This window comes from Canis lupus, chromosome 22, assembly GCF_003254725.2.
Source record: "Canis lupus dingo isolate Sandy chromosome 22, ASM325472v2, whole genome shotgun sequence".
NCBI lineage: Eukaryota > Metazoa > Chordata > Mammalia > Carnivora > Canidae > Canis > Canis lupus.
Genome location: NC_064264.1, coordinates 17418435 through 17490523, shown reverse-complemented (window position 1 = coordinate 17490523; position 72089 = coordinate 17418435). Strand labels below are relative to the sequence as shown.

The window sequence follows — 72089 nt, the reverse complement described above, 5'->3', positions numbered from 1 at the left end:
CTAGCTTTTCTATTTTCTAAATACTCACTCTTCCCTGGGACTTTCATAAGATTAAGAACTAAACCAAGGCACATCACTTTTTACTCTAAGAATTACTAGCATTTCTTTATTCATAATTTTTCAAAACATAAGAGAGTATTATTGGGGAAAGTTACTTTTACACCAGATAGTAAAACCTGAATTTCCTAGGGAAGTCATTGACAGAAAAATCATGATGGTGTCCTAGAAGATACATTTGTTCTGCTATAAAACATATTTCAAAACTTAGCAATGTCTAATAAATAGAGTAAGGATCTGATATTACTTAAAGTCTGTTCTTTCTTACTTCAAACTGAAAAAAAAAACCCTATAAATCTATGTCCTACTTACTTTAAATTAACTTTTGAATAATACACAGCTCCCCTTATAAATATCTTTTGTAGCCAACAATTCCCTGCAGGAAAATTCTAGATGCCATAGTCTGACACATGAGGCCATTAAGTACTATCTAGAATCAAATTTCTAATTGAATCTGCAGTCACATCCTCAAAAATTATACCAAACATATACTTCATTTACATATACAAAATTATATCCGACATAAACTTCAATTTATGTCTCAAAATAAATTTCTACTTAATTTGTAATCTTCACAATGCCCAACAAACTCTTTCCTCCCCATGCTTCAAATTTTATGAAAATGTTTCTAGTTTTTGGATATTTAAACTTAAAGTGAATATAATATTCTTCTGTGTTAAGGTACTAAACTGTAAAGTTTTTGCTCGTTAAATTATTAATTCAGCACAACATATATCATACTTATGTTGTTATATTGTGATATATTATGGTATACATAATGCATATATTCACATACATGAGTTTATACCTCCTCTGGTGTATATTACATTACAGCACAATAGTGTTTATTCATATGAACTTTCTTTTTTATCAGTTTGGTTATATACCAGTCAGATTGTGACAAGTACTCTAAAATAATTTTCTAGAAGTATTTTGTGGCATATCAGTTTACGCATCAAAAATGATATAGCACTTGCATGGTAGTATATGGGATAATCCAGGAGTAAACTGGTATGCTTGCATGAGTTTGACTTGTTTTGTGGGATTAAATTAGGGATTAGCATTTTTTTCTCCTGGAAAGAACGAGAAGGTAAATATTTTAGGATGTATGACCCACATTGTCTCTCTTATAACTACTGAACTCTACCACTGTAAGACAAAATCAGTCATTGACAATACTTAAATAAGTGTGTGTGACTGTTTTGCAATAATTCTTTATTTACCATTGCCTAAAAGTAGGCAACGAGCTATATAACCTACAGACCACAGTTTCTCCACCACTGAATTTGTATAACATAATTTACTAATATTCTCCAATTATTATAAAAAATAACTAAGTCTTCAATGGAAATGCATGGTCTATGCAATTTCATTTGGCTGCAATTCTTATTCCTGTTGTTAATAGTTCTGAAAGAAACATGCAAGTCTTTTGATTAATATTTAGGGAGAGAGACATTCCTCAAGCTGCCTATAAGAATCTACAAATGTAACAACTGGAATACCTAGGAATATTCAAATGACAAGATTAGAATTTGCAACATTAATGACATTAGGAAAGGTGGTAATATAAGTACTTTCAGAAATTTGGACAAATAAATACTTATTTTGGATGTGAGTTATTTTTGGAAAAAAAATTTATTTCTGTATGAAAGATGAAATATGTGGGTGGGGATTTTAAAAATGTCAATTGAGTGATTAATATGTGGTAAGAAGTAGTCTCTATATATTAACTTACATATCCTCAAAACAACCCTGAGAGGAAGGTGCTATTACTGCCATTTCTATTTTACAGATGATGAAATTGAAGCAAAGACATTTTAGAAAATTGCCTAATACTACACAATAGTATATGACCGACCCTCTTTTCAAATCCAAGCAGTTTGGCTGTTCAACCTGCTCCAGTTCAAAAAAGGTTTCTATTTTGCCTGGTTTATATTCCTGATTGCACAGTTTCTTAGCTGTTGACCACCAAAAAGTGGTTTAACCTCTTCAGGTTTCAATTTCCTGAAGTGTGTAATGATTGGCTTGAAGTATACAATCTCTAAGACTTTGTCAAAATGCTATGATTAAATTCATAAAGTTTTAGCTTCATAAATATTCTTGAGCGTTTTGAAATTTTAACATATTACTTTTATAGAAAATATTATTCAGATAGTCTAAACCATTTGCATTTTCTCTTTAGTGGTGCTTCTTTTGAGAAGATAGAATTAAAATTCCTGTTTGGGGAAGAGAGGGAAATGGAAGGAGAGCTGTTGTAAAGAGATTAGGGGAATTGGGATCTGAGAACCAGAGTTCTGTCCACTTCCCTTTCAATCTTCCAATCCTGTTTTTTTAACAAGGGGATTCTTGAAAGGGGATTATGAAACCTATCTTAAAGAATTGCTATGAAAAGAAGTATGTTGTGATATATGAATACTAATATTGATCCAAGCTATGTAAATATGAAAGTTTTTGAAAAAAACATTAATAAAGAACCTAAATATACATAAATAAATTTAAGTAGTGACAATTTTCAGAGATAAAAGTAGTTTTGGTTATTTGAATCTCAGTTTCATTGATGATACCACAAATTTACTTACGTATCAACTCAGGAAATAATTCTGTGGGATTTTCTTCAAGTGTTATTTTATTTAGAACAAATTGAAGAATATTATTTGATATGATAAGAAATGAGATAAGAGAAGAAAGAAAGGCCTACTTAAAAGTAAAATGTAATATGTGTACATCTGTATTTTGCAACAATATGAAAACATCACTCAATTAAATGTGGTCTAAATTTAATTTTTCATGTATTCTCTTTACCCTAACAGCCTGCAACTCCCTGAAAGAATTGATTCCACTTATTGATATTATTTTCATTTATGTAAATGGTAGTATATCATAAAATTATCTTTTGCCTAAATTTTCACATTACTTGACCCAGAGCAGGACTTCAGATTTTATTATCATTGTTATAGTGCAACATCCCAGTAATTGTTCTCTGGAAGATATAAGTCAAAATGATTTGATTTTAATACTTAAGGCAAATTCCCAATACTTACAGAGATTCTGACATAACAGAAATATTGAAACTATTATCGTGCTTACATAGAGAGGCGCAAATAAACATCCCCAATAAGAGTAAGAAAAGAGTTCTAATTAAAATGGTATCAAAAAGAATATAATACTTATGGTTACAGTTAGCAAAAACGCAAAGATGTACACTTAAAACTATAAACCATTGTTGAGAGATATTAAATGAGAACAAAATAAATGGAAAAACATCCCTTGTCATCCCAGAAATGTTGTTAAAATAGTAAGAACTTCCAAATTCATCCTTATCAGTATTCCAGTTGCTTTTTCTTTTTCTTTTTTCAAAAACTAATATTCATAAAAATACTATGGAAATTTGAGGAATCCAGATTTGTCAAAACAACCTGGATAAAGAAGATCAAATGGAAAACTCATTTTCCCTGATTTTAAAGGTTACTGCAAAGGAACAATAATCGAGAAATGTGGTAATGGCATAATAGCCTAAGGATAGACACACTGATCAATGGATTAAAACTGAGAATACAAATAAACCCTTACATTTATGGTCAATTGACATTTGAAAACATGCCAAGACAATTCAGTGAGGACATATATTCTTTTCCACAAATGGTACTAGAATAACTATTTATATATTTAAAAGAAAAAGAAAGAAAAAGAAAGAAAGAAAGAAAGAAAGAAAGAAAGAAAGAAAGAGAAAGAAAGAAAGAAAGAAAGAAAGAAAGAAGAAAGAAAGAAAGAAAGAAAGAAAGAAGAAAGAAGAAAGAAAGAAAGAAAGAAAGAAAGAAAGAAAGAAAGAAAGAAAGAAAGAAAGAAAGAAAGGAAAAAAAAGGAATTTGCATCCCTATCTCATGTCATATGTAAAAATTAAAGTGAATCAGAATTAAATATAAGAGGTAAACATATGAAACAGGAGAAAGCATAGGAACAAAGTTTCATAGACTTGAGTTAGCAATAGTTTCTTAGATACAATAAGAAAAACACAAGCAAAAAAAGACATAAATCATTGGATTTCTTAAAGTTAAAGAGTTTCATGCATCAAAGGATACCATCAAGGAAATAAAAAGAAAAACCACCTGGAGAATAGAAAATGTTTGCAAATCATGTCTGACATGGGACTTATATTCAGAACACATAAATACTTACAATTCAACAATAGAAAGAAAATGTTAAAGAATTTGAATGGACATTTCTCCAAGGATGTACAAATGGCCACTTAACAAATGCAAAGATGCTCAACATCATTAATTATTAGAGAAACACAAATCAAAACCACAATGAGATATTCAGTTACTAGGATGACTAAAACAGTAACAAATGTTGGTAAGAACACAGAGAAGTGGTAAATTTCATGCTCTGGTGGCGGGATTGTTTCAAATGTTTCCACCACTTTGGAAAGCAATTTGACAGTTCCTAAAAAGCTTAAACATAAGACTCAGCTATTTAATTCTTGAGTACATCTCAACTTAATTGTAAACATATGTCTACACAAACATTATATGTAAATATTAATAGTGGCATTATCCATAACAGTAAAAAGTGGAAACAACCCAAATATCCCTTGTGGAATGGAAAAAAAAATATGTGATATTTCTATAGAATATAGTATTATTTAGCTATGAAAAATAAAAAGAGTAAAGTACTGATTCATGGTACAACCTGGATGAACTTTGAAAGTATTATTTTAGGGGCACTGGGGTGGCTCAGATGGTTAAGCATCTGCCTGTAGCTCAGGTCATGATCCCAGGGTCCTGGGATAGAGTCCTGCATCTGGCTACCTGTTCAGCAGGGAGTCTGCTTCTCCCTTTTCCTCTGCCCCACTCCTTGCTTGTGCGCTATCTCTCTCTGTCAAATAAATAAATAAAATGTTAAAAAGAAGAGAAAAGAAAAGAAAAGAAAGAAAGAAAAGAGAAAGAAAGAAGAGAAAGAAAGAAAAGAAAAAGAGAAAGAATTATTCTAAGTAAAGAAGGCAGCTAAAAAGAGATCACACACAGGCACCTGAGTGACTCAGTCAGCTAAGCATACCCTAACTCTTAATTTTAGCTCAGGCCATGATCTCAGGATTGTGAGTTCCAGCCCTGCATAGGGCTCCACAATGGGCATGGAGGACCTGCATAAGATTTTCTCTCGACCTCTCCCTCTCCCCTTTCTTTCTTTCTTTCTTTCTTTCTTTCTTTATTTATTTATTTATTTATTTTAAAATCACACATTAGATAATTCTATTTATGCAAAATGTCCAGATTAGGAAAATAAACGCAAGACAAAAGTAGATTATTGGTTGCTAGGGACTAGAGGCTATGGGAATAGAGTGTGACTGCTTAATGGGTATGAGATTTCCTTTGGGAACAGTGAAATGTTTTAAAAATACTGGTGACGGTCATACAATCCACAAGACACTAAAAACAACTGAACTGTATAATTTAAGAGAGTAAATTTCATGATCTGTGAACTAGTTCTCAATAAAGCTATATTAAAAAACAATGCAAAGGTGTACAGAATCATGTACACATCTTCCCACTTATAAATATTAATTTATAAATGGTAGTTAAATTCATGCCAAATAAAAATAATTATAACTGAATAATGAATGATATTGAGAGAGAAATCATTAGCTATTAGAATTTAAATGCAGTGCTCTGAAGATAAACACAGTGTTTGAATCACAAGTCAAAGAAGAATGAATTTATCAAAGAAATGATCTCTTGCAGCTTCAACTGTCAACATGTCAGCTCAGTCCCTACTCTCGATTGCATTTTGACACCATAAGATGCCAATGTAAGTGTGTGCCACAATTCTTCTAAGTGTCACAGAATACATTACAGAGAAGAAATAAATATTAAACACAAAATATAGATATATGTGAAAATACCATGCCTTCAACTACAATCAGATATACGTGTCCTATTATCACTGTATGCCCCCAAATTGGAAACTAATTTCCTCAAGTACTGATAATGAGAAGTTCTAGTTAACTCAATGAGTTTACTACTAGTAAACACAGCTATGGTTTACTGGAAAGAATGCCGGACTTCAAGTTTGAATACTTGATATTAAAAACCAGCTCCACCACCCATACAAACACAAATGATTCTTATGTTCTGTGCTTGACTTAACTCTCCTGTACCTCTTTCTTTCACCTATTAAAAAAAAAAAAAAACTCACACTAAGTATTGCTGTCAAGTGTAAATGAAAGTCAAATGCTGAAAGAATCTAATATATGGTAGGTAATCCATAAATAGTTATTACATCTGGTTAACTTATTTCAGATAGTAGGTAATAAAAATCATACATTAGTGAAACTATCCTGATTATAATAAGCACATTTTAATAATTTAGAATGCATTTTTTAAAGATCTATTTAAAACTATTTTAGAGAAAGAGTGTGTGATGTCAGCAGGGTGAGGGGCAAAAGGAAAGGGAGAGAATCTCAAGCAGATTCCCCACTTGATGGAGGCCTGATAATCCTGAGATCATGAACTGAGGGGAAACCAAGAGTTGGATGCTTAACCAACTGAACTACCCAGGTGTCCCTCAATTCCATTTTTATATTTTGACAATATCAAAGGATCATTCTTAGGAAAACTTCTTAGTATATTCTTCATGCCTAAAATAAAGTTTTTTTATACATAATGAGAGAAAATAGAGAGTGTTTCCTTGTTGTGCATTGCTAATATGGCATAAGACCTAATACACGGAACATTACCTGGAATTTTGTAATTAGGATAACAGTTGGAGATTTTTGAAATCTAGCATTAGCAATGAAACTTCTGTGATTTTAAAGGCCCATCAGGCACAATGAAATATAATAGTAAGAATGTAATTTTGAAATACTGAAGGAGAGACAATTCATATAGAAGTCTGGCCAAACTACCAGTAATCAGCAGTGTAGCAAATACAGCCCATTAATAATAACTCATGTTTCAGAAGGGTTAAAACCTAGTATATATTTAGCCACATTTTGTAAAAAAAAAAAAAAATATTTAAAAAATTACACTTTCCTTTATCTAAAATAGTTCCCTGTAAGGGAAAAAGAAAACAAAAATGATTCTTTCCAGCTCAACAGAAAAGTCACATAAATCAAAATGTCATCAGTGAAGTGGTAGTACTGTAATACACAGCCCATCACAGCCTTCACAGCGTCTTAAATAAGTACCACAGAGGCAAAGAGATGAAATAAAACCCCGTGAGGTGCTATACAAAAACTCTCACAGTAAATGAACAAATATCCAATGCTGCCCTTTGGCGTCCTGTCTCTATAGGAGGAATGAAATCACTGAAGGTAGAAGTCCATCAAATCTGACTCCCTATCTCATGGCCATTGGAGTACAACACTCCTGACAGTAGATGTCACATTATTCTATATGAGAAATTAATAGAGAATCCATTCTTTTTTCTAAAAATCTAATTCCTTTCCCAGATGCCCTTGGGTATACATTATTGTTTTTATTGTAAAGTCATTTCCAAGGAATGTCAACAGATAAACTTCTAAGTCTAAGGTCAAATATAAAAGTCTCACTGTATGTGTTTGGAAGAATAAAAACACAGTTTAAAAAGATAAATAAAACCTCTAGGAAAAAGAGGGAACACTGTGCCTTTTGTAGCACATTTTAATTCCTTATTAGGTCATTTTCTTTTATTTTAACCACAATTCTGTGCACAATCTGGCAAGGAAGGGCTATATAATATGTAATTAATATAGAAGATGGATCTGGAAAATGAATTTATTCCAAAAAGTATGTATGCTGAATAGATTTAGGAATTTTACTTTAAATGGTTTTAAGAAAAATTGAAAGCTAACAAATTCTCCAACCTTAGATTTTCTACAGGGATAAATATACATATGTATATTAATTTCTTGATAACCATGATAGATACACACATAGATAAACAAACGGATGGATATAGGTAGGTAGATAGATAGATGATAGATAGATGATAGATGATGATAGATAGATAGATAGATAGATAGATAGATAGATAGATAGATGATAGACATCACAGATTCACATCATTTCATTTTTTGGAAGTGATTTCACAATGTATTTGTCGTGTATCACAGTAAAAATCAGTAGAGTCTTTGAGGTCTCAAGTGCATTTACTTGCTCCTGCAACTGACTTTGCGCTCGATTAAATTTATAAAAAACACCTTTTGTTTTGTGCTCAGTTACTACAGGGAAGTTAAAAAAAAGAACTGTTTCTATGTATAAATAATGTAAGACATTCAGAAACAGCACAATTCACCAACTTGAATTCCCATTAGATTATAAACAGCATTGATGAAATTTGCCATGATTTGGTCTGGATCTTATTATGTCAAAATGTGATGTATCTTAAGAAACATTTCTTAAGACCTGAGCAAGAGTTTTCTTTTTCTTTTAAGATTTTGTTTATTTATTCATGGGCGAGAGAAAGAAGGAGACATAGGCAGAGGGAAAAGCAGGCTCCCTACGGGGGAACCTGGTGTGGGACTCCATCCCAGGACCCTAGGATCATGAGCTGAGCTGAGCTGAGCTGAAGGCTGACATTCAACCACTGAGCTACCCAGATGCCCCTGAGCAAGAGTTTTCTAGCATATAAATTTATTGAAAATCTTCTGATGTTCTATCAATCAGAAAACAAAATGCTTTGAAGAGTCCGTTCCCTATCAGCTTTGATTTAGACAAGTACAAGATTTGGTATGGGTCCTCATCACTTAAGAATGTGCAATATAATTGGCAAGGCAATTTAAAAAAATATGTGAGAACATTATATTTTTAAAAATAAGATCTAATAACTTAGTTCTCCTAGGAATTTTGAGTTTAAATGATTATTTAATACTGGACTGATGTCGTTGAGTTGAATACAGTTATAATTTAAGGGTTTGACCTCAGATGTAGAGATACCTTTCATTTACCCAGGCCAGTGAGGCTCGGGAAAATGAGGAACTCTGAAATAAAATTATAGGAGACACAGATTATTTTTTGTTATCAAGGGAAATAAATTAATAGGAAGATAAAGCTTTCCAATCATAAAGTAACTACATGGAAAAATAAGAATGAATATAGAAAAAAATCAATATCATTTTATATCAGGCTACACTTCAAAGATATGCAAATATTCCATTTTTTATGCATTTAAGACAGAATCAGACATGAAGTTATATTAAATGGGGATTTGAGGTAATTGAAATTTCATTCCATAAAAAGAGGTTGTATATTATGGCTTGGATTCTGTTTATGGTTTAATTTAAAAAACCTTATCTTGGTTGGCTCAAGATACTTTCCTACAAGTCATTAGAAAATTTTTTAATTTAGTTAAGGAAATATTGAAATCAAAACATGGATGCGTTAAACTTAGGACAGTTATTTCATATGATTTAATTTGGTTGGGTTCAATACTCTTATAGATGTGATGTCTATCTATCTATCATCTATTATTGTTTCCATAATATACAAATATTCAAATTCATTTTTTGGTTGAATTAAGGAATTTTAAGTTTCTGATTTGAAAAATTCTTTAATTATATGATCTTAATATTAGAATATATTTATATACTTATAAAATAAAGGAATGAGAATTCTTATTATTCTAAATTTATTTTAATAATAGATAAGTGGTGGGGGTGTATATGTATGTGTATAAAATTGGGGTGAGGCAGGATACCAAAGAAATTTTCAAACTAATTTAATTACTGTTCCTACAAAATTAGGTTTCAGGGATATTTTTTACTTCTAGAGTAATTTTCAAAGATATCTGTGACTATATTTTCATACACATTAGATTTGGGGGAATTTAATCTGGACAATTTCTATGAGTATATTTTTCCACTTGTATCACTTAAACTACAGATTAGCCTGGTTTGCATATTTGAATGATAAAAACAGATTATGCTGATGTGATATTTATTATTTTAATTGCTCCCAACTAGAATAGAGGTTGAAATGCCAGTGGTAGATTCAGCCAACTTGGAGGCTACATTTTGGAAAGGATGCTTACTAGATCTGTGACTTCAGGCAAGTTAGTTAAACTAATGTGAAAAAATTCAAAGGTGTGATAAATAAGAGATGTGCTTAAGATATATTATTAGTAATAGCTCTTACAGTATGTTAGGTAAGAGGAAACAGCAGTTTTACCTTTTATAGTTAATAAAGATTTATGTTCACTATTCTTGCAGGAGAGGTCTTTAACCAAAAACTTCATAGGAATTGCCTTTAATGTATAGTTGTCAGCCTACAGAGAATTATCCAAAGGTTCAATAGAGTGAAATGCTGCTGTTTTAGGGAAAAATATGCAAATAAATATGGATCTTTTGTGTAAAGATTATTTGGGTCTTCATGATGTAATCTTTCTAACCACCTCACTTAAACTCCTATAATTTCATTCTTCATTTGTTAATGCTATTCATGTGATCCTTTTCTTCCTGCTGCTGCTCCATTTATTCTGATAACAGATTTCCTAGTTTATTTGCCTCCACATTTTAGTGTTTCTATTTTCATTTTTTTCAAATAATTAGTTCTGATTTTGGATAATGATCCTATTGTTTAAAATCTACATGTAAGATGCCTGGGTAGCACAGTCGGGTAAGCATTGACTTTTGGTTTTGGCTCAGGTCATGATCTCAGGGTCATGAGATTGAGTCCTGTCTCCAGCTCTATGTTCAGCACAGAGTCTGCAAGAGATTCCTTTTCCCTATGCCCCTCCCACTCATGCTCTCTCTCTCTCTCTCTCTCCCTAAAATAAATAAATAAATCTTAAAAACACCCTACACATATGCACATATACACATTTAATTTCAGCAATCTTGGTATCTCCTTTGATGACAATATATCATTCTCAGATTGCTATTTTTAATTAATTTTTATATTAAATAACACTAGTATATTACTTAACAAGTCAAATTAAGAATTCTGCTTTGTCTATAACTGAGTAATAAAAACTAGGTTTACTGTCCCCTCTCCTTGCTCACATAAACAACTAGAAAATAAGAAAAGCTACATGAAATATAAAACAGAATTATTTAAAAAATCCTTTAAAGTGAAAAAATCAAGTATTAGAAGGAATGTGGTGCAACTGGAATTTCCAAAATAAAGGACATACAGCCACTTTAGAAAACGTTTTGGCAGTTTCTTATGTTTAAAAGTTTAAGTAATGCAATATAGCAATTCCACTCCTAGGTATTTACCCTAAAGTAAATAAAGCATGTGTCCATAAACCCTTTATTTGAATTATCATACTTGAATTATTCAAAATGGCCACTTTTTTTTCAGTTTGAGAGAAACATAGTTGATGTACAGTACTGTATTAGTTTAAGATATAATGCCTAATAATCTAACATACATATGCTATAAAATGATTACCACAGCAAATTTAGTTAACTGTGTTTAGGTGATAATCAAATCAAGTTTAGTTACCTTATGTAACACACGTGACTATAGTTAACAGTACTCTACAGTATATTTGAAAGCACTAAAACAGTAGATCCTAACGGTTCTCAGTATGAGAAAATAAAAAGCATTTTTGTAACCGTATGAGACAATAACTGTACATTATTAAAAATAAATGTAGCAAGCATTTATTTTTATTTGTCCACTAAAACTAAGGGAACATCTTATATACAGTAATACTCTACTTCTATAAACTCATCCTGACAAATACATTAATATAACTGATGACTGTACATTACCAGAGTTGTTAAATAATCAAAGGAATCTACTAGTTCATATATAAACAATTGACATTATCAAAGAAAAAATATTCAAAGACAAAAAAGAAATGCATCATCACAAATCAATAAATTATTATAATGTGTAAATACATAACTATAAAATAACTCACTGTATTAGTCTAGGAAACCAACTTTTTCTATTCACATCTTCATTGTAAATACTAAATCTTACTCAGCTTTATTTTGCATTGTGATATAAAAAATATATGAAAACTAAATTAACTTGTACATAAATTTTAGTATTTTTATAAATTGCCTAGGGCATAGTATCTCACAATGAACTGGAGTTCATTTATATGTTTATTTATGAACATTAAAGTCATGCATTTTGTATGATATAAACAAACATGTAAGTTGTAACAAAAATAGAAGCATAATTAACAAAATGGTGATGTTTATGCTGATTAGCATGAACATTTTGAAGATAAAGAATGTAGAATTAAGCTTTTTGACCCCCAATATTCCAAGGAATCATCACTTATTTCTTTTTTAGAGTCATTAATTGGACATTAAGTTAGAAATGAGTGTCCTCTTTAAATGATTCTATGTATCAATCTTTAAATATGTATTTCCTAATGAATTTTGCTCTTTCTTATGTTTTGTTTTTAATCTGGGGATGTTCTTGCAATTGGTGGTAGGAAAAGAAAAATAAAAGCTTACAATCTTCTCATCTAATGAATTACTATTGATTACAATACATGCTGCTAACCAAATTTTTCTTCAAAATTGAAGAAAATAAAATGGCATATATTTATTTTTAAATGAATGAATATATCAGTATGATGCTAAGTCATTTTCCTCCCTTAGCTGAACCCATACTATGAGATTCTTGTTGATACATACAGAAGTTGTTGTAAAAACAATTCTCTTTTTAACTGGAGAGATTTTATCCCTTACATTCTTCTCTCCAAAGTTTTCAGTTTTCCTCAGTTTTTTCCTGATGTCATTTTTTAGTTCCAGGACCCCATCCAGGATACTGTAGTTCATTTAGTTGTTACATCTCCTTAGCTTTCTCCTCACAGAGAGTTTTCCAGATTTTTCCTATTTCCGGTGGCCTTGGAAGTTTTAAAGAATTCTGGTAAGGTATTTTTGTAGAATACCTCTCTATTGGAATTTGCTGATTATTTTCTCACAATTAGACTTAGTTATATGATTGTTGGAGAAAGATGGAAGAGGTACAATGCCATTTTTATCACATAATATACAAAGTATGTACTCTCTACATAATTTAGCACTGTTCATGTTGACCTTGATTACATGGTTGAGATAATAGTATTTTTCTGGTTTTGCCAGTATAAGGTTGTTCTTTTTTTCTTCTCTCTCTCTCTCTCTTTTGGCAGAAATGTTTGTTTTTCATCAACCTGAGGACCTTACTTGCATTTTGTTTGCCTTTGTGGAAGAGCAGTTTAAGACCACTCAGTGGTCACTCTTACCCATTCAGTTGTCTGAGCTTGAGCAGTGGCAGTCTTCAGTGGCAGGCTGGGTCTCCAGTCTTCAGTAGGGAACTGCTCAATAGCCCCAAGGAGCACCTACACACCTTCAAACCAGTCTGCAGCTACAGGTTGTGTAGCAGTGTAACTCATGAGCTGAAGCCATCCAACGACCCTGAAATCCCTCCTTGGTTATACAGCTATTTCACCAGCAGCCTGCTCTCCCTTTCAACTTCTTTAGGATCTCTGTAGAAGTGGAAATCAGGCATGACCTCCCTGGGGTGTCCACAGGAAATGGGGTCACGCATGTGCAGAACTTCCCAGGCCAGCATCTACCACATCAGATCCACTGAGGTGTTGCAAGGGATGGCAATGTCCACACAGTGCAGAGGAGAGTCTGTGTTACACAGAACAATGGTAGGCAGGTTAACATAAGACACCTCTACGACAGGCTGGTGGCAGCCCTGGGATCAGTAGCCTTGGCTTCTGGAAGACTGCCTGGATCTGCTTAGTGAAGGTTCCAGGAGTGAAGCAGCCAGCAGTAGGAGTGGCTCCAGGGGCAGCAGCAAACTTCAGTACAGCTTGCCAGCCAGTCTTCCTGGAGGATGTGACATTGACATCAGCAGGGTTTGCGATAACAACAAGGATACCAGCTGCCAGCAGAAGCTTCTCCCAGGTTCGCTTCAGATTTATGATATAGATAGCATCACTATTTCTTGTATAGATGTACCATTCCATTTGGAAGTCAAGGATTTTGTCACCTAAGCGGGTTCCTTCTGCAAGGAATTTGAAGACATCCTCCTCCTTCATTTGTAGGAGACCAAAGGCTCCAGATATTGTGAAAGTGTTCCTTTAAGTTCCTATGGGAATGCAGAATAAGGCCATACATACCCCTCCCTGGGTAGTGCAGAAAGGCAAGGTTGTTCTTTCTTCTCCTTTCAATGCTAGGTGCAGCCCATACTAAAGGAGTGGGGAGTTAATATGCTCCTTCCTTGAAGGTAGCAGGTCTACATAAACATTTTGGAATTTTTCTGCATGAGGATTTATCTCTTTTTTCCAGTCATTCATTTAATTAATACTCTGTATCAGTATGGACTCAGGAACATTTATTTTATACTTTAAGTTATAATTCAGTGGTAATTTATTTTTTTGCTCTTCAAAATGTTCCAGCTTGGGCCATCAGGAATCTGTTCAGTCAGCTCCTGTGTCCCTTTATCATACCCTCATCTATGTGTTTTTGTTGTTCTTGTTCCTTGTTATTGTTTGCTTGTTTGTTTTGAGCACTTCCTTACTTTCTGGCAATGTAAGACACTCCAGACTCATTTCGTGTATTTCCTGCCCCCAAACCATGGGATTTTCCATTTCTCAAGGAGCCCTAGCTCTTTATATTGGAGAAGGGTATTAGAAACTAAAACCTGGGTATTAAATGTGCTCACTGCTAATGGAGTGTCATTGTATACTGGTCTCAGTTGACAAAGGATATGTATGTCTATAACCTAAACTGTGTATATGCACATGTCCATAAACACTTCTATGTGTAAACATTTGTATCTATATTAAGCTACATATGAGTTCATCCTTGGCCACAGTGTACAATATTTTATACTTTTTTGAGTTTGACTTGGTACTTTGTGAGAACTGGTTTTAGTACTCTGGTATTTGCCTTACGGAACAAGTTAAGATGTCTGCTTTTATTTTATCACATAATTTTCTGAGAATGGGTATTATATCTTCTTTAAAAGTTTAGTAAAATTTACCAGTAATACTATCTAGGCCTGATGCCTCCTTTTTTGGAAGATTGTTAACTGTTGATTCAACTTAACAGATATAGACTATGCAGATTATGTATTCTCATGTGGGTGTTGGTAGTTAATATCATTCAAAGTTTATTTCAACTTTGAAGTTTGAACTTCATTCAAACTTTTATTTCATCAAAGTTATCAAATTTGTTCATACAGTTGTTAATAAATTCCTTCACTGATTCAAGGACTTATTAACTCATACATGCAAAATATGCTGCTAATTTTATGAGCAAAAAATCCATATATAAAATCACTCCACAATCCTGCAACTATTCATTTAAAAATGTTGTTCTTAAAAGTCGTTAAAAGTCCACCACTATTCTTCCAGTGGGCAAACTGTACTGAACATTGTCTGTTCTGTCCCTGAGTTTTCAAAACCTCACCAACACAAAGTAACATTTTTAGGCAAAGCAGTGATAGAAGCACATGTCCATGTAGGTGAGGTAAAGAGTAGGGTCAGTTTCAGTGCTAGTGATCTGGCAAGACAGGACATTAAGATTCATAGTTTAAGAATAAAATATTTTGCAAACTGTAAACCTGCAACAGATGATTTTTACTCCTACTTCCTAGAAAACTAAGGAAAGCTTATATCAAATTTGAATAAAGTAATACAAAAACAAGAATGCATTTTTGCTAATCTACAAAAAAATCCACAAAATTTGCGTACTTTTCAGGAAGATTTTGTAATACAGAGACTTAATGCACGTAAAGGAGGAGAAAAGAAGTACGCTTACTAAGTTAGCAATTATTCAGAGTGAATTAAATACTCAACCGTGGGAGAGGTGGCAGGTGTAAAAAAAAAAAAAAAAAGGAAAAGCCTCAGAGAACAGTGATAATACCAACTTTTCTTCATCCTCAACTGCATTTGACAGAAAATAACCTTTTATAAATTTTACTTGTGACATTTTATTCAGCTTAATTATTCTGTGTACAGTGTAGTGTATGTTAATCTCCACTTCATATTTTGTCAAAATACTGTCATCATCTTTTGATCATGTCAAATATTTCACACACTCCATTCCAGTACACCCACAGCTAAGAGCAGCATACTTCATTAGGAGAAACATAGGAATAAGATTTTTATTCAAAATCTCAGCAAAGGCTAATAAACTATTTTTTAAATTCATCACAATATTAAGATTCATCCAAAGAAATGAGCTATTCTCATTACATTATGATATACAGTACAGCATTATGGAATGAACACTGACAAATTATTGAATATAGTAAAATACATTTCATTAAGGAGGGTGTTTTGCTTTACATATCTGAAAACTAATTAAAAACATCTCAATTTCTTAATATCAGAAGCTACAGGCTTCTTAAAGACAAAAGTCCATAAAACAGTTCAGTGCCTAGTGTTTGTAGCACATAATGCAACATAGTTCAGAGGGCATTTTGGCAACTCAATCTAAGCAAAGATAAAGAGTACTGAAAATAAGTCTTTGAGAAGCTTGTCAGGCACTAGGGTGGCTCAGTGCTTGAGTGTCTGCCTTGGGCTCAGGGTGTGATCCTGGGATCCTGGGATTGAGTCCTGCATCAGGCTCCCTTCAGGGAGCCTGCTTCTCCCTCTGCCTATATCTCTGCCACTCTCTGTGTGTCTCTCATGAATAAATAAATAAAATCTTCTTCTAAAAAAAATAAGCTTGTCATCTGGGGGCTAAATTTTAATAGAATATGAAAATTTGAACTCATACTTTAAACATACAAAACTCTAGAATTTCTGATTGGCTCAAATGATTGTATGGAAAAACTAATCTGTAACAAAAATTTGGCATTGAATGTGAAGGCTCCACCAGTTTTGAGCAAAATGTACATCAGTTCTAAGAGAGACAGAGCAAGGAAATGAGAGTATTAGATTTTTGCCAGCAGACACTTTCCCTTCCTCTTCTTGATGGGAATAGCCCGGAAACTGCTGGAGAAGCTTCATCAGAAACTGCCTTGAAGTGACAGAACCCTCAATCATGGCTAAGCCTTGTGTGGCAGCAATGAGAATGATCTCTTACAGTTTCCCAATTATGCCTTTATCACCTTTAGGATCATAGCTCTCACTAGGACAATAAGGGAGTTGAGACAACAGTGTTGCACTTCAGGATACCCCTTTGCAGATATTGTCAAATGATTTAGGACTCAAAGGGAAAAAAAAAATTAAGAATGTATCTGTTTGTGGATAAGATAGAAGACATAAACTAACATAATTGTCTTTTCTAGTTGTATTCCATAAAGAGTCATGTGTTTTCCACATACCATAACACTCACAACATAATTATAAAACACAGTAGGAATATATTCTTCAAGAAATGTGCTGGTTGGGCAGCCCGGGTGGCTCAGCAGTTTAGCGCTGCTTTCAGCCTACGGTGTGATCTTGGTGACCCAGGATCGAGTCCCACGTCGGGCTTTCTGCATGGAGCCTGTTTCTCCCTGTGTCTGTGACTCTCCTTCTCTGTGTCTCTCATGAATTAATGAATAAATAAAATCTCAAAAAAAAAAAAAAAAAGAAATGTGCTGGTTGTCTGACTGGTCAGTGGGCAAATTTGACTTACAGACCCATGTCTCACCACCATACACACCAATTGATGGCCTACATTGGAGCTACTTGTTGGGGCACTGCTCCAGGTGTTGAGAAGAAAGCAATGGGTTGGCTAGTCCAAAGCCTATGCTTCTTATTTACATAAACTGGCAGGTCAGACATTTAGGGACTAGCTCCTTTCTATGTAATATTGTATTTTAGTGAAATTCCTAGACTGAGAATAGTAATTTTAAGTTTAGAGATGTCTGACATTGGAAGTTGACTTTGTACCTCTGTGGTACAATCCCCTCATCTATCAAATAGGTAGAACACAATAAATACCAGTTCTGAGTATAAAGCATAAACTCTGGGTAAGAACTTCAGGGATCAGACTGGGATTCATTTTTCAGGAATAAATAGCTAATATAGCATTTCTCAGTGGTAACTTATTTCTTCATAATATTATATTTATTTCTGAAACATGGTTCTTCGATTAAATAATAATATGAACAAATCATTTACAGTTTATTTTGCTTTCAGAGAGGTTACTTCTATCAGATGTAGTTTAGATTTTGGAGAATGGTAAAGAGTTTGGGGACCACCCATTATTTATGTAGAGATTTCAATATTGTAGTGGCTGTACAGTAAGCTAGGATAGCAATTACACAAAGCTGGACCTCTTTAAAAGGTAAATGTCTCACAGAAATGGTAACAAATCCAATAATGGGTAAGCATTCAAAATATTAGATAGTGAAAAAAATATTCTAATCAAACCTCTCCAAATCAGTCAAGAAGGTCAAAAGTGACATTTATCATTATATATGCTGTGTTAAAAAATGCACTTACCATAATAAATGATTTTTCAGATATAAAACCAATCTTGATCAGGGCATTTGCTCTATTTGAGGAAAGGACTGACATACTGCTATTTAAACATCTAGTATTCTAAATATCCAGTGGTATATTAAATTGCCTGTGATCTCTGCAGACTAAAAAACAAAAAAAAAGTTTAAATTTATTCTGCTTAAATACTATGTATTATTATTTATAAAATACAACCTAAATCTTAGCCTAATTTTCTTCAAATCCATTAGTTTTAAAAATATTTGATAGTAAAAAGTACTTACTAAAATGTGTGTGTGCATCCCTGTTGACATCTTAGAATCTCAGATTAAGGCTAACTATAAAATAAATCAGCTGACCTTAGAATGTTTGATGAATTTTTGACTAATTGGTACCCATCAATACTCCTTCATAACAGCACCAAAATTTCTTACTATGATTATTTTATTTTATTTATTTATTTATTTTTTTAATTTATGATAGTCACACACCCACAGAGAGAGAGAGAGAGAGGCAGAGACACAGGCAGAGGGAGAAGCAGGCTCCATGCACCGGGAGCCCGACGTGGGATTCGATCCCGGGTCTCCAGGATCACACCCTGGGCCAAAGGCAGGCGCTAAACCGCTGCGCCACCCAGGGATCCCTATGATTATTTTAAAGCTTAATTTCTTAGACTATTCTACACATTTCACTATAGCCTTTAGTATAAGTGGTCAGAATCAGAATCTTTCAACTGGATCCAAAGTACCAGAACTAACACAAAATCCTCCAAAATTTTATTCTATTTCACTATACTATGGAAGTCAGGCAATTCTGACACAACAGAATTTCTTATGCCTGGATATTATAATTTCCTTAGAATACAAGTTCTAGTGTCTGGCATTTCTATGGCTGTACAAGTAACAAAGGAGACCAGAAATTTTTTCTCTCCAGATACTTTTCTCTTATTACTCCTTGACTTATAGCACCAAGTTCAGCATTATATGTTGAATATATCACATTATGTAAATTGTACATTTTACAATTGCATGGGATATGGGCAATTGCATGATAATCTAAAACAATTAGTTTAGATGGTAAAAAATTATAGAAAAGACAAGAAAATCTCTTGTGTTCACAACTATTGTGCTTTATTTATTTTTTTATAAATTTATTTTTTATTGGTGTTCAATTTGCCAACATATAGAATAACACCCAGTGCTCATCCCATCAAATGCTCCTCTCAGTGTCCATCACCCAGTCACTCCCACCCCCCCGCCCACCTCCCCTTCCACCACCCCTAGTTCGTTTCCCAGAGTTAGGAGTCTCTCATGTTATGTCTCCCTCCTTGATATTTCCCACTCATTTTTCTCCTTTCCCCTTTATTCCCTTTCACTATTTTTTATATTCCCCAAATGAATGAGACCGTATAATGTTTGTCCTTCTCCGATTGACTTATTTCACTCAGCATAATACCCTCCAGTTCCAACTTTTGTGCTTTAAAGAGAAAATGGCCAAGTGTGAAGCATGGGAAGATTCAAAAGTTCCTCTTCTGATTTATTCTAATTTTGTTTCAATCTTAAGTATACTTAGTTACCTGTTAGTTATATGTATCCTACACATCAATAGTCCTCGACCTATTCTGTTTATAGAACTAAGTAAATTACTTAGAGAAATTAGAGGAAAATTCTCTGATTGACTAAGAAGGCATTTTTAATTAAAGCTCTCTATGTCATCCAGTTATCTGGATATAACTAAATATAGTAACGTATAATTATAAACTAATATAGTAGCATAAATGATTTTAAAATGTTGGATTTGAAATGAAAGTCTTATAAGCAATTTGTAATCCTGATTTTCTCATGTGAGAAACAGGTGTAATATGTCACGTAAGTGAGTGTAACCATATCGGATGCATCATAAATTCATAAATACTTGGCAGGACTTATGATATGAAGTCATGTGTAACCGGTTATAGCAAAAAATCTTAGATTTTTTTTTGTGGAAGAAAAGATACAGAGATTAAACAGTTCTTTGAAGCTAAGAGCCAGCCCTCAGTCTAGACTCTTAAAATCTGAGAGTACAAAAGCAACCATTTAATTGTGTACATAACATACTGTTTTAAAAAGATACACATTCTAATTGGAGAGTTGGAAATCTCAAGGTAAGTATGGCACTGATACTCTTGGTCATACCAGACAGGAAGGAATCCTATACAATGGATTGCATCCATGGGATGGCATCATGCCATTTAGATGGGCTTCCATACTGGTTACTTCTAAATAAATGCCTGAATCAAAGTGACCTAAATAAATTAGTGTGAAATAAAATCTTGATTACTAGAGTTTGCTTATATGTTTGTGAGTGCTTTGTAAAGGAGAAAAAAAGAGAGAGAGACCAAAAGCCAGGTTGCTTCATGTCTCAAGACTGATGACTGTGAAGCTTTCTATAGGGGTCTAACTACTTTCTCCGGACAGTTATTTAGCATTGACCGAGAATGTTTCTCTGAGCAGAACTGCACACTGAGACCCACAGAAATGATATCTATCACAGAAGAATTTGCTTGGAAAAATAAATACTAGAAGGAAACATAATATTGTCTCTCTCTGATATTTTGAACTTGAGGAAATTAATTTATTAGGTGAATAATTCTTGCCAGTAGAATAAGGGGCTGAGGGAGGGAGGAGAATTTCAAGTGGACTCCCCAATGACCATGGAGCCCTACACTCAGAACCAAGAATCAGATGCTTAAACAACTGAGCCACTGGTACCCCTCTATTGATCACATTTTCAATCTATTCTTGTATCCCTCCCTGTAGGAAAATCTCTCCTCTCTCTTTACACACACACACCTTACCAAAAACTTGGGATAATTTCACTTTATACATATAATAGCATAAGCTGTTATTTGTTCATTGACAAATATAAGGATTTTTATAACCTATCTAGAATATACTTCATGACCATGGAAATTTTTAATTATGTATTAATATCAGTATATTACAATTAGCTAAATTCCATATTGACAGATTTCTGGTAGTTTCAAAAATCTCAATTATAAAGAATGTTGTAATTTGTTTTCCTCTGACACATAACTTCATCTTGTCCCTCTCTTCCATATATTCTGGGCTTATCCTTCCCATCCCTATCAGTCTTCTTTTGGCTATAACCACTCTTGCCTGATTCACCATCTTTGAAAATCTCCTATTTCATCTCCGTCTCCTCCATTATATTGTTCATCGTGTAATCAATTATTTTGGGAAAAATCAAGTGTATGATTATACCATTTCCATCCTTAGTGCTTTCAACAGAATGCTACTACCCTTAAGCTAAAAGTTATATCTTCATCACATCTTATAATATATGATATCAACCTCCAACTTTAAACCAACTGTAAATCAACTTTATCTTGAGCTATTTTTTTGTACTGTATGCAACATTATTTTACTACCATGATGTGCTGTATTCTCCCAAAACAGAAGTATATTAACCTTTCTCTGTCTTTTCTCTGGGACCTTCCTTTCTGCCCTCTCCCTATATACACACATAGACTAGCTGGACCAATTTCTTCCTTCATTTTTCAGCTTATAATTCACTCCGTATCTACACCATTTTAGACCCCTTCTCCTTGCATTGCCTTAGCACACTTTATTTCCCCACTCATTTCAGGTGACCAAACTGTTTAATTTTTGCCTTAACTTGTTGATTCTAAGCTTCATGATATTACTTTATAACTAGTTTCTTTATAACTATCACAGTACTTAGAAAATTATTTATGCTCAATTAATATTTTTTAAATTGACTTAAAGACTATAGGGAACCACTGAAGGTTATAAGCAATATAGAGACACAGAAAATGGGTTGACTATAAAAGGTGCAGACTCGTTGTTTATCCTCACATCTACTGTGCTTTTTTTAAATATAAAAGCCAGAAAATAATAAGCTTTATTTCACATATACTCTTTAGTTAGCATTCTGGATGTAAATTAGATCGCATTAGCTAAATATATTCATGAAATATTTTAAAAGAAGAACAAAAGACATCTTTTTGCTGCTTTAAAATATCCTGCCAGGACTCCTGGATGGCACAGTCAGGCATCTGACTCTTGGTTTCAGCTCAGGTCATGATCTCAGGGTCCTGGGATCAAGGCCTGCATTGGACTCCATGCTCAACAGGGAGTTGACTTGAGATTATGACTCCTTCTCCTTCTGTCCCTCCCATTTACTGTCTCTCTCTCAAATAAATAAATAAAATCTTCTAAAAAATAAATAAATAAAATAAAATTTCCTGCCAAGAAGCAAAACTAGAGGTATATGAGTTTCTCCTGGCAATTTTGGTGGCAAGGACTATTCTCAGTATTCTGGTATCTAGTTTCTTTCTTCTTGGGCAAGAGGAAAGTTGGGGAGTAGAGCAAGAGAAGCTATTCCATTTTCCTTTTGTTGAATTGCAGCTATGGCAGTTTGTGCGTGTGTGCGTGTGCACACATGCGTGTGTATTTTGGTCTTGAATTTATCAGTTACAGGAAGAGCTTATAGAGTACCATCCTCTAGAGCCTCAAATATTATATAATCCATTATATTCTGATATTAATAATATTTTCTTAAAGCACTGAGAATATTTGCTCTTTGCCAATCTCAGTTTTGAATGTCACAGCATTGGAGCTAGAAATGGTTACAGACACTTGAGGAAGGGAATCAATTTGACTATTTGAATGGCTTATTACTGAAGGCAGTTATTATCTGATTACTATTGGAAAATGGGACAGAAGGCAGTTATTATCTGGTTACTATTGGAAAATGGGACACTAGTTGTGCATGGCACGTGATGACAAAATAGTTACTTAAATTTTATTCTGTGGTCATCTGGAATAAAAAGTCCATTAAGATAACACTTTGAAACACCAGATGTCAAATGTCTGCTGCAATAAAACATATTGATGGAGAAAACTGCACGGGCTCTCTCCTCCCTTTATGAGAAAGATTCAAGAAAGAAAATGGCCAGTGCAAGATATCAAATTAATGGCTCAAAGCATAGAGAACTGGATAGTTTCAACCATCTATAAACCTATATCTTGTGATTATAGGCCTGTTTTCACAAACTATCAAATTCAGGGTCTGATAATGTGGGTTTTTGAAATGGCTTATAAGTTTAATTCACATTCTTGCTGGATAAAATTAGGAAATTCACAGGATAAAGTAGGACTGTAAGAATAGAAATGAGAAATTATGGATGAAGTTGAATGACTGTGAATATAATTATATGATAAACTTGTCTGATGGTCTAGTTTGGGCTTATTTAAAAACAATGTAGTGACTGATCCTAGGCAAGTTATCTTGCAAGGAACACTGATCTCAAGGCGCGCCCCAGTGATTCCAATTCTTCTCACGTCTATAAGTGGACCCAGATTTCAACACACCCTCAGATAGTACAAACTTCTATCTGAGACAAAAAAACCTCATGTGCCACAAATGTTGCAGCATTACTCCATGTATCAGTAGAAATCTAGGGAATTGTAGAAATTATTTTTTTTAATTAAAACCATAAAGAAAAAAAATATATATATATATTTAAATACAGCCCCAAATATCTATAAAGGTGTACTAGACAAAGATTTTGGACTTAAAGAACTAAATTGGGCATCTTTAGGTGGTTCTGAAGTTTGCTGAGGTGGTTGACAAAAATGTGGACTCATGGGGGTTACAATACCATATATTCCTTCTATGAAGAATAAAGTCTTAATGAATCAATAAGGAAGATCTGATATATATATACAAACAAATATATGTAATATATGTATGTAATGTGTATATATGCAAATGTATTTATATGGGTATATATATGTAAGTGTGTGTTTATATATATATTTGTATGTGTATATAAACACACACACACACATACACAAGAGTATTACTCAGCCATAAAACAGGATCTTGCCATTTGCAACATAGATGGATTCTAGAAAGTATTATGCTAAGTAAATAAGTCAGACAAAGAAAGCCAAATGCAATTTCATTAATATGTGCAATCTAAAAAGCAAAACAAATTAATAAGCAAACAGAAAACAAAAGCAGACTGATAAATACAGAGAACAAACTAATGGTAACCAGATGGAAAGGGGGGTGGGTGAAGAGGAGTGGGAGATATAGGCTTCCAGTTATGGAATGAAGAATCTATGGAAATAAAAGGCACAACATAGCGAATATAGTCAGTGGTACTGTAATAGTGTTGTATGGTGACAGACAGTGACTATATTTTTGGTGAGCACAGCATAACATAGAAAGTTGCTCAAGCATTATGCTATACACTTGAAATTAATGTAACATTGTGTGTCAACTAAAATCAAAATAATATTTTTCTTTTAAATTTTCACTTAAAAGGCTGGTACAAAAAAAAAAAAGAAAAAAAAAAGGCTGGTACAAAAGTCATAGTGGTAAAGACTTAGGCATTTGGCTAATATATCCTTGAAAATAGATAGTTTCTCTTTAAAAAAAAAAAAAAAGCTGAGAGCATTTGTTGCCAATGATAAAATTCTAGTTTTCAAGTAGAAAATTATAATTTTAGAAAGCTTGTATCTGCTACCAGGAACTTGACAGTTCCCCAATATTTAAAGAGTTTTCAAATAAGATTTGTCATGGTATTTATGAATGAGATCTTTGACACTGCATAATAAAATGTGTCAAAATTTGAATGGTCTACATAACACCATGAATCAATATTTCCAAATGATCAATGCATGATGTTACAAAGTCATGCAGACATAAAAGATCCATTCAAAGTGCAAATGGGCTGATGTAATAGAGTATGAAATTTGTTGATAAGGTTTCAAATTCTGCATTACAACTGACCTTTAAGAAACTACCACTTTTCCAGTTTTCTTGTAATATTAAAGAATAGCCATAATTACCTGAAATGCTATTAAAGTGTGACTTCTATTTCTAACTACATGCCTTTGTAATACCAAGTACTCTTCACATACTTTAACTTAAAAAACATACAATTCATTCTAGGAATTCAACTTTGTTTTATTAATCTAGACATTAAAGTGGATTATTAAATTATAAAATAATGATATTTTTCTCACTTTTTTTGAAAATGTAGTGATACTTTCATAAAATTATATATGACAAATTGTCTTATATGGCTTACTATTGTTACTTTAAAGTGAATCAATAAGTACATATTCAGCGAACTTCTCATTGTAATACTGAATGCAGCACATATCTATAGATTTTACCCATATAAACCAAAGCTCTTTGGGGTCCTCAACAATTTTTCAGGGCATAAAATCACCCAATACCAAAAATTTGGAGAACTATTCTACTAGATAAACTAAGCAACTAAATTCCTGATAAGCATGATGTCACAATATGGCAGAGTAGGTGGTTCCCAACTTCAATCCCCCTCACAGATCAGCTATCTAGTATCCATATAGACAATACCTTTGTGAAAATCTCAGAACTAAGAAATGACACTGAAGCAACCCCTTGGACCACAAAAACTGAGAAAAGGAAAACTGCATTAGAAGGAAAAGAGAAGCAATTTTACCTTGAACACATTCCCCTTTCCAAAGATGCTATAACACTGCTCTGAGAGTACCTCCCTATGCTTATCGTTTCTATAGTGGGGGAAAAAGAGAGCCCAAAGTGGACTTTCAGTTTCCCCAGCATTATAAGACACTTCCTGTGAGGCCCATGTAGGTCTTGCTTCACAGGGGTTCCAGGGGGATCAGAGAAGCTAGACTATAGGAGATCAGCTAGAGAGAGAGAAGGAGGTGGAGCTCACAGCAACCGACATCCAGATCTTGGCAGACCACATTTCTGCTGGCAGCAGTGCCGAAGCATAGAGTCCATCCATTGGCTCTTCCCATTTGCGGAGCCAAGCTGGTGGCTCTATCTGGTAAAGAAACACAATTCTGAAAAAAAATTTAAAAAAATAAAAAATAATAAAAAAAAGAAACACAATTCTGCCCAATTTGGGTTCTTATGCAATGGACTATTTCAGCTAAGGAGAAAATCCTATAGACTGCTTGGACAGGGAACCAATGAACAATCTTGTGTCAATCTCAGAGCCCATCCTACAAACCTACATGGGCAGAGAGCCAAGATAGAAGCCCTACCCAGCTATGAAGCATAATCTCTGGCCCCAATTCCCCAACTAACTAAGGATCCTAATCAGTAAATGGCTTCCAGTGAACTTAGGCAGTCTGTTAGAACAATCTACTATGCCACCTAGCCACTGAGCACAGCCTCAGACCTTGTCTGACTACTGAACATAGCCTGCAGACTGACCAAAGCAGGAAGTCCAGTGGCCTCACCCAAGCACAAAGCATAACCTGTAGCCTTACTGGACCAGTAAATCAAAAAAGCAACCTTCCCAACAGCAGATAGGCTCCAGCCCTATCCAACTGCCAGGAATGGCTGTCAGCCATGGCTGATCAGGCTGCTTGGCCAGTGACCTCTCCCAATAGCTGAGCCCAGCCAGTGGCCCTGCCCAACTTGGAGATAACCTATGGCCCCATCTGAGCACAGAGTATAGCTTAAGAACCCACCTAATCATAAAGCCCTGCCTTCAGCCCTGCAAATGTGGATTCAAGCCACTAGCACTATCCAGATAAGCACTGCCTAGCTTTCAAGTTTCCAAAAGTCAGAGACAAAATTTTGAGGCAGCAAGAGAAAAGAGACTTGTCATATACAAGTAAGTCCACATTAGAAGATCACTGGGCTCTAGGTGACTATCATAAATAAATAAAAATTAAAAAAAAAAAAGAAGATCACTGGGTTTCTCAACAGAAACCTTGTAGGCCAGAAGAAAGTAGAATGATATATTCAAAATACTGGGAAAAACCTATCAATCAAGAATACTGACCTGGCAAAGTTGTCCTTCATAAGTGAAAAGGAGATAAACTACTTCTCAAACAAAAAAGCTTAGGGAATTCATCACCACTAACCTGACTTACAAGAAATACTAAAGGGAACTTTTCAAGCTGAAATGAAACTAAATAACCATGTATAAACATATGGATATGTAAAATTCTGTGATAAAAGTACATACATTACTAATGTAATGATGATGCATAAGTCATTTTCAACTCTAAGAATTAAAGAACAAATACATTAAAAATAGCTGTAACTAGGGGCACCTCAGTGGCTCAGCTGGTTGTATGTCTGACCCTTGGTTTCAGCTCAGGTGTGATCTCAGGGTTGTCAGATCAAGCCCTCAATAGAGCTCTGTACCCTGTGAGGAGTCTCCTTTGGATTCTTTCTCTCCCTCCCCTATACCCCTCCCACTACTCGCACTCCCTCTCTAAAAATTAATCATAAAAAAATAGCTATAACTACAGTAATTTGTTACTAAATTCAAAATATAATATAGATGTAAATTGTAACTTCAATAACCTAAAATGTGACTGGGGAAATATATGCAGTTTCTATATGTTATTGAACCAAACTCATTCTCAGCTAAAATAGGATATTATACTATAAGAAATTTTATGTAAACCTCATTTAACTTCAAAGAAAACCCTATAGCAAGATACACAAAGGATTAAGATACAGGCATCTGAGCATACCACACCACTAGACTTCACAACACAAAGGAAGACAGAAAGAGGAGGAGAAAGTAACAGATCTCCCAAAAAGTCAGAAAAACATTACCAAAATGGCAGTAGTAAGCCTTTATCAATAATTGCCTTAAATGTAAATGGATTACATTTTTCAAACAAAATTCATAGACTGGCTGAATAAAAATACAAGATCCCATGACATGCTGCCTATGAAAGTCTCACTTTACCTTTAAGGACACATAAAATGAAAGGATGAAAATGATATTCCAAGAAAATGGTAACCAAAAGAGTCCTGGGATGGCTATACTTAACTCAGACAATATAGATTTTTAGTCTAAAATGGTCATCAGAGACAAAAAATTTCATATACTGAAAAAGAGGTCAATTCACCAAGACATAATAATTACAAATACTTAGTTATCCAACACTGTGCACCTACATATGCAAAGCAAATACTAAACAGGCTAAGGACAAATAAACAGCAGTACAGTGGGGAACTTAATACCCCACTCTCAACAACAGATAACTTAGCCAGGCAGAAAATTGATAACAAAAGAGGAGATTTCAAAAACACTGTAGAGCAAAGGGACCTAACAGATACATAGATATAGATAAAGATACAAATACAGATTAGATGTAGATATAGATATTTGGATAGGGATATGGATAGATACAGATATACAGAACATTCTATCCAACAGCACCACAATATATTCTCCTCAAACATATAAGAAACATTCTCCAGGATAAATCATATTTTAGGCCATGGAATAAGTCTTAACAAACTAAAGAAGTTTAAGATGATACTAAGTATCTTTTCTAACCACAATGGTATGAACTAGAAATCAATACCAGAAGGAAAACTGAAAAATTCACAATCTTGTAGAAATTGAACAACATACTCCTGAATAAACAATGGATCATGTAAGGAATCAAAATGGAAATAAAAAAATATCTTGAGACAAACAAAAATGGAAACGTAAAATACCGAAACATATGGGAGGGAGCAAAAGCAGTTCTAAGAGGAAAGTTATAGCTATAAAGATGCCTGTATTAAGAAAAATGTAAGATCTCAAATAAACAACCTAACATATCTCGAGGAACTAGAGAAAAAGAACTAAGCAAAAAATTAACAGAAAGAAGATTTTTTAAAAAGGTAAGAGTAGAAATAAATGGAATGGAAACTAGAAAAGTAATTGAAAATGTCAATGAAACTAGTGTTTTTTTTTTTAAGTTAAAATTGACAAATCTTAAGCTGAATCAACCAAGAAAAATGACAGAGGACTCAAATGTAATTCTAAATAATAAAAAAGACTTTATGACTGACATCACAGAAATACAAAGGGCCATAAGACACTACTGTAAACAATTATACTCCAATTGATTTTACAACCCAGAAGAAATGGATACATCCTCCCAGCTAAGGGGGACACCATCATTTTTGAAGACATTTTTGTTGGCTCACTTTTGTAGATCAGGGATGATATGTGAATGCTGCAATGATATTTTATTCCATCATTTCAAGAAAAATAATGTGAACTTGGAGGAGTAAAAGCCAAGTTTTGTTAACTATCTGAGAACAGAGAAGCATAGCTAATATAGTCAGCCATGGGATTGAAACAGAGACACTAAGCACTGGTTTATGAGACTTCTCTGATGATGGTTAATTAATCTCAGAGTTCGTAAAAATGAAATAGACAGGCACTCTGTTAAAGTGCTGCTTGACATACAGTGGAGGAAAAAATAAGCATCATAACTCAATTCAAGGGCATGAAAATTCATGGTCTTTTCAGGTTTTAGAACTAAGATGGTTCCCAGACCTCTAGTCCCCTGATTAAGGGAGAGTCTGTGTGTCTCTCTGGGGAAAGATCCTGTCTTATAGTCATATTTGTATCCCATGAATCTTTCTTCAAGTGTTCTACATTTTACAGATGACCAGAAACTTGGAATAGATAAACAACTATTCCTTTTGGAGTTATTAGTTACTAACACAACACTGAACTTACATTGACCCTGAGAGATTCAACACCCTGAAGCCCAAGAGTGCAAAAGCAGACTTAAAGACATTAGGGATTAAATAAAGACTTAAGCCCAGCTCATTTAACAGTACTTCCAGTGGTACCATGGATCCACTAGTAGTCCCTAGACTCATTAAGTCAGGGGCACTAAGGTAGTAAAAGCTAAGCAAAAGTCCCAATAACTACCCATCTCTACCCTATTTACAGGATATCCATGGACCAGACTAGCTGATACATAAAACTAACCATCACACAATGGAAAAGCAGAGGCACAGGGAAAGGAGAGAAAATATGCAAAATTTCTCTGTAGCCTTATCTAAAGCATGCTCTGTTGCTTCAATAATAAACTAAGGTAATACGAACTCTTCAGTGAAAATTCAAAGATTATAAATACCATTAAATCCATGAGAGATGAAAAGGTATGATTCCTATTTTAGCCCACTTATCTAATTACTCAGTAAAAGAGTCATTTGTGAGGTGGAGAATGGCAATCAATTATTACAACCACAAACAGATGGTGATGCCAATCAACTTTTATTCAAGATGTTACCCCTCTAGAGTAAAGCTACACAATCCTGGAATGCTGTCATTAACTCACTAATAAGTGAAATCCAAAGCAGTTTACATTTACTAAATGAACACTATCCTTTCACCTCACTCTGTCACAGCATAGTTCAGAGAAATTGTATTTATTGTATTAGCCACTGTAGTTTAGGATTTTCCAAAAGAAATAAAAATTGGGGTATAGTGCTTATTTGGCCAAGTTACTCCAGGACTGGGAGCCAGCTATAGACAGGGACTGTGTCCAAGTTTTAATTTCCAGAGGGCGGGGGGGAAACATTCTTTGGTGCTTAGCAGACATTTAGTAAATGTTCTCATAATATATGACTAAATAAGTGACTTACAGAGAAAAGAAGTAGGTCCACTAACTAACTCAATGTAAGTTCCCTGTAACTGTATGTGTTTGTAAGGGTATTGTACTTTCAGGAAGTAAAGAGATCTTCAGAAAGAAAAAGACCGAAATAATTTCTAGGATTTCGCTTCAATTACGCAAAAGAAAAAAAATATGTAACTGCCTAGATATGTTTCAAGAATTTTCTGAAATTCTAAGGTAGGCCACAAATTCAATTTACATAATATGTATATATTAATTAACATAATATGTATACATATTTGCATATATATGTGTGTACGTATGTATATTATGACTCATGTAATAAATAACTTGAGTTTTATATATATATATATATATAGGATAGTGTGTATATGTATTATTAGCTGAAGACAAAGTTTATTTTATCTTCAGTAACTTTGTTTTTATGTTTTTCTCCAATATTCAGGATTTTTTAAGGTTTAATTAGAAATACTCTTGATATATATTTTTAAGTAAGCTCAAATTTACCCTCTTTATCCACTAGTGAAGAAATAAGTATTTATAAGATTGAACAAAATCAGAGTTTGAGTTTTATTATAAAAGCTAAGAGCACCTAAATACAATGCTTTCCTGAAAATTTAATACTATATACAATATTTTTACAAAAGCACAATAAAAAGCAAGAAAACTGTTCATAGCATTAAGAAGCCTTTTATCAAGAATTATTTTCCAGGGGTCAGCCAGGAAGATGGCAGAGTAGAAGGATGCTAACTAAGCTCACTTTGTCCCACAGATACAACTAGATAACACTCACATAAGCATAAATAACCCTGGAAAGAATCGGAGACTATCAGAACAAACTCCACAACTGCAGGTAGACAAGAGCCCACACTGAAGAAGGTAGGAATGGCTCAAGATGCAGTCTGGGAGCAAAACAGACCATGGTTGTCCACAGTGGGGAGGGTGCCAGTGATGCAGAAAATGACAAAAACCAGACTTTCACACTTGTGAGTTGATGAATGGGGAGGATGAATCCCTGAAATATTTGCCTTGAGAGAGGGAGAGGCTAAATTTCATGAATTCTTATAAACAAAAGGACTTGGAGGCCCTATTTATTCCTGCTTTAGTTTCGGTAGGTGGTATAGGTTGTATGTGTCTAAGAGTTTATCCATTTCTTCTAAGTTGTCCAATTTGCTTGCATATCAGTTTTCATAATATTCTGTTACTAGTGTTTGTATTACTGTGGTGTTTGTTGTTACATCTCCTCTCTCATTTGTGATTTTATATATTTGAGTCCCCCCTCTGTCTCTCTCTCTCTCTCTCTCTCTTTTATTTTTTTTGGATGAGTCTGGATAGAGTTTATCAATTTTGTTGATTGTTTCAAAGAACCACTCCTGGTTCTACTGATCTGTTCTAATAATTTTTATTTCTTCTCCCTACTGGTTTTGTTTGTTTTTCTTTTTCTAGTTCCTTTAAAGGGTGTAAGTTCAAGTTGCTTACATGAGCTTTTTCTATAACTTTATCTAGATCTATGTATCTGTTAGGTTCATTTGCTCTACAGTGCTTTTGAAATCTTCTCTTTTATTATCAATTTCCTGCCTGGATAGTTTATCTGTTGATAGTTTATCCAGTATTAAGTCCACTACTCTACTGCTGTTTATTTCTCCTTTTAGTTTGTTTAGTATCTGCTTTGCATATATAAGTGTGCCAATGCTGGATGCCTAAATATTTATAATTATTGTATCTTGGTGAATTGACCCCTTTATCATTATATAACATATACCATTGTGGTTAGAAAAGATATTTGATAGCATCTTGAACTTTTTTAGTTTGTTAAGACTCATTCCATAAACTAAGATATGATCTATCCTGGAGAATATTTGTTGCATGCTTGAGGAGAGTGTGTTTTTGTGTGGCTGAATGGAATGTTCTATATATCTGCATCTGCCATATCCCTATCTATATATTCTTATCTACCTATATCTATTTAATGAAGGACCAGGAGGCTTCACAGGAAAATTCCACTAAATTTTTAAAGAGGAGATAATACCTATTCTTCTCAAACTATTTCAAAAAATAGAAAAGAAAGGAGCACTTCCAAATTCATTCTGAGGCTGGTATCACTCTGACACCAAAACCAGATAAAGACACTATAGAAAAAGAGGACTATATGCCAATATCTCTCATGAATATAGATGCAAAAACCCCTCAATAAAATATTAGCAAACCAAATCCAACAATACATTTAAAAAATCATTCACCAGGATCAAGTGAGATTTATTCCTGGGATGCAAGTGTAGTTCAATATTCACAAAACAATTAACATGATACATCACATCAATAAAGGATAAAAACCATATGATTATTTCAACAGATGCAGAAAAAAAGACATTCAAAAAAGTACCACATCCATTCTTGATAAAACCCTCTTCAAAGTATGTCTGCAGGGAATATACCTCAACATAATAAAAGTCTTAGATAAGAAAACCCATAGTTAACATCATACTCAATGGGGAAAAATCAAAAGCTTTTCCTCTAAGGTCAAGAACAAGACAAGGATGCCCCATATCACCACTTTGCTTCAATACAGTATCAGAAGTCCTAGCCAAAGCAATCAGACAACAAAAAGAAATAAAAGGCATCCAAATCAGCAAGGAAGAGGTCAAGCTTTCACTATTTGCAGATGACATGATACTATATACAGAAAACGTTAAAGAACCCACCAAACAACCATTAAAACTGATAAATGAATTCAGTAATGTGGGAAGATACAAAATCAAAGTACAGAAATGCATTCCTGTATACCAATAATGGAGCAGTGGAAAGTGAAATTAAAAGAAAAAAAAACATTGCATTTACAATTGCACCAAAAACACTAAAATATCCAGGAATAAACTTAACCAATGAGGTGAAAGATGTGTACTCTGAAAACTATAAAATACTGATGAAAGAAATTCAAGATAATGCAAAGAAGTGGAACGACATTCTATGCTCATGAGTTAAAAGAACAAATATTGTGAAAATGTCCAAACCATACAAACAAATCCATAGATTTAATGCAATTCCTATCAAAATACCAACAGCATTTTTCTAGAACAAACAATACTAAAATATGTATGAAACCACAAAGGACCCTAAATAGCCAAAGCAATTAGGCTATTGAAAAAGAAAAACAAAACTGGAGGTATCACAATTCTGGACTTCAAGTTATATTACAAAGTGATAGTAATTAAATCAGTATAGTACTAAAAAAAAAAAAAAAAGAGTATGTTACTAACATGAAAAACAGACACATAGATCAATGGAATTGAACAGAAAATCCAGATAGAAGCCCAAACATATATAGTCAATTAACCTTTAACAAAGGAAGAATGGAATAAACAATGGGAAAGAGATAGTCTTTCAACAAATCATGCTGGGAAAACTGGATCGCTACACACAAAAGAATAAAACTGGACCACTTCCTTTCACTACACACAAAAATAAACTCAAAATAGTTTAAAGACCTAAACGTGAGACCTGAAACCATAAAAATCCTTGAAGAGGGCAAAGGCAGTAATTTCTCTGACATCGGCCACAGCAACATTTTCTTAGATATGTCTCCCAAGGTAAGGGAAAAAAAAGCAAAAATAAACTATTGGGACTACATAAAAATAAAAAGCTTTAGCACAGTGAAGGAAACAATCAAAAAAATTATATATAAAGACTATATATAAAAACTATATATAAAACTATATATAAAGACTGCTGAGTGGGAGAAGATATTTGTAAATGACATATCTGATAAAGGGTTAGTATCCAAAAATATAAAGAACTTCTAAAACTTAACACCTAAAACCAAATAATCCAATTAAGAATGGGCAAAAGATATGAACAATTCTCCAAAGAAGACATACAGATGGCTAAGAGATACATGAAAAGATGCTCAACATCACTCTCACCAGGGGAAAGCAAATCAAAACTACAGTAAAAAATCATCTCACACCTGATGGCTAAAATCAAAACACAAGAAACAACAAGCGTTGGTAAGAATGTTGAAAAAAAGGAACCCTCATGCACTGTTGGTGAGAGTGAAAGCTGGTGCAGCTACTGTGGAAAACAGCATGGAGGTTCCTCAAAAATTTCAAAACATAACTATTCTATGAACCAATAATCACACTACTGAGTATTCACTCAAAGAATACGAAAACACTAATTCAAATGGATACATGCACCCCTATGTTTATTACAGCATTAGTTACTATAGACAAACATGTGCCCGTCAATTAATGAATGGCTAAAGAAGATGTGGTATGTGTACACACACACACACACACACACACACACACACACACTGGAATATTATTCAGTCACAAAAAGAATGAAATCTTGCCATTTGCAACAACATAGATGGAGCTACAGAGTATAATGCTAAAGTGAAATAAGTCAATCAGAAAGACAAATATATGATCTCACTCATGTGGAATTTAAGAAACAAATGAGTAAAGGAAAAAAAAAAAGAGAGAGAGAGACAAACCAAGAAACAGATTCCTAACTACAGAGAACAAACTGATGGTTACTAGATGGATGAAACAGGTGACAGGGATTAGAATACACTAACATGATGAAAAATAAAATAATTTTTAAAATTATTTTCCATCCTCACTGAGACCTGTGGTCAAAGTGTTTGAACTCACCTCTAGTCAGTTTGTATAGCGTTCAGATGTATGTAACTAAAGGTAAGCAATTTTACTTCATTGTTTTCACATAGGTAGAAATAATATGTAAATTATAGAATATAATGGTAATTTTCAAAGATTTAGTGGTTTTGATGAATAACGAATTGGAAAAAGTTCAGGAATGTGTTTTCATTAAAAATTCAAACAAAATAAAATTTTGTTACTCAGTAAACAATGCAACAATGCCCTTCTTAAGGTCAAAACTTTAAAAAGTTTTAAAAGTGCATAATAATTGAAAAGTATCTTAGGCACTAAGAAACTTTAATTCCTATAGAAATAAGTATTGTGATAATGCTGCTACATAACAATAAAAAACAAATGTTTATTGCTTATGCATCTGAAGTCAGCTGGGGTCAGTTAGGAGACTCAGATCATCTTGTCTGGATTGAATGGTTAGTGAGTGATCTACACTGGCTTTTTCTGAGGCCTATATGGCAGCTCCCCTCAATTTGTGCTTCTCCCTCTATTAGATTATCACAGTGTCTTAATCAGCATTCTCCAGAAAAACAGAATCTACAGAGCGTGCATGTGTGTGTGTGTGTGTGTGTGTGTGTGTACAGGCTGAAGACCCAGAAACCCAGAAAGTTCTATTTAAGTCCAAAGGCAGTTCACTACAGAAAGAAGAGTCAATGTTGCAGATGAAGTTCAGAGGCAATTTGCTGAAAAATTCTCCCTTATATGGAGATGGCTCTTGTTTTAGTTCTATTTAGGCCTTTTGCTGATTGGATAAAGCCTGTTTGCATTATGAAGAACAATCTGCTTTACTAAAAGTCCACTGATTTAAATGTTAATGTCATCCAAAAACCCCCTCATAGAAAGACCCTGAGTCATGTTTGATAAAAAGCTTGCTGCTAAGTGGCCCTGATTAGCTGATACATAAAATTAACTATCACACATGGGAATAACAGAGGCATGGGAACACAAGAGAAAATATGCAAAATTTTTTTGAGCATAGGCTCAGGATTGGCATAACACCATTTCTGCCACCATCTATGGGATCCAGTACATCACAGCACCAGCCCAAGTTTAAAGAATGGGGAATGAGACACCAGTACTCTTCAGGGTAAAGAAGCATAAAGTCATATATAAAGGTATATGGATACAGAAAGTGGTAAAAAATTGAAGCTATTAATGTAATCAGTTTAAACACTTTTTTAAAATCTTTGGTATGATTTTAACAAATGCATCTTCATCACCTGATTTAATCATACACTTAGATGAATAATTCAGAATGAGCTCTTACAAGTCCAGATAGGATTTGTGAGATTTGAACTTAAAGATATCTATTCTTGCTTGAAAAGTGGTTAACAACCATATTATATAGCACACAGATTTGCAAGTTAGAATTTTTAACCACCACAGCAAAACACTGAGCCAGATGTTTAGTCACCTATTAACAGTATTGTGACCTGTGAAATATGTAGTGTGAACAGACTGAGCATTTACATACTTTATGCCCTGATTTAAAGCTGGATCCCCGACAAGGGAGGGGCAAGACAGTAGAAGATCAGGGTCCCCAAGTCACCTGTCCCCACCAACTTACCTGGATAACTTTCAAATCATCCTGAAACCTACGAATTCGGCCTGAGATTTAAGAGAGAACAGCTGGAATGCTACAGAGAGAAGAGTCTGCTTTTAACAAGGAAGGAAGACAGAAAAAAAATAAGGAAATAAAAAGACATCCAAGGGGGAGGGCCCGCGAGGAGCGGCTAAGGGGGGCTACGAGTGTCCCCAGGACAGGGAAGCCCCGCCCGGAGGAGCAGGAGCTTCACCAACCTTCCCGGATAGAGAAGGGCTGGCAGTGAGCTCGGGCAGGATCCCAGGAGGGCAGGGATGCCCCTAGGCTCCCGGGGAAACTAACAGGACCTGCGCCCCAGGGAGAGCCCTACACCCCGCGGCCGAGCTCCCTAAAGGGCTCCAGTGCACACAGCTGGGCCCAGGAGCAGCTGGGAGGTGGCTCAGGTAGAGGCTCCAGGGGAGGGGGCTGCACAGCCGGGAGTGCAATTCCAGCAGCACAGGCCCAGGAGCCCAGGGCACAGGGGACACAGCCCAGGATCTGGTGCTCCCCTTGGGACAGGAGGAGGCTGGGAGGGCACAGGACAGCGAGGACGCTCCAGCCTCTGGCCGGAGCTGAGCAGATCAGCGGCCCCGCCCCTGGAGCATCCCGGCCTCTGCGGACTGAGAGCTCCATAGTTACTGCAGGAGCTGCCTCCAGGGCTGGAGAGCTGGCCGCCGCCACTGTTGTTGTTTCTCCTGGCGTCACCTTGTACCTGGGACTGAGCAGGGGCCTCACAGGATAAACAGCTCCCACTGTGCTGTGCACCTGGCAGGGGGTTGGGCAGCTCCCCCAGGGGCACGCACTTGAGAATCAGCACAGCAAGCCCCTCCCCCAGAAGACCAGCTAGACGGACAGGAGAAAAGCAAGTTATTGACCAAGCAGCACTGGAAAGTTCCAGGGGAAGTTGAGGGATTATAGTATATAGAATCAGAGGATAACCCCACTTATTATTTGCTTACTGTTTGTTCCCTCCCCCCCTTTTTTTTCTTTTTTCTCTCTTTTTCTCCTTTTTCCAGTACAACTTGTTTTTTGGCCACTCTGCACTGAGCAAAATGACTAGAAGGAAAAACTCACCTCAAAAGAAAGAATCAGGAACAGTCCTCTCTCCCACAGAGTTACAGAATCTGGATTACAATTCAATGTCAGAAAGCCAATTCAGAAGCACAATGATAAAGCTACTGGTGGCTCTGGAAAAAAGCATAAAGGATTCAAGAGACTTCATGACTGCAGAATTTAGATCTAATCAGGCCGAAATTAAAAATCAATTAAATGAGATGCAATCCAAACTGGAGGTCCTAACGATGAGGGTTAATGAGGTAGAAGAACGAGTGAGTGACAAAGACAAGTTGATGGCAAGGAAGGAAATTGAAGAAAAAAGAGACAAACAATTAAAAGATAATGAGGATAGGTTAAGGGAAATAAGTGTAGCCTCAGAAGGAAAAATCTATGTTTAATTGGGGTTCCCGAGGGCACCGAAAGGGACAGAGGTCCAGAATGTGTATTTGAACAAATTATAACTGAGAACTTCCCTAACTTGGGAAGGGAAACAGGCATTCAGATCCAGGAGATAGAGAGGTCCCCTCCTAAAATCAATAAAAATCATTCAACACCTTGACATTCAATAGTGAAACTTCCAAATTCCAAAGATAAAGAGAAGATCCTTAAAGCAGCAAGAGACAAGGGATCCCTAACCTTTATGGGGAGAAATATTAGATTAACAGCAGATTTCTCCACAGAGACTTGGCAGGCCAGAAAGGGCTGGCAGGATATAGTCAGGGTCCTAAATGAGAAGAACATGCAGCCAAGAATACTTTACCCAGCAAGGCTCTCATTCAGAATAGAGGAAGAGAAAAAGAGCTTCCAAGATAGGCAGAAACTGAAAGAGTATGTGACCACCAAACCAGCTCTGCAAGAAATATTAAGGGGGATTCTGTAAAAGAAAGGGGAAGTCCAAGGAAACAATCCACAAAAACAGGGACTGAATAGGTATCATGATGACACTAAATTCATATCTTTCAATAGTAACTCTGAACGTGAATGGACTTAATGACCCCATCAAAAGGCGCAGGGTTTCAGACTGGATAAAAAAGCAAGACCCATCTATTTGTTGTCTACAAGAGACTCATTTGAGATGTAAGGATACCTACAGCCTGAAAATAAAAGGTTGGAGAACCATTCACCATTCAAATGGTCCTCAAAAGAAAGCAGGGCTAGCCATCCTTATATCAGATAAATTAAAGTTTATCCCAAAGACTGTAATAAGAGATGAAGAGGGACACTATGTCATACTTAAAGGATCTATCCAACAAGAGGACTTAATAATCATCAATATTTATGCCCCAAATCTGGGAGCTGCCAAGTATACCAATCAATTAATAACCAAAGTTAAGACATACTTAGATAATAATACACTTATACTTGGTGACTTGAACACAGCACTTTCTACAATTGACAGATATTCTAAGCACAATATCTCCAAAGAAACAAGAGCTTTAAATGATACACTGGACCAGATGGATTTCACAGATATTTATAGAACTTTACATCCAAATGCAATTGAATACACATTCTTCTCAAGTGCACATGGATCTTTCTCCAGAATAGACCACATACTGGGTCACAAATCAGGTCTTAACTGATACCAAAAGATTGGGATCATACCCTGCATATTTTCAGACCATAATGCTTTGAAACTAGAACTAAATCACAAGAAGAAGTTTGGAAGGAATTCAAACATGTGGAGGTTAAGGACCATCTTGCTAAAAGATGAAAGGGTCAACCAGGAAATTAGAGAAGAATTAAAAAGATTCATGGAAACTAATGAGAATGAAGATACAATGATTAAAAATCTTTGGGATACAGCAAAAGCAGTCCTGAGGGGGAAATACATCTATACTCTAAAAACTACAGAACACTTCTGAAAGAAATGGAGGAAGACACAAAGAGATGGAAAAATATTCCATGCTCATGGATTGGAAGAATTAATATTGTGAAAATGTCAATGTTACCCAGGGCAATATACACGTTTAATGCAATCCCTATCAAAATACCATGGACTTTCTTCAGAGAGTTGGAACAAATCATCTCAAGATTTGTGTGGAATCAGAAAAGACCCCAAATAGCCAGGAGGATACTAAAAAAGAAAACCATAGCTGGGGGCATCACAATGCCAGATTTCAGTTTGTACTACAAAGCTGTGGTCATCAAGACAGAGTGGTACTGGCACAAAAACAGACACATAGATCAATAGAACAGAATAGAGAATCCAGAAGTGGACCCTCAACTTTATGGTCAACTAATATTCGACAAAGCAGGAAAGACTATCCACTGGAAAAAAGACAGTTTCTTCAATAAATGGTGCTGGAAAAATTGGACATCCACATGCAGAAGAATGAAACTAGACCACTCTCTTCACCATACACAAAGATAAACTCAAAATGGATGAAGGAAGATCTAAATGTGAGACAAGATTCCATCAAAATCCTAGAGGACAACACAGGCAACACCCTTTTTGAACTTGGCCACAGCAACTTCTTACAAGATACATCCATGAAGGCAAAAGAAATAAAAGCAAAACTTATTGGGACTTCATCAAGATAAGAAGCTTTTGCACAGCATAGGATACAGTCAACAAAACTAAAAGACAACCTACAGAATGGGAGAAGATATTTGCAAATGACGTATCAGATAAAGGGCTAGTATCCAAGATCTATAAAGAACTTATTAAACTCAACACCAAAGAAACAAACAATCCAATCATGAAATGGGAAAAAGACATGAAGAGAAATCTCACAGAGGAAGACATAGACATGGCCAACATGCACATGAGAAAATGCTCTGCATCACTGGCCATCAGGGAAATACAAATCAAAACCACAATGAGATACCACCTCACACCAGTGAGAATGGGGAAAATTAACAAGGCAGGAAACCACAAATGTTGGAGAGGATGCGGAGAAAAGGGAACCCTCTTACACTGCTGGTGGGAATGTGAACTGGTGCAGCCACTCTGGAAAACTGTGTGGAGGTTCCTCTAAGCATTAACAATAGACCTGCCCTATGACCCAGCAATTGCACTGCTGGGGATTTATCCCAAAGATACAGATGCAGTGAAACGCCGGGACACCAGCACCCCAATGTTTCTAGCAGCAATGGCCACAATAGCCAAACTGTGGAAGGAGCCTCGGTGCCCGTTAAAGATGAATGGATGAAGAAGATGTGGTCTCTGTATCAATAGAATATTATTCAGCCATTAGAAACGACAAATACCCACCATTTGCTTCAACATGGAGGGACCTGGAGGGTATTAAGATGAGTGAAATAAATCAATCAGAAAAGGACAAACATTATATGTCATTTGGAGAATATAAAAATTACTGAAAGGGAATAAAGGGAAAGGAGAGAAAATGAGTGAAAATATCAGTGAGGGTGACAAAACATGAGAGATATCCAACTCTGGGAAATGAACATGGGGTAGAGGAAGGGGAGGTGGGTGGGGGGGTTGGGGTGACTGGGTGATGGGCACTGAGGGGGGCACTTGGGATGAGCACTGGGTGTTATTCTATAGATTGGCAAATTGAACTTCAATAAAAAATGATAATTAAAAAAATAAAAATAAAAATAAAATAATAAAGCTGGATCCCCAATGCTTAATTATTATACAATTAAAATAATAAGTCTAGGGATCCCTGGGTGGCTCAGCAGTTTAGTGCCTGCCTTCGGCCCAGGGTGTGATCCTGGTGTCCGGGGATCAAGTCTCGCATCAGGCTCCCTGCATGGAACCTGCTTCTTCCTCTGCCTGTGTCTCTGCCTCTCTCTCTCTCTCTCTCTTGGTTTCTCATGAATAAATAAATAAATCTTTTAAGTGAATTAATTAATAGTCTTTAGATGTCTATCCTGAAGTGATACTCTTTTTTTTCTTCCTCCATAGATCATTTTAAGGGAGGAAGGGGTTACAAATTTCTACATGAAAGATGCCAAGAAAAGCTTAAAAAATTTGAAGCAAAATAAAAATAATTTCATATAAATATTGACAGGAATATTTTGTGTTAAGATAAATCTTGGTAATCATTTTATTTTTCAAATATTGGCAAGGCCCTGAATAATGTCAAAGTAAGAAAAAAGACAAATTATATGAAGACATTTTCTGATGATCTCTAAAAAAAAAAATGTTTAAAGTCGCTTGAAAAATAATTGTTATAAAATATGTATTTTTTCATTCATTTCTCCATTAGAAATGTTAATCTGATTTGGTATTTTAAGATTTAATTATGCATGAGGAATATTTTTCTCATGCTTATTTGATTTTTACAATTTCCTGTTTTCAGATTTAAAATTTATTTTTCGTAATGGTAAGAAACATTAATTCTAAGTTTGAATAAATTATACATACAAACAGCTAGACGTAAAGAAGGGTAGTAAGTAAATATATTACACTTAAAGACAGCTGGAGCTCACCAAATATTTGGTATTACAAATTGGTTTTAAATACTGATTAGGTGGCTAATAATATTCATAAAGATAACTAACTCAAGTCCAGTAAAATTATTCTTTATTATAAACTATACATTTTTAATCATATAACATCATCTTATTTTAAACAGTGTTCATGTTACCATTTTCAGGACAAACCCATCCTCCTTTATTTTTTCTGGAGTCACATACAGAAAAGACCTCTTGGTCTCTTAGTTTAATTCAAGATCCCTACAAGCATCATGAAAGCAAACACATGATTTTTGAAACCTAACTCAAAATTGCAAGTAGTTGCTAAGATTTATATACAGGTAAGAACTTCTTTGATGACATGTTTTTCCCCAGTCATCCTCCTCCCAGCAAATTTCAAAGTAGGCAAATAGATCAAATCAGAATATATATCAAGACTAAATTTCAAAATTAATCATCATCAAGTCAAAGATTTTTTTAGAGCATTATCATCCGGATATCTTTTCTTTGTAGGACTTTGCCATCTTTTGAACTAGTATAATACTAATTACTCCATAAATGTTCCAAATAAATCAAAGGCATCTAACTTTCAGGCAACTATGTGTCATTCTGAAATGTCTCAGATCTTCATATAAAACATTTCAGACTATATAAATCCTAAATACCAAACAGGGAAATATTCCAACCCTGCAATATAATTAAGAACTGGACTACAATAATAAATTTTTTTTCAAATGTATTCCTCAAGATTCACTCTCTTGAAATGGGTAAGGGACATTTTAGGATCTGGGAAAAGATCATCTTCAGCATAAAGGCTAAATGACAGAATAATATAAGCTAAGGAAGAATTGTTAAGTTAGAAAAAATGTCAATCATGAAGCAGTGTTACACTGGTTTTAGTGAGAAAGACTCGAATGCCAAAATTGTCTCTGACATTACTATGTGGATTAATGGCTTAAAATTTTTTTTCAAGAATTTTAAATTTCTTCCTGTGGAAACAAGCATAATAATAAAGTTTCCGGGATCCCTGGGTGGCGCAGTGGTTTAGCGCCTGCCTTTGGCCCAGGGCGCGATCCTGGAGACCCGGGATTGAATCCCATGTCGGGCTCCCAGTGCATGGAACCTGCTTCTCCCTCTGCCTGTGTCTCTGCCTCTCTCTCTCTCTCTGTGTGACTATCATAAATAAATAAAAATTAAAAAAAATAAAAATAAATAAAAATAAAAAAATAAAGTTTCGGTGAGAAATTTTTAGAAATTATAACTTATATAGATTATTTGGCATTAAGTAAGTCCTCAATACGTGGTTACTGCTCCTTTATACTCTAATCTTTATTGGGACAGAAAATAAATCTGTCTTTTCTAAGTGTTGTGTGTCTCCAGCCTCTGGAATAATTCCTGCACTATCGTGTGCACAATAAATCTTGGTGAATGGGTTAATAAATACATCTGGCAAGCACAAAAAATGGAAAAAAGTATAGATGAGAATTTAAAATGCCACATTTCTCCATACCATCCAATTAATTGGAAAGGCTTTACTTTAAAAGTGGTAAGACATAATGAACAAAAAGGTACTTTCCCATTTATTTTTAGTCATTTATTATATTAATGTACTATGAATTAATGTAGTTGCATTAATTTATGGGAAATGCACATGGGAGATGACATGCCAACAAAAATGGCAATCATTCAGATAAAATCATAAAGAAAATACAGTGTAGTAACTGAAAAGATTTGAAAACGGTGAGTCTCAGGAACTTAATAATTTGTCCTTGTCCAATTTGGAATTTATTTTGTTTACGGTTTTTAAAATTATGACAATTTGTTAAGTTGGTCATTTCACCTCTGGTCCTCACATAACTATCTTCCTTATTCTCCTATTTCTTTGTAAATGAATCACTATGTCTATAGCTACCTCCCACCAATTCCATATTAATGTGTTTCTTGCACTGTTTTTGCACATTTCTCTTAATTCTTTCCCTAGGTATTTTCCACTCATTTTTGCATCTTTCTTTGGGAACTCTTGTATGATACAATATATGATCATCAACCTGACTATATAAATCTAGGACTTTAAATTAAAGAAACTACTTGGGATCCCTGGGTGGCGCAGTGGTTTAGCGCCTGCCTTTGGCCCAGGGCGCGATCCTGGAGACCCGGAATCGATTCCCACGTCGGGCTCCAGGTGCATGGGGCCTGCTTCTCCCTCTGCCTATGTCTCTGCCTCTCTCTCTCTCTGTGTGTGACTATCATAAATAAATAAAAATTAAAAAAAAAAGAAACTACTTAAAAAATTGGTGGGAGAATTATTGCAATGGTGGATTAGAAAGTTTGAAGTGACTAAAATATCTTAGAAAGTATTTTCTCTTAAGTCTGATTGCAAACATTTGACAGATAACAAAGAAATAAAAACTACTGTAACATCCAAGAAAAGAAGAAAACCCAGAGAATATTCAGGTCTTTTTCTCTTACTTGCCAGGGAGGGACCTTGGGAGAAGGTAACTGAGACATGAAGAAGCTAAGCAATGATTCTGAAAGCCTCATGGGACAGGGAGACAAACCTGGTAAGCACAACCTGACAAGGGGAGGGGGCTAGAAAAACCACCCATATTTTGGGTTGGACAGCCTTAAGCAAAGATAGACTGGTGGTGAACCAATATAGACGATTCCTCAAAGGGATTGAAGCCTAAAGTGTGAGCGTTTCACTTCCCACAACTAAATTGAGAAGCAATGGAATTGCTAATGCACTTCCAACTGGCAGAAGGAAATAGCTATCCTTTCTGAAGGAAATAATCCTATGCAGACGTTAGGTTATTTTTACAACTTTTTATGTACAATACTACCACTCAATAAAAACAATAATAATGGAGCACACATGAGAAAAGTCAGTATGAATTAGCCATGTGATACAAGAGATAGTAAAAACACACTCCCAAGGGATCTAGATACTGGAATTCTCAAATCCTAAATTTAAAATACTTAATACAAAAAATAAATAAATAAAATAAAATAGTTAATACATACAAGGAAATTAAATACTTAAAATTTCAACTAGAAAAATAAACACTTGGTCTACACACAAAATTAAACTCCTGAAGTTGATAAAGAAAAACTTTGAGTACAAAGCAGATTTTCAAAAGAGACAAAATGAGTACCAACTTTTCAACAGAAACAATTTTACATGTATCGCTCAATAACTGAGAAGAAAAATCAATAGGATATAAAAGATTTGAAAAACAGAGTGAAAAAATGATCTAATGCCCATTTATAGAAGACAGCATCCAGCAACTGTGAATATGCATTACTTCCATGTGCAAATAGGATATTTAACAGAACTGATCATATTCTGGGCCAGAAAACAATCTCAGCATGTCTTAAAATGTAACATATTGATTGTGTTTTCTGACCAAAAGGGAATTAAGCTATAATCTGTAATGAAAAGCTCTAGGAAAATCACATTATATTTTGAGATTAAGCTGTAAATGATTCTTGAAAAAATCATAATTGAAATTAGAAAACATTTTGAAATAAATCAAATTTAAAATACTATATAAAAAATTTGTGGTTGACTTCTGCTTCAAGGCAGTCATGATTAACTTTTATGAGAATTTACTTCCCCTCTAAACAATGAGAAAACTGGACCAAATATATATATATTTTTTTTTAAAAAATGGTTTTTATGCATTGGACCAAAAGCATCAAAGAAGTGTGATTACTAATAAAAAGTAAACAAAACAGGCCTAATAACACATGACTTTAAAACTTCATTAAAAAGCAACTAAAGGGATCCCTGGGTGGCTCAGCGGTTTAGCGCCTGCCTTCGAACCAGGGCGGGATCCTGGAGACCCGGGATTGAGTCCCACATCGGGCTCTCTGTGTGGCGCCTTCTTCTCCCTCTGCCTGTGTCTCTGCCTCCCTCTCTCTCTCTGTGTCTCTCATGAATGAATAAATAAAATCTTTTAAAAAAAAGCAACTAAAATCAGAGTGTAATTTTGGTATAAAGGTAGACATATACATCTGTAGAGAGAATAAAGAACACAGAACTGGGCATACACACATGCGCAATTAAGTTTTGACAAACTTTGCAAGGTCACTCATTATGGAAATGATACTGTTTTCAACAAATTGTGCAGAAACAATTGTTTGTCCATTTGCAAACAAAACAGACACATCACAATTCATACACACAAAATAATAAGATGTAATAGAACAAAAACCTAAAGATAAGAGTTAAGACTATCAAACAACAAGGAAAAATATGAAAAGATAACCTTTGTGACTTTGAATTAGGTGATGATCTATTAAATAGGTCTCCAAAGCATGAAGGATAAAGATAATAAATATATTTGTTCAAAATTTAAAATATGCTCTTCACAAAACCAAGCAACACTTCCCCCCACCCATGTGTACACACATGAAAAGGCAAACGAGGAAAAAATATTTACAAAACACATAATTCAGTAAAACACTCATGTTCAGAATATATTAGGAAACATTACAACTCAATAATAAGGCAAACTACCCAGAATAGATCAGAAGTTTTGAACGATATTTTACCAGTGAGGTTATATAAATAGCAAATAAACATACAAAAATATGCTCAGTACCACTGGTCATATTCAAATGAAATGACCATGATACAGGACTATACATTCACTAAAAGGGCTAAAATTAGAAGCAGAGACAAAACCAAGTGTTGGAGAAGCTGCAGAATTAGTGGAATTCTCTTATAGTGATAATTGAGGGCAAAGCATCACAACCAGTTTAAGAAATAGCTTCTTGGTGTCTTAGGAAGCTAAAAATGCATTCACTATAGAACTCAGAAAGTCACATCTTAAATATTTACCAAAAAGATATGAAAACCGATGCTCATGCAAAGATTCATGGTAACTTTATTAATAATAACTCAAAATAGAAATGACCCAAATGTGAATGATTTTTAAAAAATGGTATATTTACACAATGTAATATAACTCACCATTAAAAAGAATTACTACTGGAGCCCCTGGGTGGCTCAGTCTGTTAAGCATCTGCCTTCAGCTCAGGTCATGATGGTGGGGTCCTGGGATGGAGCCCAGAATTGTCCAGTCATCAGGCTATCTGCTCAGCGGGGAGTCTGCTTCTCTCTCTCCCTCTGTTGTCCCCCCACCCCTGCCCCCTCTCATGTCTCTCTCTAATAATTAAATGAAATCTTTAGGGCAGCCTGGGTGGTTCAGTGGTTTGGTGCCTGCTTTCAGCCCAGGGTGTGATCCTGGAGACCCGGGATTAAGTCCCAGGTCGGGCTCCCTGCATGGAGCCTGCTTCTCCCTCTGCCTGTGTCTCTGCCTCTCTCTCTGTGTGTCTCTCATGAATAAATAAATAAAATATTTAAAAAAATAAAAAAATAAATGAAATCTTTATAAATACAAATAAAAAGACATGCAGATATAATAAATTCATAGAGTTTATTTTTCTAAGATTTTATTTATTTATTCATGAAAGACACAGAGAGAGGTAGAGACATAGGCAGAGGGAGAAGCAGGCTCCCTGAGGGAAGTCCTATGTGGGACTCTATCCTAGGACTCCAGGACCACACCCTAAGCCAAAGGCAGATGCTCAACCACTGAGCCACCCAGGCGTCACCATAGAGTGCATTTTAAATGCATTCCAATAATTTGCAACTTAAGCATATTATACAAATCCCTGGAAAACTATATCATTTAATACTGCCATAGAAAGCAATGCAAAATCTATAAAATTCTAAGAAAATCTATCTGTAATTAAAAAACATCTAATAAATGTCAGATTCATAGTTTTCAAGAGTTCTTCCAAACACCTGAGGGGAGATATTAAACAAATTCAATACAAAAGTTGTAAAAATTCCAGAATAGCCTCATTAGCAAAATTTGAAAATAACATTATTAAAATAATGTAATTATTTTTATTTTCATTATTAAAATGTTTATTTTTATTTTATTTTTATATTTTATTATTAAAATTATTTTATTTTTATATTTTATTATTAAAATAATATTAAAATATCATAAGTGAATATAGCCTTTGAATTGATAGAAACTTGTTTAAAACCTTATTTGCAGAAACAACTAAGCAAATGTAAAAATATAATTTTAGAACTCTAAATTGGACATATTCCAGGAATGCAAGATTAGTATAGCATTTGAAAATCTATTTAGTTTCACATCTTTAAAGTAGGACAAAAATATGTAATTATTTCAGTAGATTTAGCAAATATATTTTTAACCAAAAAAAATTTTAGAAAACTAAAAACAGAATTTAAGAGGTCTTTATCTAACAAATTTAATGAATAGATATTGAAATTATATCCACACTTTGAAATCAAAATGTAACAAAAATGCTTGCCACTACGGTTTCTATTAAGAGTTATGCAGGAGGCAAAAAAAAAAATAAAATAAAATAAAGAATCAAAAATGAGTGAATAAAGTAAATAAAATACATAATGTTAAAAAGAAAAAAAATAAAATACCCTCATATGAAGATGGCATAAATTGCATATAGAGTTCAAAATAGCATGCAGATGAACTATTTGAATTAATAAGTAAATTTTTAAGGTCAACAAGAAAATTAAAATATATCTAATCATTGTACCAAAAAAATTTTAATGGAGGTTTTAAAAATCATGTCTTTTGGGATGCCTGGGTGGTTCAGAGGTTGACTGCCTTCATGGCTCAGGGTGTGATCCCAGGGTCCTGGGATTGAGTCCCCCATCAGGCGCTCTCCTCAGGGAGCCTGCTTCTCCCTCTGCCCATGTCTCTGTCTCTCTGTGTCTCTCATGAATAAATAAAATCTTAAAAAAATTAAAAACAAAAAATCATGTCTTTCCTAAGCATCAAAATCAAACACTGGAACATCAGGTTTCCAGTTCTGCAATGTAAGGAGTTTGAAAGTTGCTAAGTTGCCACTCTTCCTAACCACAAGTAAAAAGTGGAACACACTGAACAATCAACAACTCTTGGATTTGTAAGACAGAGGAGGGCAGGAGGCAAACCGCTGCCCCCAAGATTGGAGAGACAAAGGGAATCATGTAATCACAACTCACCGAACAGAGACACAGAGTGGAAACTGCCTCAGGACCTGGTGCCAGGGTCAGAAAACCCGAACCATAGTTGATTAATTGCTAAAGGCTCAATGTGGACAAGTTTGACATTTCAAAACTCCAGGGGGATCCAGTCACAAATCACAATATTGGTGCGTTGCCCTCTGGAGATTCACCAGGTTTCCAAAGTAAATGGAGAAAAAAATTTCTCTCCAACTTCAGGGAAGGATTTGGGGAAAGGAAATATTTTGAAATACACCAGAACATTCTGTTCTTAACGAGGCCAGGCCTCAGGGGAAACTAGTTCACCAAAGCCTGACCTGCTGGGGTATTATCAGAGAATAGCTAACTGCCCTGGGGGGGGAGGGAAGAAACACAACTCCAGCCCACTCTAGGGATAGGATAGACCTATCCCACCAGAGGGGAGACAAAACAAAACTAAGAAATAGTTGTTCACAGTCCAAACATAGGCTCACTAAAACACTGAGACCTAATCACAGAACTACAGAACATCTCTTCACCCCCTACACCTGACCACCACATTACTGAAGACCTATTAACAGTATTTCCTTTTAGCTAGTACATCATATTCACACACAGAAAAAGGCAAAAAAAAAAAAAAAAAAAAAACTGTCTGAAGGGAAAAGAAAGCATCAGAACCAAAGATGACAGAGATGTTGGAATTTATCAGACTAGAAATTTAAAACAACTGTGATGAATATGCCGAGGGCTCTAAAGTATAAAGTAGACAGCAGGCAGTTACAGAAGGCAATGGCAGCAGAGATACAGAGATCCTCAGAAAGAACCAAAAAGAAATGCCACAGATTAAAAACACTGTAACAGAAATGAATACTTTTGATGGGCTTATTAGTAGATAGGACACAGCTGAGGAAAATCTCTAAGCTATACAGGAAAAGCCTTGAAAACTTTAAAGTAATGAGAACAAAGAATGAGAAAAATAGAATATCCAAGGACTGCGGGAAAACAGCAAAACGTATTAACACACGTGTAATGAGAATACCAGAAGGAAAAGAGAGAACAGAAGAAATATTTGAATCAATGATGATAATCAATTTCCCCCAAATTAATGTCAGCTACCAAACTGCAGATCCAAAAACTAGGAGAATGTGAAGGAGGAATAATGGGGGGGCGGGGGGGAACCAAACCAAATCAAACAAAAAAGCCACACACACTATACCCAGGCCTATCATTTTCTAACTATAGAAAATCAAGGTTAAGAAAATCCTGAAAGAGGCCAGAGAGGGTAAAAAAATTTAAAATAATAATAATAAAAATTAAAACCGCCTTACAAAGATAAGAATTACATCCAAACTCTCTTCAGAAACCATGTGAGCAGGAAGAGTATGGAGTGAAATATTTAAAGCGTTGAGAGGGCTCCTGGGTGGCTCAGTCAGTTAAGCACCTGACTCTTGATTTTGGCTCAGGTCCTGACCTCAGAGTTGTGAGATCAGCCCAACATCCAGCTCCACATTCATTACAGAGTCTGCTTAAGACTCATTATACCACAATAAGACTTTAAAATGTGCCAGTATTAAAAATATATTTCACTGTTTTTATTATTTTGTACTAATTTTATAAATGAAATAAAAAAATAAATGTAAGACATATTAACTCCTCAAACCTCACACAGTAAGAAATTTCAAAGTCAGGGCATCAAATTTTTATTTTTAATCATTTGCAATTTTCCTTTTATAAAACTTTTCTTCCTTGAAAATCCCTTAATACTTAATATATAATATGGTATTAAAGACTAAATGTTTATGTCTTCTCTAAAAACATTCATATATGAAACCTCCTGCCCCACATGATGATGCCCCTGAGAGTTAATTAAGATTAAATAAGATCTTAGAGGTTGAGTCCTCATGAAGGGGAATAGTGTCCTCTAAAGAGTCATGAGAGAGCTTGCTACCTTCTCTGCTTTTTGCCATATGAGGATACATGGAGAGAAAGTGGCATCTTGTAACCTACAAGAATGCTCTCATCAGAAACAAGCCATGGTGGCACCATGATCTGGGATGTCCAGCTTCCAGAACCATGAGAAATATATTTCTGTTGTTTAAAAGCCATCCACTCTATGGCATTTTTGATATAGCAGCTCAAGCTTAGACATGTAATATACACTCTTTTCCCATTCTTCCAAATTACTCATTTATACTGTTCTTCTTTCCCCTTTTAAGTGTCGTTTGCCATTTGTATCTTATAATTTGCTTTCTGTTCATTTCCTTTAATATATTTTTATATTACATAATTAAAATTAACTTACAACAGCAGATTTCAGTATACTTAGTGAGGGATGTAGTTGGACAGTTTTTCACAATTACAATATTACTCATAACTAGATCAAATCATTCCAAATATAGTCTTCTTTTAATAGGTACCCATTGTTAATTTTATCTTCTCTGCAGTACAATTATTAATGGGACACTGTGCTTCATTACATGCCACATGCCCTCAACCTCTTATAGTGTCTTTCATTCATTTTTCTATTCTAGTGCCTAGAAATAATTCAGAAAGCATTTGCAGTTTCTCTATTATTCTAAATTATGTCTCTTCAAAACTTTGACTACTATAATGTCTATTATGTACAATTTATTTATAGAAAATGCATCTCAAGAGCACAATCAAAGCTACTTTATATTTTAAATCTATTATATAGATGTTTAAGATAGTAACTTTTCCCCAAATAATCAGTATTCTAAAATTGTCACAAATTATCTAACTCTGTTAAGATTATTTTGTATCAAGTTATTATTGGAATTCTCACATACTTAAGTCCTTAAATTAAGATATTAAAGGTGTATCAATTTTTTCTATGAATCATTTGCAGTAACAAATTAGGCAGATTTGTAACTTTTTAAGTACTGAAACAGTATTGTTATATTTTACTAATAATTAAAGTACTTCTAATTTATTTTAGAAAAAATGAAATTTATATATTATCTTAAATAACGAGATTCTTTAATAAGGAAATTAAAATGACCTTATCACTATCAGAAAAATATGACATAATTTTAATTATGAAATATTAAAAACTATTAATATTTTGGGTTATGATCTCTCAAGATTATTTCTACCTATACAGAACACTTCCCCATATCAGATTCATAGAAATAAACGGAAATGTCTTCTGTTTTGATATATTTTATTTCTTAATTTTTTTAAACTTATTTATTTATTTTGAGGGGAGGGGGACAGGGAAAGAGAAGCCTCAAGAAGACTCCCTGATCAGTGAGGAGCCCACTGGGGGCTCGATACCAGGACCCTGAACTCATGACCTGAGCTGAGATCAAAAGCCAGCCACTCAATCGAATGAGCCACTCAGGCTCCCCTTGATATCTTTTAAACTTAGAATTTGAGATGCTCTCAACAGATGATGGAGTGAAATAATTAGACTTTTCTCTCCCAATAATTGTTGAAATGTGCAAAAAAAAAAATTATGAAACAGCCAAAGCAACAGGACAAAACTTCAGGCTGTAACATTTGAAAAATATGTATACAGCAGCTTTAAAAAAATGACACTGTGGCATAGACTGGCAAGGCTCCCAACCCTGGCCCTGAGGAGAAGATGGAATATTGAGTGAGAAAGGAAGGTAAATAGAGCACACTCAGAATTGTCAGAAATTCCTCACTATTTCAAACAAAGTAGAATTGGGGTCAGAGAGGGGAAAAATAGAAAATTGCACCTCCGTCTCTGTGATTTTTGGCCTGGGTTTTGGTGGAGACTATTAATGGACATACCTACTGTAAAGAGTCACACCAAACAAATACAAAGGGTGCCCCTGGCAAAAGCATGTGCATTAGGCTTCACATGCACCCTGTTCCTTTGTTTATTTAATGTAACTTTCCTCCATACATTCCAAGAAATAGCAACTATTCCAGACGTTAGCACTAATGACAAAAATGAGATAGCATGAGTCTGTTCTCACAGAATTTAAATTCTACTGGGTGAGATACAGGTAAGATTACAGAATGCTGATTGTTTCACATCACAGGATAGCTGAACTAAATCATGAAGAATTATTTGATGAAGAGTATCTAGGATGAGAAGGTGGGCACATTAGGGTGGCAAAGCCTCTCTGTAAGGAGAGTGATCCATCGCCTAAATGAAGGATCTGGGCAAAGATCAGAAGACAGAGTGATCTAAAGAGGGCAAAAGAAGTACACAGGCCCTGAGGAAAAAACAGGTTCATCAAATTCCCTGGCTGAAATCAATCCCTAGATGGCTAATGAGTTACAGTAAGACATACAGAGAATAAGCTTAAAGAGAAAAAACAAGCTGGGTCACGCATACCACGGAAAAGCTAGGGTTTTATTTGAAGTGGAACTGGAAGTCACAGGAATACTTTGAACTGAAGAGTAATATGATGGGCCTTGCACTTTTAAAAGTTCATTTTGGAGGATGTGTGGAAAATGGGCTTCATAATGGCAGCACAAAACTCAATTTGGAGGCTATTCCAGAAATCCACATGAGTGAAAATAATGGGTGGTAACTTGGTAATACTGGCTATGGAAGAGGTTGATGAGTAGAGATATTTGTTAATGTTTATGAATTGGGTGTGTATAAGTGGAACATGATAAAATATGATCTGAAATCCAGATTACGCCTTCAATAATAAAAAATGTATTTCTGACTATATGAAGAGGACCTGGATTAGGATAAATTTCAGAAGACAGAACAGAGCTCAAGAGCTACAAGAAAAGCTCTCCAGGGTCCCAGGTGAGTTCTAGTCCTCCACTGTGCTACAGACAATGCTACCGAAGCCAGGGATGCTTGATCCTTTCCTGTTTTAGATCCAGAGGAGAAAATGAAGACAAAGATTATCCAAGAATACACTCTTCCTTGAGACTAGCTTTTCAGCATGTGACATGGGAAATAGAAACCAGGAAAGAGCATACCACAGCAGGCATGGGGAGGCTGGTGGAAACAGAGTATTGATAGCTTGTTTTCCAAGCTATCTCAGTTAAAGGCTTCTTGCTGCAGGCCTCCTGATATTCTGGAGATGCTTTTGAACCTATTTATTCCTCAGCATCACCTTCCTACTTTTCGTGAAATGTGTAAGCTCTTTAGCATCCTTAAATAAATAAATTTACTTGTTACCAATGTCATCTTTGTTGTTATCATTGTTCACCATGAAAAAACCAACTGACATACATAAAGTATGGATGGCTGGTACCCTAAAGTTAAAAATCCAATGATTAGTTTAAAAAAAAGGAATAAAGAAATACATAAGGAAGAGTTAGAGGCGAGATCACCTGAAAACTTAACACAATTCTGAAAAAGAGAGAGAGAGAGAGAGAGAGAGAGAGATGGCCTACCAGATCCAAAGTACTTTTATCAAACCATACCAATTAAAACACTGGGAATTTGCATATAACTTAATGAGCAAATATATGACTAAGTAAATAGAAGAGTCTAGGAATTCAGAAATATAAACAAACACATATGAGAAATTGATAGCACTGCTTTCTGTATTAGTGTGAAAAAATAGACTGTTCTATAAATGGGATATAAACTTACCTGTCCTCATAAACAAGATCAAGTTATAACATACATTACTCTATACACAGGTATGAATTTGAGGTGACCTTAAATTAAAATGAGAAAAGAAAAAAAAAACTAGGTTTATTACATTTCATTGCACATAACTAAAATCTGTTCTACAGAATGACAATGTAAATAAGTTAAATGACAAGCCACAGAGACTGAGTACACATTTCCAACACAAATACATTAAAAAATAATAAATTGTATTATATATAGACTTTACCTATAAGGAACTTTTAAAACAATCTAATTATATAAACAGAAGTTTCTAGGGTGCCTGGGTGGCTCAGTCAGGTAAGTGTCTGCCTTCAGCTTAGGTCATGATCCCAGGGTCCTGGGATGGAGTCCCACATCGGGCTCCCTGCTCTGCAGGAGACCTGCTTCTCCCTCTCCCTCTGCCTGCCACTTCCCCTGCTTGTGCTCTCTTTCTCTCTCAAATAAATAAATAAAATCTTTTTTTTTAAAAAAGAAGAAGTTTCTTAGAAGTGGACATATGCACATGCAGATACTCAACCTGATAACCATTTAGGAAAATGCATATTAAAGCAATAGTGAGACAAGAGTGACAATTCCAGTTGGTAGTAATGTTGTAGCTAAAGATTAAGTCTTACATACTGTTGGTAGGACCATAAATTATAAAAACCACATTGAAGGACAATTTCACAGCATCCAAAAAATTAAACTTATCCTGTGACGTGGAACACATAGAAATATATACCCAAGAGGAATGTCTTCCTCAAAAGTGCATAAAATGTTTATTGCCACTCATTAAAAATGTTTATGGTAGTGTTGTTATTAATAGTGAAAAATTGAGAACATAAATGTCTATTTACAACAGTATAGATAAATAACAATAGTAGCAATAATAATAATAGCATTTATTTCATATTGAGCAATAGCTAAATATTTTACTAATTTCTAAATATTTTTCCTTGTATTAGGTTATTTCATCTTCATTAAAAACCTAAGAGGAAAGCTGATACTACTAATCCCATTTCAAAGATAACAAAACTGATGCAAAGTTGAGTTATATAAATTGTTCACAAAAGATCACAAAACCAGTTGAAACAGAGCCAAGGTCCAAATTACTCAATATGCTCTAGAAGCCACTATCTTAACCATCATTCTAGTATAATATAATATAATACACACCTTGTTATGTGTTGTGTGTGTGTGGTGTGTGTGTGTGTATCATCATCCAATGGAGTAAGATTCAGTCATTTAAAAAAATGAATGCAAGTTATATGAATCAACTTGAGTACATCTTAAAAACTTAATATCAAGCAGCAAATCAAGTTGTATAACAATCTGTGTAACCAGTCCTCACACAGCTGCTGTTGAGAGTATTCCCAAAGGGTGTCATTGACTTGTGCTCCAGGGGTTGAAGTCTGCAAAGAACATAATATCAATGGTGCCTTCTACTCAGAAGTGCTGATTTCTTAGTCTCTCCACCATTAATGCCAAGATCCATATGTGGATTACTTTGGTGACTTTCAATAGTTTCTCATTTCTTCCCTTGTAGTCTTTTCCAACATAACACCAGAGAGATACTCTTAAAAATTAAGCCAGATAATCTAACTCGTCTGTATAATATCTTCTTATATTTTTTCATTTCACTCAGGATATAGTCAAAGTCTTCACAATGACTGGAAACATGCTAGAGAATATGGTTTTGCCTTATCTCATTGATCCTTATGTCCACCACTCTCCCATCCCAAAATTCACACACTGGCCTCATTAATTTTTTTCAACTAGAGGATCCTACTCCTCCCTTAGGGTTATTCTACTTCTTGTTCTCATTGACCTGTACATCTTCTACCCCAGGTATCTACAAGGACCATTCCTTCAGCTCACTCAAGGACTGCTGTGAATGTCTCATTTTCACTACAATCCTCCTGCTAATACTATTTAACTCATCAGCCTACTCCTTTGCAGGTTGGTTTCCTCCACTGCATTTCTCACCATATAATATGCTATCTATTTTAATTATTTATGGATCTGCCATTCATCCACCTCAATGTAAACAGCATGAAAGCAGAGATTTTGTTTCTGTTGTTCACTAATATTTCCTAGCATCCAGAGTAGGTTGCTATACATTACTAATTCATACTGAATGAATATGAATGAATATCAAGTGCTCATGTAAATTTAATAGCAAATATAATCCTCTATTATTTCCATATATGTTAATGTAATATCTATAAAAATGTGCCACAAGTGTATTTATCAAATCTATTCTATGTATTATTATTTTATTTAAAAATATATTTATTCTTTTCCTGAGGGGTAAGAAAAGGAATCTGGAATAGTGGAATAAATCCTGTCAGTGATCCTAACAAGGAGTGGGTCCTAATACATTTATAGAATTGTTCCTTGAAGCTTGTAGTAAACAGTGGGCTATGGTAATAGAGGTAAAAATGTCATAATTGCATTGGAAGAGTATAAAAGAAAGCTTTCAGGAAACTCAGATGTTTCATTATAATACAGCATATTGGGGATCCCTGGGTGACACAGTGGTTTGGCGCCTGCCTTTGGCCCAGGGCGCGATCCTGGAGACCCGGGATTGAATCCCACATCGGGCTCCTGGTGCATGGAGCCTGCTTCTCCCTCTGCCTATGTCTCTGCCTCTCTCTCTCACTGTGTGCCTATCATAAATAAATAAAATAAAATAAATTGTTTATAATACAGCATATTATAATAGGTTTATTAGGTAAGACTAGAGGAGTCATCAGATGACCACACTCCCTTCATTAAAGTAACCAGGAGAATAGTAATAAAATCTGAATAAGATTGCTACCAAGTCATTAGGTCAAGCATATCCAAGAGCAGTTCATCATATAATGGACCTGGGACATATAGAATCAAGTATAAGCATATCTGAGGGTGCATAAATATGTGATCAAGACTCTCACTGACCTCAGTAACACTAATGTCTCTTCGGTAACTCACACAGATAACCTCATGGGTAGTTTCCTTTGGTGAAGTAGAAAAAAAATCTAGGTACAAAATATGGAAAACTCAATATGTTACTGTAAAGAAAAGATAGACACCTCATGTTGGGGTTACCTGAAAGACAGACTGAGGGAAAATCATTCTAGTGGACTTGGACATACCCGGTGGCCATAAGCTTGGTGGATGAATCTCTTAGACTGATGGTTCAGGAATCTGAAAGAATAGGATAGGACAATCAAGAAGAAAAAAACTCTGTGATTGAAGGATGTGGATATACCTAGGTAAGTACAATGATTACCAGAGAGCATATGCTGCAGAGGAAATATTCAAAAAATAGGAAAACACAATGTGTCTCCAGTCGATGTCCCCAGGCTCTGACTTCAGCCATCCCAAGCATGTTCACAATGGCAGATGGATACCATAGTCATTGTATCAGGTATAGAAGCTGTAACATGGACCTAACAGCATGAGCTCCCTCTGTTTAAGGTGGCTCTACCATCTGCAGCTGCTAAATATGCAACCTGTCAGCAGTAGAGACAAAGGGTGAGTCCTTAATAGAGAACCATCTCTCAAGATCAGTCTCTTGCTGCCAAGTTGATAAATGAGAACTTTTCCATCCTGAAGCGGATAGTAATTTCTAGATTGATTCATGCTCTATTAACGATTTAACCTATCCACATACCCTATACCAGTACCATCTTCGTTTTTTTTTTAGATTTTTAAAATTTATTTATTCATGAGAGAGAGAGAGAGAGGCAGAGACACAGGCAGAGGGAGAAGCAGGGAGCCTGATGTGGGACTTGATCCCAGGTCTCCAGGATCAGGCCTTGGTCTGAAGGTGGCGCTAAACTGCTGAGCCACCTGGACTGCCCCAGCATCATCTTCTAAGGATACACAAACATCTGATTTAGCAATATAAGATCTCACATAACCTCACCTTAGACCACAAAAATCTCATATAACATCACCTCAGACCAAAAGACTCATTTTAGATGTGAAAATGAGCACTTGATCACAAAATCCTCTGGATGTATGTTAGACTGGAATCACTTGGAAACTTCTGGCCTGATAGCCCCTTGAAATGGCCTCTGCAGGGGTCATTGGGTATCACATCCTAGGATTAGAGAATCATCATTTAGGGTCAGTATATAAGTTAAACTAGTAGTCATTGTATTACTATTAGCAGTAGTAAAATGCCCCCTGATATCATAAAAAAAAAAAAAAACTGGATCCATGAAAGAGACACAGAATTGGCAGTGACCTTCTGTCACCACTACTCTCTGCTCACTATGGTTTTGTGCTTCACCACTTTTAAAATTTAGACTTGGCATAATTACAGAAGCAAGACTCAAGACTCAAGCTTGAGCAAGACTCAAACAAGACTCAAGACTCAAGAGGTGGAATGTTTTCACCTGTGGACATAGGCTGCATTGAACCTAAGCAATAATACCACGTGGTCATTTTGGACTCCTCATGCCCATGTACTCAAGGGCAAAAAAATTAATCACTGTGTCTGTGTGGGTAATTGACTGAATATCATGAAAAGGTAGGGCTGATGTTAAGTAACAGGGACAGGGACAAGTATGTTTCAAACTATAGGAATCTACTAGGGTGCTTCTTTGTGTTCCCACATTCAGTAAAATGTAAAGCGATAGCGACAATAGCCTGAATAAGCGAAACACTGAAAGGCACACAATCTACTAATAGGATATGTGTTGCCTCTTTTTTTGAAAACCACTTATTTTTATTTCTTAAATATTAATTTTAATAACCTGTTTGTATATAAAATAAATTCATTCTATATGTGCAATATATAGGGAAAATAACTTTTCTCAAAAGGTATATGATTAGTATTTGTCTTATATGCCAAACTTCCTCATCTGCTTATAGTTCTTTTTGTCCCCTTAAGGGAAGCTCCACTGCTTTGCACCTTGATGCTGCCATTACACAAATACTGGACTTTACAGATCCACTTTCAAGTTCTGTGGATTCCTATTAACAGTGGAGTTCTTGAGAGGTACATTGTCAATAGGTGCTATGATTTTCCAGAACCTGTAACATCCAGTGGACGGATGTCCCTCTAAGACTGGATCACTCCCCATACCAGAATGTTTCATGCTTTATTAGAGAGGAACCAGAATTATGGGAATAGTGTCTGTCTTTGATATCACAAGTGATTATTAATTAAAATATTTATAATATATTACACCTTATGGATGTCTTTCCCTTACTTTCATAATCTTGTAATAATTTTGAAAGATACCTGACAGCCATTGCAAAAAGGAGAGAGATTTGGATTTCTTAAAAAAGTTTTTCATATTACCAAAACATCTCAAATTTCCTTGTTACAGTGCATATGAGTCTTCAATGAGATACTTGGCATTTTTAATAGTCTTATTGAAATATGATTTATATATGGTAAAACACATTTATTGAGATGTATAATTCAATGATTTTAAGTATATTTACAGAATATATCACAATAATCTAATTTTAAATTATTTCCATCACCCCAAAAAGCAATTCCATACCCATTCATAATCACTTCCACTGCCATTCCCAGGCCTATGAGGCAGTCACAAATCTACTTGTTACCTACTATATACTTTCCTTTTCCAACCATTTCATGTAAATGAAATCATACAAAATGTACAATGTGTAGTCTTAGGTGTCTGACTTCTTTCATTTGGCATAATGCTTTGAGATCCACACTTGACACTTTCTATGAAACAAACAAGGAAAATAAACTACACTAAAATATAGAGGCTCTATAAAAGGCTTCATGCAGAAAAATGTGGCATAATGAAAAATAAATATTGAATTTTTCTCCTTAAAGACGATATTGCTAAAATTACATGGTGACACCGATATGAAGAACATGCCACTGTGAGGTACCAACTCAACAGTCTCATCAATAATTATTTCATTTTAGGGCAGCCCTAGTGGCACAGCGGTTTAGCACCGCCTGCAGCCCAGGGTGTGATCCTGGAGACCCAGGATCAAGTCCCACGTCAGGCTCCTTGCATGGAGCCTGCTTTTCCCTCTGCCTGTGTCTCTGCCCCCCTCTCTCTCTCTGTGTCTCTCATGAATAAATAAATAAAATCTTTTAAAGAAAGAATTATTTCATTTTATTTTACAGAATATTTCTGAAGCTTACAATCCCACTAATAACACGTGTTAAAAAAATGTGTTTTTATCTTAAAAATTTTAAAAGTTAAACCTGGAAAATATTTTAGAATCTAAGACCTTGAGAACTAACTGTACCGTTGAATATCTAAGTAACATAATTTACAAGTGAAGCAAGGGAAAATTATCTACATGGAGTTTATGATACTGATGTTTGAAAGAGTGCTAAAAATTGTCAAAGATTTTCAAAATGCAGTACTTTCCTAGTTCCTTTCTGGTATATCTGCAGAAGAGTATAATTTTGTGTAATTTTTCCTAACAGTTATCAGAATGAGACTATTAAATATAAAATCTAAAATGTATGAGAGAAGGTAGGATTATGGATAACATAAAGCATTTGTGCCGAAATCATTTACTCCTTTAAGAAGATTTTCTCCAATTTAACTAACAGAATTAACTTCAAAGTTCCTTTGTTCTATACCTTAGTTTCCTTAATACATAAACTTAAATGCCTTACGGCCTGGCTGAGCTATTCATATTCTGCTCTTTGGCCATGCCCTGGGTGGTGTCAGCAACTCAGAATTGTTGTGTATAAGCCCAGGCAGGGAGGCAGAGCTGAAGAGAGGACTCAGTCTTGGCAGATTCTTGTGCCCTATCATGTCTTAGTAGAGCCGAGCTACTGTTCTTGTGGGACCATGTAAAATTGGGCAAGGAACACATGATTATGATAAATTATAGGTCTCTGAACTCTTGTTTTCTTAGCCTCGCTCTTAAGATAGAAAAAAATATAAGGCATACGGAACAAAAGTCAGGAACAAGTAACAAAGTTAGCAAAAAGCATAATGGTTTTAAAGGTTTTATCTATTTGAGAGAGAGGGAGCACAAGCAGGAGGAATTGCAGAGGGAGAGGGGGAAGTTGACTCCTCACCAAGCAGGGAGCCTGATGCAGGGCTTAATCCCAGGACCCCAGGATCATGACCTGAGCCAAAGGCAGATACTTAACTAACTGAGCCATCCAGGTGCCCCAGAAAAAGTCATAGCTAGATAAACATATAATAACAAATTCAAATAGCATATATGAATTTTACTCCATAGACTTTTTGTGTGCAAAAGTGTCAAACTGGCACATGTCTTATACCAAATAAAATTATAATGGGCATTGCCTAAAATAAATATATAAATCTAGTCACTGAGTTGTTTTCTATTATGCTTCAAGCAAAAATTTATACAAAAACATAAAGTTAGAAAACTATAGCTGCAAGTTTTCAACTCAAGATTCCTGAAGATAAAAATTGGCTCTGTAAACCATCATTTATCATGGGCAAATACCATGGTAAGAATTCGACATCTGTTAGGTAATAAATGTAGTAGTCTACTGTTGATTTAAAAAAAAAAAAAAAAACAAATTTTTATCTCACCTTGAGAAATGTGGAAATTAGCCTTATAAACTGTCAAATATATCTAGGCAGTGACTATGCCACTCTGAGCAAAAAGTTACCACATCTGTGTTAGTAATTACTAATGCAAAATGTGCTAGTTTTAACTGTTATAGCCTTGTTAATGAAGTCTGAAGAACATGAGCCAAAAATTACAAACTTTTTTCTTCTGATAACAGAAGTGACAGGGGCAAACATATGTGGCATATGGCTAGCATTTTGAAATTAGAAAATATTTGAACTACATATAAATCTTTGTCATACACTTTGTCTGAAGGAAAAGGAACAAGCACATTAGAGCCATTTAGATAACTAAACGTAAAATTTAATGTAAAATTTTCACTTTATTTTAGGCATTCTTCTTTCATCAAATATTTTATGAGTGCCTGTTATGTGGCATAGTAGTTTGGCAGTGGGAATATAAAATGCCATATGTTTGAGTAACTCATATTCTAGTGTTGGAGATAGGCAAAAAGCATAAAATATTAATATATAAAGCAGTGAAATAAGATATTAAATGGATGACTAAAAGCAAGAATGCCATACTATTAAAAGGAGTATGAATTAGGGATGGTTTCCAAAACAAAGGAAAATGTAAGTTTTCAATAACTAAAGGCATTCATTCAATCTAGAGGAATTACTTTTATCTTTAAATTATGCGTTTTGCAATTTTGTGTTAAAATGTTTCATGAAACAAGGTTAACTATCAATGATAATATTTTAATTACCTTATAACAATCATTTTAATTACCTTAGCAATCATTTTTCACCTTCCATCCTTTCTTTTCTTTTTCTTTCTTTTTTTTTGGGGGGGGTATATAAAATTCAGAGGAATATTGATTTGGCATAGAGTGTGTATACAGTTAAAACTAAAACTCATTCTACCTGGGAGACCTGGCAGTATGTAAGTACCTGGGAGAAAGGAATTTTGTGTTTGACTTGAAGTGTAAATCATTAAACACTTTAATCTTTCAGGGCTAAAGAAACTTTGCAGCAGTTAATGTTTGCCCAGACTCTCAGAGTTCAGCAAAACACAGAAGACTGGACTCAATTTGGAGGCATCACAGAAAGAGTCTCTACTATCAAGGATCATCATCAGCATTTCACTTCTACCACTAATGAGATACTGTGAAAATGGTAATGGCACATAATATCATCCTCAAAATTCACCTCCATGGGGACATCTGGCCTAGAACTACAGTACAGTCCTGGCTTTGCTGTTTGAGATGGTAAATGACAACCAAGTCTAATTCATGAGCAGACACAATGATGCCTGTGTTTTCTAAAGTTTGGGGAAATTTTGTAAACTTTCAAGTTAACATATTAGTGAAGATACAAGAGGACACATGGAGATGGGCCTTCCTTTAACAGGACCTCCTGAGGTCAAGAGTGACATGGTGGAGGAGTTGGGGTATCAGTAAGCCCCAATATAACTATATCTCAGACTTTCTCACCCTACTAGACAATATTTTACACATTTTTTTCTTTTTATACAAACTTTTGTGCTAACTGTGCCTTGCACTCCACTGAGAAAACAGAAATAGGCTTAAGAAAGTACACTAATCTGAATTTTAGAGAATTTATGGGGGTCTACCCTGATTTTGACCATTGCTCTCTGCCTCATCTCCTATTGCAGGAAGTAGTTAATAAACATTTATCTCCCTCTCTTAACTTACTCATGACTTCTGAAGAGCTGCATTTCTCTTTTCCATTATCATCAGTTTTTTAAGTTTTTAAGTCAATCATTCCCCTTAGAAATACATTTTTGGAGCACGTGAGTGGCTCATTTGGTTGAGCATCTGACTCAGTTTTGGCTCAGGATGTGATCTCAGGGTCGCAAAGTTAACTTGAGGATTCTCTCTCTCCCTCTTCTTCTGCCCCTTTCCCTGCTCTCTCTCTCTCTCTCTCTCTCTCTCTCTCTCTCCCTCTCACACACACATACACATATACACAAATAAATAAAATCTTAAAAAAACAAAAAAGAATTCCTGGAAATACAGTCTTTAGTTTCTCTATCATTACAAAAACAAAACCACAAATCAACTATAACTCCACATCTGCTCCCTGCTTTTCTGATCCCCTTCACAAAATAAGCTATCAGAAGGGTACCCTACACTCATGTTTTCCCTTGTCTCAATCTCATTTCTCCAGTCCCAACTGAATCTACAATAATAGATTTGGTTTGGTGTTGTCGATTTCACTGAAAGTCTTATGTTTTGAGTCACCATTAACTTGAGTGAACATAATTCCCAGGTTTTAGTGGGCAGCCCTGCTTTATACCTGCTGCTGTAGCTAATAGTAGCTAATAGTTGATAATATTCCTTTTCACTCTCAAAGCTCAATTGGATGATAAATTATATTTGTCGCTCTATCTGTGTTGTCACATAGAGTTTGTTTTTGACTCTAAATCACAGCAGCCAGGAAAGGTGATCTCGGGTTCTTTCAGATTTTTTGTTTGTTTGTTTCAATGACATCTCATTCTCTCCGTGGATCGGGTGCAGTCGCACTTACATGCCAAGTTTTCCTTTTGCTGCACTATATTTCCCATACTCTTTCAATGAGGGACATGTAACAGGTCCTAGCTAATAAAATGTGTGGGAAATAATGTGAGTCACTCACATATTTAAACAGTAAAAATCCAGATATGACTCTCCAGCCCTTTTCTTAATAAAAAGCTGGATGTTTTAGCATCCATCAGTGAGGTCTCAGTGTGACTTTATGGAGCGTAGTCCCCTGCCGACTCAGGGAGGACAGAAAGTATGAGTGAGAAATAACCTTTTGTAACGTTGAACAATGGTGCATTAGAGTTGTTTGTTACAGAAATGTGCTCTGGACTATTCTGAAGAAGGTACCCACTTTAATGCTTTCTTTCTCAATTTTTATCATGGTTCTGCCTTGGTTACTTGACATGAAATATATCACACTATCACAACAGAAGATTCTATTTTCTTCCTAACATTTATCATTAGTTATTCATTTCTATGATTGTTTAACCTCTAATTAGAATGCAAGCTTCATCACAGTTTGAAATGCATTTGCCTTATTTACCAATGGGTCACCAACTTTAGAACATTGCCTGTCACAGAGTGGTTACTTTCTATTTTCGGCTGAGTGAAAGAATATATTCTGGGTGAAGAAATCGGAGGCATGTAATTCAACAAAATCTTTAAAATATTTCCATCTGTGTAGCTATTTTTTGATTAAAAAAAAACCTTTTTTTTCTTCTAGAAGATGTCCAATCCTTGCAAATTGAATTAATGCATCCGTAATCTTCAGTTCAGGAACGATTCCTCCCAAGGTGGCCCAATGTGGATTATTTATTTAGTTCCACTTGTTTTAACTACTAGTTAATCATATGCAATAACCTGGATGTTCATATGCTGTAATCCTAACTCTCAAAAATGATGGTATTAGAAGATGGGGCCTTTCAGAAGGGCTTATTAAATCAGGTGGGTGGAGCCCTCGTGGGTGGCGTTCTCATGTGGGTGGAGCTTTTATAAAAGAAGCTCCAACGGGATCCCTAGCCCCTTTTACCATGTGAGGACATAGCAGAGGAGGTGCTGGCTATGAACCAGGAAGTGGGATCTCACCAGAACATGATCATGCTGCCACCATGACCTTAGACTTCCCTCTAAAACTGTGAGAAATACATTTCTGTTGGATTAGAAGCCAGCCAGTCTATGGTACCTTATTAGAGCAGTCCAAATGGACGAAGACATCATAGTTAAATAAAAGCACCTTGAACATATATTTTCCAAGTTGCTAAATATCTGAAGACATCTTTATCTTTTATCCATTTACTGACAACCTGAGTAAATGTAAATGGCTAGGTCACAACTCTTTTCTTTCAAATCATTGCAGACTTTGCTTCATTTGCATCTTCCATTTGCATTAGTATAGAAAAGAGTTAAGCCAATCTGATTTTTAAAGTAAACTTATATTTCTAATATTCTTATTTAAAAGACACATTATGTACAAGTTTTGAAAATTCAAAGTATTTTTGTCTAAATATGGATCCTTTTATTAAGTTTGAGAAAAGAAATGATGTAAATACTCAGTGGTAGGAATAGGCTCTTTAAAGAGGAAACTTTTTTTCTTCTATTAACATCTTTTATATGCCCTCTAATCTCTTCTCAATTTAAAAACTATTATTGTGTATAGAACTTATTTCCATTTCTCTTAACATTTCCCACATTTTATCTATCATTTTTATTTGTGTGTATGGGAGACTCTTGGATTTTCTTCCCTTTCCATGATTCAACTGTGTTCCTTTCGAAAAGCCATTTATTTTCCTAAATATATTGGTTTTTAACACAATTATATTTGTAAACCCCAAATCCTTCTTTTTTAATGAATTTTTTAAACCCTGGTAATAAAGACTTTATATATTGTAGGCTTGCAATCTTTAAAAGATGAATTGGTGTCCTAAAATGTAATCATTTTTAGTCAGTAAATCTGGGCTATTCAGAAAATGTTAATCCTATCCTTTTCCATCACAAATTATTTTCATACATCACTTTAATGTTTATTTTTCACTCATCAGTGCAAGAAAAAAAACTCATTTGCATGGAATTGACATGTTTTCCAAAAGCAATTTCTGACATGTTATCTGTGATTTCTATGTATATCTTTGCTCCTATCTTTCAAAGGATATGCCAGTCGGGAAAATGGTAGAGGAGATGCAGGTGGAGTGGCAATAAAATAAATAAAAAAAAAATCAGACAAACAAAAAAGCAACAGCAAAACAAAACAAAACAAAGCAAAACAAAAACAAAACCTTAAAACTGTAGAGTTCTACAAATCTAGGTTGGGAATGGTACCGCATTAGTATTAGCAGTACAAAGCGTTTTATTTTCCTTTTCCTTTTCTGCTTATTTCCATAGATATTTAGGATCTGGTGCCTCTTTACCAAATCTGATTTTCTGGTTAATGAGGTCATTTATGCAGAAGCATAGTCTAAGGCCTCCTCAGAGTACTGTAATTTCTGGACAAATTTGACACATGAGAGAAAGGTCCTGTGTATGGCCACTTGCAGTCCTTTAAACTGTCCTGATTTTACAACCCTAATCTGTCAACCAGAAGTGCACTGGAGGATAGTTCCTCTGCCCATCTCCAGACAGGCAACCCTCTTCCAAAAGGATGATGTTCAACCCTTAGGGATTTAGCTTTTCAACACCTTATCTATTAGAGATCCCTCAAATGTTCAGTCCAGAAAAAAATTGTCTTCGGTCTAATCATTTTCTTCTATTAGAGTATTATGAGTTTTTAAAAGAGTATTGGTTCACCTGCTATTTTATTCTTAAAGATGGCATGATTTTCTTAACATGCAGACATCATCACGCCACATATTTCGTGGTTTCTCCTTGCCCTCTCTGAATATCTACCCCACTCTAAAAGGTTGAGCCATTATCATAGCCCCTTCCTTCATTCCTTTCCATTTTTTTCCTTCACATGTAGGATTTATTATTAGGCTTTTCTAACTTCCTCAGCATAAATTTGGAGAGGGAGACCCTACTCTGTGGAGGATTAAAATTTGAGGAGTATTGGGATCTAGCGCCTGCTCAGTTGGTACTGAGATACATGCAGTATTAATTAAGAGTGAAAAATAACTATTGGAGATTTAGGCTTTCAGTACAGACTGCATTATTTGTGATTTCCAGGACTCTGTAATTGTAAAATGCAGCCAGTATTTGCATCTAGTTTTTACAGTCGAACACTTGGCTTTCAGATCAGCAATTTTAAGGCTTATATCATACAGGATAGAGGATCTTTTCCCCAGGGGGTCTTCAAATCCTATAGTGGCTTTACAAACATGAGAGGAACCATCTATAAATGAACATTGATGGTCTCAAGAAAGTCTGCATGAGCTTGAGGAAACTTAAAATATGAGAGCTTCTTGAGCCTCTGAAAATATAGGCGGGTCTGACATGGAAGTGACTGTGATTCAGAGGCTAGGACAACCGTACAAAACCAGAGTTGGCAAGGCACAGTCCCAGTTTCAGAATATTCAGATTTCAGGGTGCTCACTGCAGCACTGGGTGCAGGTTGGGGCCCACGCCAGCTGGCAGAAAGGACCAAAGATTCCGCTACGAGAAAGAATTTTCCAAACAAGGCCTTTCATGTATTAAAAAGATGAAGTAAATATTTGCAGGTTTAATGTTGGATTTTCCAGCAGGTATGCAGTGTATAATTTCTAAATGGCAATCAAGTTCCATCTATAAGGAACACAAAGAATCCAACAAAAAAATGGGCAAGAGACTTGAACAGGTATTTCGCAGATGAAGAAACATAAATAATCAATAGATTATAAAAAATGTTTACTTTTGTTTGAGGTCCAGAAAATGCAAATCAAGACCACAATAAGATAAAATTCTAGATATATTTTATTGGCAAAAAAATTAAAATCCAAATACTTTACATATTGTTTAATAAATAAAACAAATGAACCAAAAAAAAGTAAAGAAAACAAAAAAACAGACTCAACTATAGAGAATAAACTGATGGGGTTACAAGAGAGGAGGTGGGTGGGGGATGGGTGAAATAGGTGAAAGGAATTAAAGATACACTTATCATGATGAGCACTGAGTCTTGTATAGAATTGTTTAAACACTATATTATATACCTGAAACTAATATAACACTGCATGTTTACCATCCTGGAATTAACATTTTTAAAAAATGTAATGCTAAATAAACTGTAGCAACTCACAGCTCTATCAGCAACTTGCATATTGTGGCTTACAACTATATCCTTAATGTTGAGGATGGTAAACAAATAGCGTTTATGGATCCCTCTTGTTTTATTTCTTAAACTCCACATGAGTGAAATCATATGGTATTTGTCTTACTCTGACCTATTTCACTTAGCCTTACACTCGCTTAGCCTTACGCTCTCTAGCTCCTTCCATGTCGTTCCAAATGGCAAGATTTCATTCTTTTTATGGCTGAGTAACATTCATACATATATATGTATATGAAATATATATATCACCTCTTCCTTAGTCATTCATCTATCAATGAACACTTGGGCTGCTTTCATTATTTGGCTAATGTAAATAATGCTGCAATAAACAGGGACAAATATATCTTTTTGAATTGGTGTTTTTGTATTGTTTGGGTAAATACCCGGAAGTGAAATTACTGCATCATATGTTAATTCTATTTTCAACTTTTTGAGAAACCTCCATATTGTTTTCCACACTGCCTACACCAGTTTGCATTCCCACCAACAGTGCGCAAAGATTTCTTTTTTTCCACATCCTTGCCAACGCTTGTTTCTTGATTTTTTTTTAATTTTAGCCATTCTGGTAGGTGTGAGGTGATACCTCATTGTAGTTTTGATTTGTATTTCCCTGGTGATAAGTGATGTTAAGCATCTTGTCATGTGTCTGTTGGCCATCTGGATATGTTCTTGGGAGAAATGTCTGTTATGTTCTCTGCCCATTTTTAATTGGATTATTTGGTTTTGGGTGTTGAGTTTTAGAAGTTCTTTATATATTTTGAATACTAACTCTTTATCATATATGTCAATTACGGATATATTCTCCCATTCAGTACATTGTCTTTTAGTTTTGTTGATTGTTTCTTTCACTGTGCTGAAGTTTCTTATTTTGATGTAGTCCCAATAGTTTATTTTTGCTTTTCTTTCCCTTGCCTCAGGAGACAAAGTTAGAAAAGATGTTGCTATGGCTGCTGTCAGAGAAATTACTGCCTTTGCTCTCTTCAAGGATTCTTATAGTTTAAGGTTCCACATTTAGTTCTTTAATCTATTTTAAGTTTACTTTTGTGTGTGGTGAAAGGAAGTGGTCCAGTTTCATTATTTGCATGTAGCTGTCCAGTTTTCCCAACACCATTTGTTGAAGAGACTATCTTTTCTCAGTGTATATTCATTCCTCCTTTGTCAAAGATCAATTGATCATATAATTGTGGGTTTACTTCTGGGTTTTCTGTTCTATTCCATTGATCTATGTGCCTGTTTTTCATGCCAGGAACATACTGCTTTAATTACTACCACTTTGTAATATAACTTGAAATTCAAAATTGTGATACCTCCAATATTGTTTTTTCTTGTTTAGGATTTCTTTGGCTATTTAGGGTACTTTGTGGTTCAATACATATTTTAGCATTGTTTGCTCCAGTTCTTTGAAAAATGCTTTTGGTATTTTCATAGGAGTTACATTAAATCTGTAGATTGCTTTGGGTGGTATGGACATTTTCATAATATTTGTGCTTTCAGTCAATGAGTAGGGAATATCTTTCCATTTGTTTGTGTGATCTTCAATTTCTTTCATCAGTGTTTTATAGTTTTCAGAATATAGGTCTTTCACCTCCTTGGTTAAGTTTATTCCTATGTATTTTATTTCTCTTGGTGGGACTGTTTTCTTAATTTCTCTTTCTGCTGCTTAATTATTAGTGAATAGAAATATAAAGGATTTCTGTATATTGATTATCTATCCTGGGATCTTACTGAACTCATTTACCAGTTCTAGCAGTTTTTTGATGCAGTCTTTAGAGTTTTCTAAATATAGTATTATATCATCTGCAAATGGTGAAAGTTTTACTTCTTCCTTACAAATTTGGATGCCTTTTATTTCTTGTTTTTATCTCAACACTGTGGATAGGACTTACAGTACTCTGTTCAATTAAGTAGTCAGAAGGGACATCATTATCCTGGAGAAATCTCAGGTTTTCCCCATTGAGTATGATGTTTGCTATGGGTTTTTTATAGATGGCCCCCATTATGTTGAGGTATATTCCCTCTAGACCTATTTTTTGAGGGTTTTTTAAATCAAGAATGAATATTTTACTTTGTCAAATGCTTCTTCTGCATCTATTGAAATGATCATATGATTTTTATCCTTTCTATTGCTGAAGTGACATATCATGTTGATTGATTTGCAAATTTTGAACCACACTCGAATCCCAGGAATAAATCCCACTTGATCATTAGTCCATGATTTTTTTTTTAGTGTATGTTAGGCTGGGTATGCTAATATTTTCTTCCAGATTTTTGCATCTATGTTCATCAGAGATATTGGCCTGCAGTCCTCTTTTTTGGTAGTATCTTTATCTGTTTTTGGTATCAGGGCAATCCTAGCCTCATAGAATGAGTTTGGAAGCTTTCATTCCTCTTTATTTTTTGGAATAGTATGAAAAGAATATGCATTAACTCTTCTTTAAAGTTTGGCAAAATTAGGGGCACTTGGTTGGCTCAGTTTGTTGGGCATCCATCTCTTGATTTCAGCACAGGTCATGATCTTAGGGTTATGAGATTGAGCCCCATGTTGGATTTCACCCTCCATTGAGGGTCTACTCAAGGATTCTCTTCCTCTCTCCTCTATCCCTGCTCCCTACACACACACACACACACACACACACACACACACACACTCATGCATTCTCTCTCTCTCTCTCTCCCCCAAATAAATCTTT

At 34.9% G+C, this 72089-nt stretch overlaps 1 pseudogene; it reads right to left on the bottom strand.

Moving 5' to 3' along the window:
• Window positions 1–13197: 13197 nt before the first annotated feature.
• Window positions 13198–60198, bottom strand: LOC112678704 (40S ribosomal protein SA-like; annotated as a pseudogene).
• Window positions 60199–72089: the final 11891 nt, after the last annotated feature.